Source organism: Micromys minutus, assembly GCF_963924665.1.
Source record: "Micromys minutus genome assembly, chromosome: 9".
NCBI lineage: Eukaryota > Metazoa > Chordata > Mammalia > Rodentia > Muridae > Micromys > Micromys minutus.
In genome coordinates, this window is record NC_137978.1 from 47639729 (window position 1) to 47700676 (window position 60948).

The 60948-nt window shown below is 48.6% G+C and overlaps 4 protein-coding genes and 1 pseudogene across 5 annotated transcripts; 2 read left to right on the plus strand and 3 right to left on the minus strand.

Annotated features, from left to right (window-relative positions):
• Window positions 1–5917: 5917 nt before the first annotated feature.
• TRNP1 (TMF1 regulated nuclear protein 1) lies at window positions 5918–6595 on the minus strand (the record flags this gene model as incomplete). The annotated part of the gene is made up of 1 exon (XM_080921844.1): window positions 5918–6595. One exon carries the CDS (start codon window positions 6593–6595, stop codon window positions 5918–5920), a length of 678 nt encoding a protein of 225 aa, XP_080777970.1.
• Window positions 6596–28246: 21651 nt separating this feature from the next.
• On the minus strand, window positions 28247–29669 carry LOC308424322 (annotated as a pseudogene). The gene is made up of 2 exons: window positions 29608–29669; window positions 28247–28910 (listed from the first exon to the last, which is right to left on the minus strand). The product of its transcript is annotated as an uncharacterized misc_RNA (transcript).
• Window positions 29670–34667: 4998 nt separating this feature from the next.
• On the plus strand, window positions 34668–36807 carry KDF1 (keratinocyte differentiation factor 1; the record flags this gene model as incomplete). The annotated part of the gene is made up of 3 exons (XM_080920775.1): window positions 34668–35703; window positions 36156–36230; window positions 36674–36807. 3 exons carry the CDS (start codon window positions 34668–34670, stop codon window positions 36754–36756), a joined length of 1194 nt encoding a protein of 397 aa, XP_080776901.1. The 3' UTR covers window positions 36757–36807.
• Window positions 36808–38448: 1641 nt separating this feature from the next.
• Window positions 38449–51075, minus strand: NUDC (nuclear distribution C, dynein complex regulator). The gene is made up of 8 exons (XM_080921901.1): window positions 50903–51075; window positions 46679–46756; window positions 41349–41552; window positions 41190–41255; window positions 40002–40316; window positions 39154–39237; window positions 38944–39062; window positions 38449–38701 (listed from the first exon to the last, which is right to left on the minus strand). Exons 1-8 carry the CDS (start codon window positions 50981–50983, stop codon window positions 38650–38652), a joined length of 999 nt encoding a protein of 332 aa, XP_080778027.1. The 5' UTR covers window positions 50984–51075; the 3' UTR covers window positions 38449–38649.
• Window positions 51076–57896: 6821 nt separating this feature from the next.
• Window positions 57897–60700, plus strand: NR0B2 (nuclear receptor subfamily 0 group B member 2). The gene is made up of 2 exons (XM_080921974.1): window positions 57897–58475; window positions 60164–60700. The coding sequence occupies exons 1-2, from the start codon at window positions 57935–57937 to the stop codon at window positions 60403–60405; spliced, it is 783 nt and encodes a 260-aa protein (XP_080778100.1). The 5' UTR covers window positions 57897–57934; the 3' UTR covers window positions 60406–60700.
• Window positions 60701–60948: the final 248 nt, after the last annotated feature.

Sequence of the window (60948 nt, forward strand, 5' to 3'; positions counted from 1 at the left end):
AGCATCTCGGGTCTCTGTATCAGCAAAGTCAAATACAGTGTATGGAAAGCAATTCGGAGTATAATAGTGAGTTCCCGGGACCCAGTCTCTTGCCACTGTAAGAGCTCCTGAGAGGAGGGTACTGAGACTGGGTACAGTCAGTCCTGGAAGTCTTCCTGAAGGCGGGGTATCCAGAGAAGGTGCAGAATGCAGAAGTTAGTCCAGACCCATGGAGCAGAGGCTCTGAGAAGCTGGAAGAAGAATACCAAGAGCCTTAATTATCTTTTTCCAGAAGCTACCCTACCCCACCCAAAACTTCCACATCTGTCTCTTTGTGAAGGCCCACCATGAGCAGGCAGGGCAAGAAAGAGGGTTTGCTATGGAAAGGGGCTCGGAGAAGCAGAGGTTCCCTTGGGTCTTTGTCCTTGGCTGGGATCCCCTCCAGTGTGAGCAGCCAGAATGGAATGTTCCTGTAATGAAGAGCCTGCCCCTCCCCCACTCCTCCCCTTATGGAGCTCCCGGGGCTGTTGCAGGGATTCCTGATGTGGTGATGCTTCAGAGAAGTGGTTCCCAACCTTCCTAATGCTGTGCCCCTTTATTATAGTGACATAGTGACCCCCCTGAACACACCATAAAGTTATTTTGTTGCTACTTCAAAACTAACTTCTCTGCTGTTTTGAATCATAATGTAAATATCTGATATATTGGGGGGGGGGCTGCTGGAGAGATGGCTCAGTGGTTAAGAGCACTGACTGCTCTTCCAGAGGTCCTGAGTTCAATTCCCAACAACCACATGGTGGTTCACAACCATCTGTAATGGGATCAAGTGCCCTCTTCTGGTGTGTCTAAAGACAGTGTAATCACATAAAATAAGTAAATCTTTTAAAAGTATATATCTGATATATGGCCCCCAAAGGGTCAGGACCCACAGGTTGAGAACTGCTGCTCTAACGAAACCAAGACTTTGTACTGTCTGATGCTGCTGTCTTTGGCATTCTCTCCTGTCCTAGGCAGAGTGGTCCCATCATTCAGAGCCCCAGTATGCAGCACTCAGTAGGACTTCTTTCTTGGTAAGACCACTTCTTTTTTTCATTCATTCATTGTTTGGGTTTTAGGTTTTCTCTGTGTAGCCCAGGCTGTCCTAGAACTGGCTCTTAGACCAGGCTGGCCTCAAACTCAGACATCCACCCACCTCTGCCTCCTGAATGCTGGAATTAGAGGTATGTGCCACCTCCGCCTGACTCAGTAAGCCTTCTTATAAGAGACGTTTGGTCCTCTCTAGTGTCCTGACAAGGGTGGGGAGATGGCTCAGGAGTTGGGAGCATGTGTCACTCTTCTAAAGAACTGAAATTCAGTTCCTAGAACCCATGTCAAACAGCCTACAAAAGCTGTAACTTCACCTCTGGGGGCTCCAACACTTCTGTCCTCCAAGGGCACCTGCACACATACATACACATTATTTAAATTAAAAATAAACCTTTTCCTTCTCTCTTTCTTTCCTTCTTCTTCTTTTGTGGTACACACCTTTAATTCCAAACTCTTTGCTCCCTTGGCAGCAAACATCCCTGCCCAGGTCTTCAGGGAGGTGGAGACAGCCAGAGGCAATTCTCATCCCCACATGCAGCCCTGAACATCTTGGGGCACCCTTGCCATAAGCCAGGTATGCTGAATCAGCTTGACTCAACCCCAGAACCCAGACAAACTGGCAAGGGTGTGTCCAGTCCTGGGAAGGGGGAAAGCATAAAACACACTTTGCCACCCCCTCATAACTCCCTTCTCAGGACCTGACCCCTTAAAAGTGAGAAGCCAGAAATACCCCTACGGAGCTGCCATTAGCCCACTGGACCACAGGTAAAGAATTACAGGTTCTTTAAGAATTACAGGTTCTTTGCCCACCTCAGTAGGGGATTAGAGCCTTGTTTTAATGAGTGTTTTAGAGACTGTGAAGAGAAAATGGGCGTAGAATGCCTAGCATGGTGCCTGGTGTAAGGAAAATAGCCAATGTAGGGCTCAGAACTAAGGGCTTTCTTTCATGAGGACTAGCCAGGGTGTAGTCTGGGAATAATGGAAGAAGAATTAGGCTGGGGATTTCCCAGTCATCCTAACTACCTCCTCCCCAACGCCAGGAGTCTCCTTGGCTGCTGAGACATCAGAGCGCGAGGGACACTGCCCACTGAAGGTCTGGAACACTTTGGCCTGGACCTGTCGCCTCAGCCTAATCTCAAGGAGGCCACCTTGGTTGTTAGGTGGTGTCAGGGCCCGTCATCAGTGGAACAAATCTTTGAATGCAGCACTGCCTCAGGTGGAAGCCTGGTTCAAGCAAGTCTTTCCTACTAGGCTCTCTCTGTGCCTCATCTAGAGTTTCGCACCCAGGGATGCTGGGTACAGTTCAGGATCCCAGCCCAGCCAGGCTGGAAGCCGGCACTGAAATCACTCCTTTATTAATGGGCCCTGGGAACCGCCACCACTGCTTCTCTTGCCGACTCATTTGTTTGTTTTTTAGAGGTTTCTCTATGTAGTCCTGGATATCCTGGAACTCATTCTGTAGACTCAGCTGGCCTTTGCCTCTGCCTCTTGAGTGCCGGGATTAAAGGCCTGTACCATCACCTCCCGGTTATTCTGCAGACTCTCATATCCCAAAGCCACTGAAAGCCCCAGAACCGCAGACAAGGATAACTGAGGCCTGGGTCACCAGGGAACTGAACCTGTTCCAGGACCCGCCCCCAACTCTCACGAAGCAGCTCCACACTGCCCTCTGGTGGCACTGCTAAGCCGCTGGGCCCAGCCAAGAGCGATGGGGTTCATTCCTGTCTTAACTGGATTCACTGGTTGACAAAGTGTCTTCAATGCAGAAATCCCAAGGGTCCCTGACCTTGTCCCATCGCAGTCTAGGGGACATCAAGAAAGTTTTTAGCCAAAGCAACACAGTGAAGCCCTATTTAAAAAAAAAAAAGTTTAAGTCACATGGGAAGAGTGTTTTCTGCTCAGGGATAGAGTAATATTAGCAAAATGCTACAACATAATTTCCAGAGGCTGGGGATATGGCTCAGTAGGCAGAGTGTTTGCCCAGCATGTACCAGGCCCCCTGGGCCCAACACCAGCACTACATAAGCACAGCATGGCGGGATGTGCACCCGAAACCCCATCACTTTGGAGGTAGAGGCAAGAGATCACTAGTTCACGGCTGGGACCAGCAGGTAAAGGTGCCACTTGAGCTCAATCTTTGGGGATTCCTTTGGTGGAAAAGAGAACAGATTCCTGTAAGTTCTCCTCTGACCTCAACACATCACTGTGGCACATGCCTGCTCCACCCCCACAAAACAAACACACACACACTGGTGTACACATGCAAATAAAGTTTTAAAAAAGTTTCAAGGCCATTCTCAGCTATTTAGAGAGGTCAAGGCAAGCCTGTCTCAAAAAAAGTAATAAAATAAAATAATCAGAATCAGGCTAGAGAGATGGCTCAGAGGTTAGGAGCACTCAATGCTCTTCCAGAGGTTCTGAGTTCAATTTCAAGCAACCACATGATGGCTCATCTATAATGGGGTCCGATGCCCTCTTCTGGTGTGTCTGAAAACAGCTACAGTGTACTCATATAAATAAAATAAATAAATCTAAAAAAATTAATAAAAATAAAATAATCAGAATCACAATTATGTCTCCTGGGATGGTGATACCCAGGGACCTACCAGGAATCGGTCTGGAAGGAAAGCCCTTAAAAGCAAAGACTCTCTGCTTCATGTTTCCTCCTGAAACCCCTGGAATAAGCTAGTTAGAAGAGAACAGAACAGACCTAGGAACTATACACAGAATCCTAGGAAAGCCAGGCAGAATTAGAAGCTGACTTTTTGTTGGTTGAGAAGGTTAGTGCCTGAGGTTCAAGTCACTGAGCTTTGTGCCCTGGCTTAGATTTTTTTTGGGGGGGGTGGGGGCTAGGGAACAGCCTCACATCTGGAAGGGGAGGGAGGGACTAGAGCTGCCTGTGCCCCCACCTACCCACCCACCCGTCTTCAGCAGGTATCATTTCTAATTCATGTGTCCACCCACGCCATCTCTGAATCAGGTCAAAGCTGATTACAATAAATCCCAGAGAAAGCCCTAACTGTGATGGCAGAAAGCACTCTGTGCCATTAGCTAAGAGCTCCTTCAGATCAAAGGGCCCATCTCTGCAAACCAGAAACCAGTGGTCCTGGAGGCAAGCCAACTTACTGCAGTCAGAACTCCAGCTGTCACCTCCAGGAAGTCCTGGGTTCTCTGGCTCTCAGAACTGCAAAATAACTTCAATAAGTCTTCCTGAGGTCAGAAAATGCCAGAGTCTCCACTATCCCTGGGCTCTAGCTTTCTCAGAAGTTCTGAGATTTCCAGATAAGAAGACTTTAGGAAGGTCTTCTGAGACCCCAACAGTAAGCTACCTGTGGAGGGGAAGGTCTGATGGGGACAGTTTCATCTGAGGGGACAGGTTCATCTGAGGACCCCTGCCTATCACAACAATACACCTCATTCACAGGATGACAGCGCCCATGTGACTCTGACATCCTCCTTCTCTCCCTTCTCAAGCCTGACAGGAGGGGCATCAATATTCAGAGATGTGAGGAACCTGATCCAGAGAGGGAACAGTATTGTTTTAGGTTATTGTAGACAGGGTCCAGAGGTCCAGAAAAGGAAACACACAGGCCTAGAACCCGGCCTCCCTCCCTTCTCTTCCCCTTCACCCCACCCCACCCTATTCCATCCCTCCTGCATGTGACCTTGAGAAATCCCCTTTCCAGTCTGTAAAACAAGGACTTTAAATTAGCTCCTGTCTCCTAAGCAGAGGCTGAGCCTGTCTCTAGGTGTGATTTAAATGAGTAAAATCTCCCATTACAATTTACAGTGGGGAAAAAGAATTCTATACCCTGTTTTAGCTTCCCCCACAGCCCTCCTCGGACGTGGTTATACCCACTTTCCACTGATGAGTGAGAATGCAGCTAGGTCACTCCCAGCTGAGTGGGGACAGAGGAATAGGGGCCTGAAGGGCATCTGGTCAGGAAGAAGCAGGTGTCATTTCTAGTCTGGCCCTTTAAGGCCCCCCTTTCTGAAGTTGATGCCATGCTTGCTCCCTTGGGGCTGTTAAAGAGTGTCACCTGGCTCCATCCCCGGCAGAGCTATCTTAGAGATGCTTTTGGGAGGGCTGCTAGCTGAGCAGGTGACAAACACCTCATTCTGAATAGCTCCATCAGGCAAAAATGGTCAGGACTAAGGGAAATGCTGTCCCCTAGAAGCAGAGAGGACTAAGTAGGAATGGGAACAAACCTTCAACCTCTCTGGGTTTCTGTCTCCTCCAATGGGAGTCACAGACTCAGAGGAGGTGAATCCAGTCATACAGCCCTGAGCCAACCCTCCTCCATCCTGGGACTTTCTTTTTTCTTCTTCTCCTCGAAAGGGTTGGAGCTGGGTGGGCTATGTAGAGACCAGCAACTTTGAGGGCAGGGCTTTTACATCCCTGGGGACCCAGGAGAGGCCACACAAGCACAGGTGAGGGAGCGGATGTTGCAATATTGCAGCAAGCTCCAGCTGGTTAAAGTTTGCCACCAAATCCCTCCGGAAGCCGAACACCCTCCACTAGTTCAGCTCTATAAGGGGACTTGGCACTGCCATCTAACCCGCTATGAAAGAAGCCACCAACAAAATAAGGACAGCTCCATTGGCGCCCCACAAATGCCCAGACATAGGAGGTCCCGTATCCTTCACTCCTCAACACAGACACACGCTATCTCCAAAAAACACCAGTCAACAACACCGCACCTCAGTGTCACTTTCAGGGTCCCCATGGACCCCGGCTATCTCCTCCGCGTAGATGACGCCGTCCGTCTAGCCAGCATCTGGATCCGTCCGTCCATCCTCCCGCACCTGTAGACCGCCTGCCTCCGGAGGACAGGGGTCCGGGGTGCTGAGGTCAGCGCTGGGGGGAGGCGGGGCCGCGGGGCGGGCTGCGGCGGAAGGGCGAATCCGGTTCGGGGCCCTGGCCGCGCCGCAGCCGTCCTGCGCCCCAGGGCACGCAGCTCCCCAGGCCGAGCGCGGAAGCCAGAAGCGCTGGGGGACGACCCCGGCGACCGCGGCGCGCACCCTTCTTGAGACGCGACCCGTGTGCAGCCAGGTAGAGCTCGGCCTGGGCCACGCCACCGCTCAGGCGGCTCAGGCTCTCGGCGCGATGCGCTAGGCGCAGCTCGGCAGCCAAGAAGACTCGGTGCAGCTGCAGCACTCGGCTCTCCAGCTCCGACACCAGGCGCCGGCGGCCCTCCACTTCTAGCAGCCGCCGCCGCGCTTCGGCCAGCTCCAGCGCGCGGCCCCCTGCCCCTGCCGCCGCGCCCGCGCCCCCGGTCCCCGCTGGTCCCGCACCCCCAGACCCTCCACTAGCACCCTGGCGCCAGCGCTGCAGCTCCTGCCTCTCCACGGGTGTCTCGGCCGCCTCGGGTAACGGCGGTGACTGAGTGGGGGTCGGAGTCGAGGTCGGCGATGGGGGAGGAGGCTGGAGGGACGGCAGGGGCTCCCGAGGTGGTGGCGGGGGCGACCCTGGTTCTGCCGTCCCTTCCTGGGCCCCTGGGCCGCAGGCGCTGATGCGGCAGCCCGGCATCCCCCGCCCCGTGGCGGCCCAGGGCTGTCGGTGCGTGGGGAGGAGAGATGCTGGGCACGAGACTGGAGAGAGGCGGCCGCAGAGCCCACACCCAGGCCGCACGCGCCGCCCAGCATCTTATAGCACACGGGGCGGAGCGATGGCAGCGCAGCCAATCCGAGACTTGCATGTCTCGAATTTACCCTGCCTCCCGCTAGGGAGCGTGTCCCCCCAAGTATTTCAAGTTCCCTGTCCTTCTCCCAGATTGGCCCTATTTGGGCATCATCCCAAATTTTGGGTGGATAAGTGACGGTCAATTTCTTCGCCTGGAGTCACCTCAGTAAACTTCGATGGTAATGCTTAAAAGTCATACAATTCAGTCTCCACCCAGAAGAGGGCTTTGGCTGGGTGTCACCTCTGCTCCCCTGCCCAGCCCGCGTGACAGTGAGAGCTTAGCCTAGAACCTAGCGCTCCGGGTCTCCTAGGCCACAAGGTTCGCTAGGACGCCCTCCCAGCCCGTCTCTCCAGGTTTGTGGGGTGGTTAAGGCCGACCAACGACTGATGTCCACTGGAAGATGGGCATATGACTGGATTATTTGAACACCAGGAAGGCACTTAGCTTGCAAAACAAGCACCACAGCCACTGCTCCTGGTCTGCCAACCTTCGTGGGGCCCTTAGAGAACCCCGATTTGTGCAAAAATGATTTTCCAGCTCCAACTGTGCCTGCGTGTGCACCTCCTAGTACACAAGACACCTCCCGATACCTTTTACATGGACGGGGAAAGAAGTTCAGAAGAAACCGCGATGCCCTGCTCAAGGTCAAATTGAAGGAGAGTGCCTGAATCTGGACGGAAATGAGCAAATAAATTCAGCCATTCACCAGAGCCCCTTGAGATACGTGGATTCCTCTAATTCCCAAGTAAGACCCCATATCTGGGATTTTAACCATCCCAGCTCTGCCCACTTTCCCCACAGCACAAGAAACCCTTCTGTTCCCCATCCAAATACTGGCCCAGACACCGAGGGCTTTGTCCTCAGAGATTGGAGAGGTTCGAGGTGAGAGAGAGCAAGGTCCCTGGGACAGGAAAGAAACTCCGAACCCCACTGGGAAGGGCTGCAGTAGGTCCTCGGGTTTCAAAGGATCTGCCAAAGTGTGTTCAGCGCCCTGAGTGTCAAAAATATAAAGAGGAGTCTGGCTGTTGGGGAAGGAAAGCCGCAGTACCCCCCACCCCACGAACACACCCTGGACAGCCAGCCCTGCTTACAGGTGCCTTTTGATTAAGTGACAGGGACTCTAGATACAATAGCATATCTCCACAAAAGCAGCTCCCAGAGCAAGAGAGGGAGAGTGAGGGAAGTTAGATTCAGAGAAGAGGGACGACTCACTGGTAGTAAAGGGATGCTCATTGAACTGAAGGAGGTAGCTTTGAAGGACAGCCAGGGTTACACAAAGAAACCCTGTCTTGAGAAAAAAACGAGAGAGAGAGAGAGAGACAGACAGACAGACAGACAGACAGAGAAGGAGGAGGAGGAAGAGGAGAAGAAGAAGAGGGTACGTATGTGGGAAAACCCCACCATTGGTTATATCCAGAGAACCTGTCAGATCTGTGTTCTAATTCCTTCTAGAGACCTTGGACATTGAGTGTTTACTAGGGGCTGGAAGTGTGCCTCAGTAGTCACACTGGGTTCAATCCCCAGCACCAAATAAAGACAGAAACATCAAGGCAGCTATGATGGCTCTTGCCTGTCATCCAGCACGTGAGAGACACAAAAGGATGAGGAGAGCAAAAAGGTCATCCTCAGCCAGACAGCAAGCACCAGGCCAGCCTGGGCTGCACAGATCTGTCTCAGGATCCATATAACTAAGTAATTAGACGTGGAGGCAGCAGGCTTTTCTTCCCAATAGGAAACTAATGTCCCCAAAGTCACCTGATCGAGCTGCGTTCAGTGGCTCACTGCTGTAATCCCAGTGTTAGGGTTTAGGCAACGAGAAGGCTATGAATCAGAGGTCAGTCTAATCTGTGGTGAGAGACCCTGTCTCAAAAAGATGGCTCGTCAGCTAAAAGGACATGCAGCAGAAGCCTGACAACGTGATTTTGGTCCCCAGGACTCACGGTGGAAAAAAATAGAGAACTTAGTCCTGAAAGCTCCCTGTCCACCACACACACACACACACACACACACACACACACTCGCACATACGCCAATACCAATTACACACACAGCACACATACACATACACCAACACCACTCACACACAACACACATACATACACTCACACACAGAGACATGCAACAGCAATAATAAATAACAACTTATAATTTTTTTTTTTTAAATCAAGATATTACTAGGTAACCTTGGCTAGCCTGGAACTGACTTTGTAGACCAGGCTGGCCTTGATCTGCCTGCCTCTGTCTCCCAAGTACTGGGATTAAAGGTGTTTACCATTACATCAGGAATTAAATATTTTTTTTCCTATCCTCTCAGTTTACATGTATAGGATACACTATATATGTGTACTAATATATATATATATATATATATATATATATATATATATATATATATATATATATTATTGATGCAATCTCCCTTGTATACTAGCTTTCCTTATTGATGGAATCCTTTGACATTTAACAGAGTGCTTGGATCTAAAAGCACTTGTGTGTGTGTGTGTGTGTGTGTGTGTGTGTGTGTCTTTGGGCACACTAGGCAAGAGTTCCACAGCAGAGCTACACCACCAACCAAACAAACACTTGTTTGAATTGAAGCAGGCATTGTCGGCATGGAGACATCCCCTCTTGCTTCATGCTCATTCATTTTCTCCCCCTCACTTCGCTCACCTCCTCTGCTGGGCTGACTGACAGGAGGGGAGGTATATGCATTAATGGGATAAGCCCCGCCCACGGTGACTGCAGTGGGCGGAGCACACTGAAAGGTGATCAGATGGTAGTTCTGTACCCTTGGACCTGCCTGCGAGAGGGAGCCGGAGGCTGCAGCAACACGTGGCCCAGTGAGGCCATCTGGAGAAGATGAGGTGCAGGAGGTGGGATTTCAACTGAGAGCAGCAGGATGAGTCAGTGTGGATAATACAGAGATGGGGGCAGGCTCAGGGTAGGAGGACCGGATGCGGGAGACCAGTAGACAGGGCTGGCAACTGCCCGTTTTCTTGTCATCTTATGTGACTCTACACTTCCAGGAGTGGACAGGAAACCACAGCCAACCTCCCATTAGCACACTGCTAGCCCAAGAACCTGAGCACTTTGATGAGGAAACTGAGGCCTGAAGATAGTGCTGGGCTGGGAGAGCTCTTGCCTAGCAAGCATGTCTACGGTTAGATCCCAGGGATCCTGATAAAGATGGTGGCACAATCTTATAATCCCAGCATTTAGGAGGCATCGCCATGCAACTCTGGTGACCCAGAATTTACTATGTAGACCAGCAGGCTGGCCTTGTCTGCCTGCCTTTGCCTCCCTAGTGCTGGGATTAAAGGTGTGCAGCACCATACCCAACCTCTAAGAGGTGAAGCGTGTGTGTGTGTGTGTGTGTGTGTGTGTGTGTGTGTGTGTGTGTGTGTTACTGACCTTATTGGACGTCAGAAGACAACTTGTGGAAATCAGCGCTTTCCTTCCACCATGTGGCTCCCAGGGCCCTAACCCTGGTCTTCAGAATTTTTAACAAGTGCTTTGGCCCCTGTGCCACTTTGCTGGACTCTTTTTGTCTCATTGAGACAGGGTCTCATGTAACCCAGGCTGCTTTAATATGCTGGACACCTGATGCTGGCCTTGAACTCTTGACCTGCCTGCTCCCAGTTTCCTGATGCTGAAATGCATTTTTTTTTGGGGGGGGGGGGCTGTTATGACCATTACATGTCCTCTGATTTTTACTTTAAAAATTTCACAATTTTCTTGTAGAAAAAAATACAGGAAATGGAATTTAAAACCAAAAAAGGTTGGGGATGTAGCAGTTGGTGGAATGCTTGCTTAGTACGCATAAGGGCTGGGTTCAACCCCCTAGCACCACGAAAGGTATGGGGGCATATTTGTAATCCCAGCACTCAGGAGATGCAGGGAAGAGGATCAGAGGTTCAAGGTCATCATTAACTACTTAAGAGTTGACTCTGTCTCAAAGCAATATCTCACAACAACAACAAAATGATTAGAAAAAGGGAGAGAGGAGGGTGTGGGGGCAGGGAGCTTGTGATTGGATGCAGTTTGGCCCTTCCCTAGTAGGTCTGGGAAGCTGAGAAGAGCCCTTTCCCTGAACTTCTGGTGCTGCCTATGGGTCAGACAAGGACTTGAGGATTTGTGCAAGAACCTGTTCTTATCTACCTGCCTCAAAGCCCATGGTCTGAGTCCAAGACATTGGAAGCAAAGATGCCACCAGATCAGCCTTCAGAGTCTCACTCAGTATAGACCAGCCCCTCTCAGAACTACCTAGGGAGAAGGGGGGCAGAGTGGGGGAGGAGTTTTAGGGGAAGTAAACATGGGGAGGAGTAGCAAGTATGGCCCTGGTCCCACCAGGTCTCTCCATCAGCTGAGCATGGGATAGGACAAGGGTCAAGGCCTGAGAAATCCATTTCTTTTCCAGCCTAGAAGATTCAAGGCCCCAGCACAAAGCTCCCCCCCCCCCTTTGGCATCTTCCTGGCAAGCTGGGCCGGACACCCTCGAGGATGCGATAGCAGTTTAATAATTTAGCAGATGCAGACAAAGATAGCAGTTCTGAAAATAAGGCAGCCAGGCCTCAGCCTCTAGCTCCTGTTTCCTGCAGACATCACCAAGGTCTCTCCGGATGCCCTACACACCTGTCAGCACCGGGGCCTCCCAGTGGACACTTCATCCTCCCCCCCCCCCCCCTCTCTCTCGTTCTTTCTTTCCACTTGTTTAAATAACCTTGGAATCCATTAAGACTTAAAGCAATCCTTCTTTGGTTTCATTCACAGTGGCTTGAGTGCGTCCCTTCTCTCTGGGCCTCTGTTCCTGCATTGGTAATGTGAGGCCTCTGGTTCCTGAATGTTGGGGGAGAGGAGGCTACTTGGATGAGAGACTGGATGTCCCCCCCCACACACACACACACAAGCCACAGTATATAACCACTGCCATCTAGCACATAGCCTGCAATCTGCCTGCTGATGCTTTCAGAGAGCTCAGGCTTCCTTTGTTTTTAATCTCCTCTGTGATGAAAATCTTGCCCTACTTATTTTTCCTGGAATAAAAGGCTGTGAGTGTTCACAATGAGGCAGCAGGTGCCATGTGCTTTTGATACCTTGTCACACTTCTGACAAGTGGAAATCACGTTCCTTCCCTCTACAGGAGCTTCTCAAATCCCCCATCAGGATCTCAGGATTTGGGTTTGTTTGTTTGTTGGTTGGTTGGTTGGTTGGGGTTTTTTTTGTTTTTGGTTTTTGCTTGCTTGCTTGTTTTTCCAGGAAGGGCATATGAAGGGCATTGGTTGTTTCTGTGGTTGTTTTGTTTTTTGTTAGCTTGTTGCTTTATTGTTTTAAAGAACTGGGCATCAAACTCAGACCTTCTGCATACTAACCAGACACCCCACCACTGAGCCACATCCCCGGGCAGGGTTCCAGTTTTCACATCACTAAAAGCCTGGTGTTGAAAGATAAACAGGACATAGGGGGCCATAAAATGCCTCCTCTCATAGATTCATTCAACCACCCAACTAACCACCTCCTATATACACAGCCATCACGTGATGCTAGGTGATAACTGTTTGACAAATCTCACATCTCAGAAGTTAAACAAACAAACAAACAAACAAAAACAAAAAACAAAAAAAAAAAAACCCACCAGCTACATCCTAGGAAACATGTCTTAAAAGGAGATCGAAATAGTCAAAGCTGGTTCCTGTGTGCGCCCTCTATGCCAGGAGCGGCTCGTAGAAATGCTGTTGCTTGCGGTGTTTTATAGGTGAAGAAACAGACAAACAGATGGGAGTGGTCAGTGTCACACAGCCAAGGAGTGCTGGAACCAGTCCAAGTCATCTAGTTCTCATTCTGGGGCACCACCCCTCCTTTTTTATAAAGCATAATGTCACCCAGGAAATGAGGGAGGGAGAAACTACTGACTTCATAGAAAAAGGAGTTAGTCCAGCAAGGACTTCTTCCATGAAAATGGTATTTTTTCCATTATTTATTTATTCAATTTACATCCCGATCACTGTCCCCCCCATCCTGGTTCCCTCTCCACTCATTCCCCCATTCCCTCTCTCTGAGAGGGAGGAGGCCCCCCGAGTACCCCCATTGCAGCACATCAAGTCCTTGCAGGTCTAGGGGCATTCTCTCCCACTAGGGAACAGGATCCACAACCGCTTTAGGGACAGCCCCCACTCCAGTTGTAGCAGGGACCCACATGAAGACCAAACTGCACATCTGCTACATCTGTGTGTGGAGGTGTAGGTCCAGCCCATGTTAAAGGTGATATTTAAGCTGAGACCTGAAAGACAATGATGGGCAAGGCTTGAAGAACTGGGGAGAGGAATTTTTCATCAGAACTAATAAGTACAGAAACTCCAGGGCAGAAAGGTAGGTGTCTCGTTCGTCTGGTGAGCCCGCAGGAAAATGGGAGAACTGAGCTCTGAGGTGGAGCCTGCTTTTGGTCCCTACAGGTCGGGCATCAATGTGATCTGATTCGTCTCTAAAAGATGAGGCTTTTGCTAGGTAGAGCGGAGACTGGGCTGGAAGGGGGTGAGGGAGGGCTGCCAGGGACGGGTTAGAAGATTATGTTGGTAATCCACGGGAGAGAGGACAGTGCCAGGCCTAAATGGCTTGGGGCAGAAGCGGATGGGTTAGGGTTCAATTTGGAAAGGAGATGACTTGAGAATGGATTAGTGGGGGTGAGGGGTGGTACCAGCAAAATAGCTGCCGGATTATGGTGTTCCTGGCAGAGAGGAGAGCAGGTGGTGTTCCTGGCAGAGAGAACAGAGGGAGAAGCAAATTTGGTAAAGCCATCAAGGGCAAGGTGGCTGTTGAGAGGGTTCTACAGGTAAAGAGCGCTTACAACCTGAGTTCAATCTCCAGAAACTACATGAAGGTGGAAGGAAAGAACCAACTCCCGTGGAATTGACCTCTGACCTCTACACGCACACCGTCCCTTTCGTGACCCTATCCCTGGGACGAGGTGAGTTGTCAGTGCTGAAGATGTAATTAACACACGGAATTGCTGTGGTTAACATGCAGAAAGCAGCGCTGAGCTGTGCAGAAAGACTATGGCGTAGGGACACACACTGTGATCCCAGCTCTTGTTACAATGAGCCCTCCTCGCCCCGAGACAATCACTCAGACACAGATTAGAGTTGCTTGAAAGTTTTACTCCAAATGGCTGGGACTACATGCAAGTGTTTGGAGAACTTAGGGCTGAGTGTCCAGAGTACGGGGTTTTTAAAGGCAGAAACCACATCCTGGCTTCTTGCTAGGTAGCTGCAGGGAGGCTTCTTGGAAGCAGTTTGAAGCAAGCGGTACTAACAGAATCTAAAATAGGTTATCCTGACCTTTGGTTCCTTGGATAAAGTTGGTAATTCCCCATGGGTTCTCCATCAAGGAGACCAATTTCTGGTTAAAACTGAAATGGTCTCAGCAAGAATACAAGATGGAGGAGCCTCTCTGCTGTCTTGCCCCGTCCCACGCCGAGGAGATGGAGGCAGGAAGATTTCAACTGTGAAGGGAGCCTGGTTTACACCAAGAGGGAGTTCAGGTCAGATAAAATTGACCGAGTCACTAGACTCTGGAAAATGAGTATCTGACTTCCAAAACCGTGCTCGCTGTGGATAGTCTAACCTGATAGAAAAAAGAAATAAGGCCATGGGCCCGGGACCGGGCTTTAGTAACACTTTGCACACAAGCCTGACAATCGAAGTTTGAGATGCCCTGCGCGTACAAGAAACCTTTCTTGGAGAAAGAGAACTGACTCCACAAAGTTGTCCCTTGCCTCTACATGAGTGCCATGGCACTCCCCCAACACAAATAATATTATTACACATTAATGTTTATATTAAATATTTGCACATTACATGTTAATATTTCTATATTTACATATTAATATTTCTATATATCATATATTAATATTTATATCACATTAAAATTTATATTTTACATATTGCTATTTATATACATTACATATTAATATTTATGTACATTTGTTTTGTTTTGTTTTTCAGGACAGGGTTTCTCTGTGTAGCTTTAGTTGTCCTGGAACTCACTCTGTAGTCCAGGATGGCCTTAAACTGCCCGCCTTTATGCTGGGATAATTATGTGTGTCACCAGTACCTGGCTAGTAAATATATTTTCTAAAGAAGAAATCAAGAAGGAGAAGAGAGCAGCCTTACTAGCTCACGTCTATAATCCAGGCATTTAGGAAGATGAGACAGAAGGAACTTGAAGCCAGCCTTGTCATGGGGATTTCCAGCCCACCCTGAGTTTGTCTCAAAAAAAGGAAAGGGAGAGGAAGAAAGAGAGGCAGAGAGAGAGGGAGAGGGAGAAAAGGAAAATGCATCTCCTACTAGGCTCTGCATATGGGATAGAGAAACCTGTGGGAGAACCTGGATGCCCTCGTTGGATATTCTTGGTAAGCAGGGGAGCAGGTAGGAGTACACAGTGGGCAGGGTCAGTGAGATGGCTCAGTGGACATAGGCCATTGCTCCACCCAATCCAACTCCCTGAGTTCAATCTCTGGAGACCAACGAGTGGGAAAAGAACAGATTTCTGAAAGGGGTCCTCTGACATTACGTGTACCATTGCAATATACCCCCACAAACACATATATATGTACACACACACACACACACACACACACACACACATAAAGGTTTGTCGGGCTGGAGAGATGGCTCAGTGGTTAAGAGCACCAACTGCTCAACTGCTCTTTCAGAGGTCCCGAGTTCAATTCCCAGCATCCACATAGTGGCTCACAACCATCTGTAATGGGATCTGATGCCTTCTTCTGGTGTGTCTGAAGACAGCTACAGTGTACTTATATATAATAAATAAATAAATCTTTAAAAAAAAATAAAGAGGCTTTTCTGGGATGGAGACCTAAGTTCAGTGTGACATGAACATACAGATAGATGGTACTTAGAGCCATAGGACAGAATGAATGGCCTTGGAAGAAAGTGTACCTAGATAAAGGGAACCAGACAGCAGTATCACAGGGGGTCAGGCTGGTAGGCAGACAGCATCACAGAGCATGTGGGAGCAGCTGGGGCATGGAAGCACACATCTGCAACCATTGCAAGGTTGTGGTCAGACTATATACTACATTTGGGTTCAGGGCCAGACTGGGCTACCAAGTGAGCCCATGTCTCCAAAACCAAAAGTCACAAAACTTGTAGAAAACAAGATTTTTTAAAATATTCATAGAGCATGATATAGAGCCACCTTGAGTACCCAGCAGCTGTATCTGCCAGAGACCTGCCCAAGACTGACTCCATTATCCCTCCTTCACAAGGAGGAGGGGGGTTTGTGAGGCCCTGCCTTCCCCTGAAGATAGACATTTTCTTCGGTAGTGTAGTGACTTGCAAGTCTTCCTGTTCCTGCAAATAACCCTTCACAACGGTTGCTCCTATAAGCACCCTAAATTAAGTTCATTGGTTTACCAGGCTCAGCTAGAATAGAATTGTCCCTTTGGAGCCCTTTGAACAAGTAGACATTTGTTCATCTCCCCAAGCCAATTTCACATAGCAGGAACACACACACATACACACAGAGAGAGACTCCTTCCTCTTCCTCCTCCTCCTCACACAAATCCATCTACACAAAGTACTATGGCCCTAAGCTGCCAAGCCCTGTTTGCTATTGGGCCAGGAGAAAAACCAGAGCTGGGTCAAAGTGACTTGTAGATAGCACTGGCTGATGTCTTGTGAGCAGTCATGAGGAGCCTCCTTGAGGTGACTTTGAGCCTGACATCTCATGTGACCGACAGACAGATTGAGAACCTAGAAAAGTCCATTCACTTAGCTCCCAGCTGCCCAGCAAGACAAACAGTGTCAGGCCTTGTAATCCTCCCCACACATCATGACTGCTTGATCCTCACCCACAATCCCTCTGTGTGTCCTCTAATTACCCCTCTTATCTTTTCTTACATGTACCCTGTGAGGACCAGGACCCAGCATCAAGAAGACTGTGGTACTTTGGCCAGCGACATTGGATCGGCTTCTGCATTCTAGGCCTTTGCCATCTGCCTGAAATGCTTCGACAGGCAGTTGGTGATGGTGCCAGCCCACAGCTCTACCCCTGCCATCTGCTTTTGGGTCTGGCATTTGCTGCCTCCTCTGAGACTGGTTGAGCCAGCTTTTCTTGACTTTTGATGCTGATTCAGACTCCATCGTGACAGGCGAGCAGAGACCACACTCCAGTCATTTCCCTCCACACGGCTCCTTGTTTCCGTGGCTGCAGGCTTCCCGTGGTAGTAGTGGGTGGCAGAAGACTCTGGGAAAGAACAATAGAAGACTGGGAATTGTACCTAAGCCAAGGGCTTCTGTTGGCTGGGGTGAAATGCTGGGTCCAGGAGCCCCTTGGTACACCTATGGAATTGATCGGGCAAAATAACTCAGGGAAATCTCTCTCTCTCTCCCTCCCTCCCCCTCTTTCTCTCTCTTTTCCTTTCTTTTGTTCTGAGTTTTTGTTTTGTTATTTTTAATTATGCAGGGTCTCATTGTGTAGAACTTACTCTGTAAACCAGGCTGACCTCAAATTCTCCGCGGTCTGACTGCCTCTGCCTCCCAAGTGCTAGGACTATAGGTGTGTGTCGCCACAGTTGGCTACGAGATTATTAAGAAAGCAGGGTGACTGTTCAGTGGATAAAACATTCGTCATGCAAGCATGAAGTGTAAATTTGAACCTCCAGAACGCATATAAAGCTGAATGTGTCAGAGTGTGTCTGTAACCCCAGTGTTCCTGTAACTGGATGTTGGTGGTCATCTAGAGGACTGTGGAGCCCACCGAATGGGATTCACACAGGACTACTGGGCAAAAAAAGAGAAGGCCCAGCCTGGGAGAAAGCAACAGAACAACTTTAGTGTAAACAGCTCCCTCTAGCATGGGAGAGGCCCTTAACTGGAGTCTGCTAAATAAACTCTGGGCTGGTGCTTTATAGGGACCCTGGGTTCTTCCTTTCCCCTCCTGGTTTTGTTAAATACCCCCACTCATACACCTGTGCCTTCCTGCAGTGTCTTCTGGGAATAGGAAGTACTATCTTAGGGAGCTCACTATGGCTTCCCTTGTCTACTTATGTCTCTCCCTGTAACTCTCCCTCACTTCTGTGGTGAGAGGGAAGCAGAGACAGGAGCATCCCCAGAGGAGGCTCGCAGGACAGTGAGCCTGGTGGGCAAGCATCAAACAACAGAGCCTGCTTCAACTGTGACAGGGGGCAAAGACAGGTACACACATATGTGTAAGCATTAAATTATGTCTCTGCCAGTGAAATGAACCAATTCGAGCCAGATTAGAGGACATATGAAGGCTATTTTATTGGGTGAGTTCACTGGTTCCAAGAAAGCAGGCAAGGGAAGGAAGTCACTATGAGGAAGAAAACAGTGGGGAGGGAGAAGAGAAAGAGAGAAGGAGAGAAACGAGAGAAGGGGGAACCAAACTGTCTGGAGAGAGCTTCTGGGGGGAATGTGGGGAAGGAGAAGCCCAGCCCCTGGGCTGGAAAGTTCAGGATAGAGGGTGGAGTTTGCCAGGTATGGAATGAGGGATACTGGGAGAACCTGGAGGCCAGGTCCACTTTGGTATGTAAAATACACATTTGTCCTGGGTCTGAAACCCAACATCCCAGCCTTTTGTTGATAATAAATAAATAAGGGTGATGTAATTTTCTATAATGACTTCCTGCTGATACTGGGGTGTCATTATCTTTGGGGATCCTAAAATATTTGGATGCTGAGAGTGACTGCTTTGTTCCTATCCTGGATGTAGATTCTAGGAAACACCTGCACCTGGCATGTGTGTGTGTGCGCGAGCGTGCGCTTGTGTGTGTGTGTGTGTATTAGGGGCAGAAGATAAAGTTACAAAGTATAGGAAGAAAAACTTTCTGTTGGGTGTACATTTAAAAGGTTTAGGCCCAAGGTAGTTGGAGAGGGTGGGTCTTAGGACCAGAGAAAGGGGAATAAATAGATCCCACTCTCAGGTGGGGAGGGCAGCGGGCTGTTGATTGACAGAACTTATCTGGAGTCCCTTTGACCTGTGAGAGGTGGAACTAAGTGGATTTCCTGAAGCTTATTTATAAAAATCCTTATAAAAATCTTTTTAAGTTTAGAAAAAGAAATAGATTTCAGATATGTCAGTATCACCACTGTTTCATGTGAAAGCTCTGACCTTTGAAGTCTCAGTTCAACAGTAGCACAGGGAGGGGAAGAGATCAGAAGCATTTTCCTTCCTTCCATGTAAAGTAGAAACATAAGGGTCTTTTTAAAAAGCCAGTTAGGTTAAATGACGTTTTTCTGGGCAAACACATGAAGGAACGATGCACTGAAGCAGACAGGAGAGAGGAGGTTCTGCTAAAGCGAGCTCGTGAAAGGTCCGTGATGAAGGATTCTTTGCCAACGACACGCATATATTGGTCCGCCTTACACTGTGTAGTTGAGATCCATTTGTTGGGACTCCATAAAGAGAAAAAGCACCAAAAACTCCTGGCGGTGTGCTGCAGTTTCTTGCCCACTTCCTCAGACTCGGGCCGATTGGCCGAATAAAGTCAGCTGAGACAAGACCGGTGGAGGACACGTGATATTTGGGGCGCATATGAAAAGGATGCAACAGACAACGGTGGAGGCTTGGCTGGGCTTGTTTACAGTGCCTGTGGGTCTTACATCTTTGCTGATCTTCACTGAGAGAGGCACAGCAGAGAACATCTCCTGATGTTCCTGTTGGCCCTGGTCCCTCCTGCTGACTCCATCCCAAATCTAACGAACTGGACTGCTGGTGTATCTGTGAAATGCTTTCTAGTAGATCGAGCTGCCGCTGCCCATGAACTGAACTGATGACTTCCAGACACTACAAATGGGAGTTGCTCCAAGGAGCCATCTCTATACAGGTCCACTTCTCCTGTATCTTTTCTTCTCCACTATGTCTGGTGGGTGGTGGGATAAAAGAGAGGCTAAAGTGTTTCAAAACCATCATTAAAATAGGCTTTAAAAAATTAAATCACTTTCCTATCACCACTCAAGGTTTCCCATCCTCCAACCTTCTTAACTCACATTTATCAACCTTAAAACACCTTCCTAGATGTTCTTGTTTAGAAGCTTTTATATCTCCAGAACTTACATAAACTTTAAACTTTATACTTTTTTAAAAAATCTATTTATTTATTTAATGTATGTGAGTGTTGCAACAAACTATAGCTGTCTTCAGACACACCAGAAGAGGGCACCAGATCCCATCATTACAGATGGTGTGAGCCACAATGTGGTTGCTGGGATTTGAACTGAGGACTGACCTCTGGAAAAGCAGTCAGTGCTCTTAACCACTGAGCCATCTCTCTAGCTCCTAAACCTTATACTTCAAAATCTTACTTCTTTCCCTAGTCTTTCAAACTCTTTGGAGATCTGAGAAGGATAAATTGTAATTTAAATGGCTTATGTATCCATTAAAATAACAGACTAATCCAAAGTTGTCCTAATCCAAAATTATGGCACCACAAACAGAGGCAGCCTTTGGCCAGCTGTCCCAGAAGATGAAGAGGCTTTTTCTGTACCAGAGCAACATGGGAGAGATAGACCTCACCTTATCCATCTTAAGCAATGTGAGACAATAAACTCACATACATACAAAGTAACTGTTGAGGATTGTTCTGTTGCTGTGTGCTGCAGGGCTTAATTCTGTACCCTAGCTCTCGCTGCCTCAGAGTGAGACCTCACACATATCAGCTTTTGTAGTGCAAACCTTGCTCCTTAATTTAAATTATTGGTTGAATAAAGATGCTGATGGCCTGGAGCTGAGCAGAAGGGAGGATGCAGAGCTTTGGTTCCTGGGCATGGGGTCTGAGGAAAGTTCAGGGGAAGAAAGATGGTGCCTTGGGGGCAGGTAGATCATGAGGGCTGGCCATGAGGGCTGGCCAGGTGGAGTAGGAGCTGCCCAGGCAGAACATGGTAAGTGATATCTTGGGGTTATTGACAGAAAGGAGACAAACAGCAGAGAGGGGTGATATTTGACCAGCTGTAGCGCTTTAAGGCTTATGATACATATAAAGGTTTTGTGTTGTCTTTTATTTGGGAACTGGATGATCTAAGGTGGGGCAGAAACCCCCAAATAATATTTCCCACTATAAATAAATGTAGTTTTGAAAAAATACGGCTAAGGGAAAAATAGGAGAGCGCACCCACTTACCTAAAGGAGAAGTTCACAGGGAGCACAGTGTCAAGGGAGAGCCGGGATGAGGTGCTCCAGCAGTCGAAGCCTTCACCAGATTTGTCTTGGTTCTTAGTGGGCCCATCTGCAGACACCTTGTAGCCATAGGTGTACGAGCCTGGAGCCAGCTCAAAGTTCGTTTCTGAAGATGGACTTTAGTTGGCCCCACAAAAAAGCATGCACTGCACTGAGAATGTCCGGAGAGGAGAACCTCCCCTCCCCCCAAACAGAAAGACGCTGGTTGCAGAGGCAGGATGGGTGGGACCAAGGGTCTACCCCAATTGCTCAGGCCCTGAGTTCCGAAGTGGAAACTTGTGGTTTCTCTGGAAAGTCACGTTATGTCAAAGATCGTGTCACTGAAGCAGACACAGGTGAAAGGATGTTTGCTAAAGCGAACACATAAAAGAACCCGTGATGTTAAGAAGGACAATACTAGATGGTCTTGGTATGTCTTGCCATTCCTTAATGGTCATCATTGATGGTGACTTCACCAAAAAAAAACTTCTATTGGTGTTCTGGCAGCTTCTCACTGCTTCCATAGACCCTGGCTGATTGGCAGTGATGCCAGACTCACGTGGATTTCTGCTAAGACACTTACGTGGTGTTTTACTGACCATGGAGGGCATGTGATGTTTGGAGGGAGTATAAATAGGATTCAAGGGACAGTGATGGTGGCTGGCGTAGCGAGCTGTGTGACACATCACTGGTCTCATACTTGCTTTGTTGAAAGATGCACCGCAGAGAATTTCTCCTGGCGTCCCTGCTGGTCCTGACCTCTCCGGCTGACTCATGCAGATTCAGTGGAGGCCTGGCTGTTTCTGCTGGATTGTGATACCACTGCTGATTAGTGTTTGTTACTCTGACTCTACTGAACTGCACTGCTGGTGTGTATCCTGAGAAGGCAGATTGGATTTGTCCCAAAGAACAATTTCTAAATAGGTCCACTGTCCCTGTATCCTAATAACCTTTCTTTTCCACTACCTCTGGTGGGTGGTGGGCTAGAAGGGAGGTTAAAGAGTTTAAGAACACTTATGGACTGGAGAGATGGCTCAGTGGTTAGGAGCACTGACTGCTCTTCCAGAGGTCTTGAGTTCAATTCCCAGCAACCACATGGTGCCTCACAACCATCTGTAATGGGATCTGATGCCCTCTTCTGGTGTGTCTGAAGACAGCTACAGTGTACTCATATAATAATAGTGTACACATATGAAATAATTTTTTTAAAAGTAGGTTTTGAAAAATGTAAGCCAATGAGTTCAGTCCCCAGCATCTATAAACCAGGAGTCCATGTGCACACTTGTGATTCCCAGAACTTGAGATGAAGCCAAAAGGCTCAGAAGTTCAAGGTCATTCTCAGCTGCATAGTGACTGTCAGCCTGGGATAAGCAAAATCTTGTATCTACAAAGCGTGTGTGTGGGGGTTATATTAACCACTTCTTAGTTCTGTGGTAAATCACCCTGACCAAAAGCCACTTGTGGAGGAAAGAGTCTTCTAGAGTAAGGTGTGGTGAGGCAAGTCCACAGAGGTGGGAAAGCAAGGCAGAACAGGGCAGGCATGGAATCTGGAGCAGGAAGTAGCGCGCTCACATCTTTTTTGGGAAGGAGAGACGATGAAGCCCTGGCTGCCTTGTAACTCACTGTAGACCAGGCTGGCCTCAAAGTCACAGAGATCTCCCTGCCTCAGCCTCCCTAGTGCTGAGAATAGGATGTATACCACCATCTCCGGTTTTTATCTTTCTTCTTTAGAACACTCACCTTTGTTAGGGTTGGTCTGTGCTGCTATGCATTCAAATGCTAAATACTGCCCCTCCCCCAGGATCTGGTTGCCCCCAATGAAGAGATCCTCGAGTATACCAAGTGATGCTACTAACCTTACTCCCCAAGTTAATTGGTGAATAAAAGGCTAAAGCTTGTGACTGGGCAACAGATAGAGGTAGGTAGGTTTTCAGTTACCAGCTTGGGGTGGGAGGGTCACAGATAGAGAGGTGGAGAGAGGGAAGAAGGGGAGGAAGAAAGGAGATGGACCATGAGCACACAGCCAGGGGAAACAGGCAGTAACAAGGCACATACAGCTGAGATGTAAATCAATCTAGGCTCAATCTAGGCTCACAGCTTGTAAATGAAATACCTAGATTGTGTGTCTGTGACTAATTCTAAATGAATTATCTAGGATCGATAATTCATTTACACACCTTTTTACTTGACAGCTTCTGCTTGGCCTGCCTGGGTGGGCAGCAATGCTGTGTGTGTACCTTGGGGCTGGCTGCAAGTAAGTAAAAGAACTCTTTCAGCACAAGCCCCGCAATATGGATGCAGCTGATCTGAGGGGCTGCCCCGTGACCAAAGAGAGGTTAGCGGCAAACACAGGGCTGCAAAGGGCCAGGACCAAGCAGAGGGCAGCACACATTCTCTCCTGATCCACAAAACAGCACCCAACTTAAACTCATGGAACGACCGGACAGATGGCTCAGTGGCTCAGGCGGAGTAGTGCTCTCGCAGAGAACCAGAGGTCAGTTCCTAGCACCCATGCTGGTGGGTGACTCGAAAACATACATATGTTATTTAGGTGTTGGGTGTTTTGCTTACATACATGTACATATGCCCAACAGAGGCCAGAAGAAGACTTTGGAGTTACAGACAGTTGTGAACAGTCATGTGGGCTCTGGGAAATTGAACATGGGTCCCCTGAAACGGCAGCCCGTGCCCTTAACTACGAGGCCATCTCTACAGCTCTTCAAACTACTTATTTAATTTTATATGTGTGCATGTTTTGCCCACATGTATGTATGTATTTGCCCCATGTGTATGCATTGTGCCTGTGGAGGACAAAATTAAGGCACCGAATTCCCTGGAATTAGAGTTATAAGTACTTGTGAGCTGCCATGTGGGTGCTGAGAACTAAACCCCGATCCTCTGCAAGAGTAGCCAGTGCTCTAACCACTGAACCATCTCTCCAGTTTCAACATTTTAAAATATTAAAAAAAAAAAAAAAAAAAAAAAAACTCATGGAATGTTTATTTCTAGAATTTATTTTGACTTTGTTTTGAGTGTGTATGTGTGTGTATGTGTGTTATTTATTTATTTATTTATTTATTTATTTATTTATTTATTTATGGACATTTCTCATTACTTAACTCTGCCTGATCTGGAATGATGAAGACCAGGCTGAGCTCAAACTGGCAGCAATCTGCCTGCTCCTGCCTCTTGGCTGTTCTGGGATTACAGGTGTAAGGCGCTGTATCTATTTCTGAAATGTCTTTGTAGCGCCGTAATTGGCCAAGCCCCGAGCAGGGAAAGGCTAGTGTGCCGCCACACTCTACAGATATTTCAGAGGCACAGGGAAGTTGTGACTTAATCAAATTCAGAAATATAGTCAAGCCTCTAGCTCCCGAGTTCACCCTGTAAAATATGTGCTATCTTACCCGAAGCTGAGCCCATCTTCTATGAGAGGTACTGAAGTTCAAAGTCTACGTTCACACAACATGTGGATTGGCGCACATTCCAGAATTCCAACTCAGAGCCCACGAGCCAACTCTGGGCATTTCCACTGTTGTGTGCTGCCCCCTAGTGCGCATGTGGGAGAATGCAGCAGAGGCAGGCAGCCCCCAAGGGAAGGACTCAGGGAGGCTTGCAGAGCCCGATTATGACGCCCATCTACAGTCCCCTGAGTCCCAACGTGGCTGTGCGTCAGTTTCAAAACAGCCATCCGAGTGTTCAATTGTAATGTGCTTGACTGGTTCGTGACCCTGAAACCCAACAGGTCCAACCTAGGTTAATCCTGACCCTGCATTCTCTGCTCTCTGCTTCCTGAGTATATGATGTGACTACCCGTCTCAAGCTGTTCCACTAGCTTCACTATGACGGCCAAACCCAAGAACTTTAAGCCAAAATAAACACTTTCTCCCTCAAGTTGCCTTTCTCAGTCCTCTGCTTTGTTTTGTTTAAATCACAACAACAGGAAACGAAACAACACTCATCAAAACACACTCTTTCAGGGAAATAAGATCATACCTGCTCTTTTTTTTTAAAAATATTTATTAATTTATTTAATGTATATGAGTACACTGTAGCTGTCTTCAGACACACTAGAAGAGGGCATCAGATCCCATTACAGATGGTTGTGAGCCACCATGTGGTTGCTGGGAATTGAACTCAGGACCTCTGGAAGAGCAGTCAGTGCTCTTAACCGCTGAGCCATCTCTCCAGCCCATATCCTGCTCTTTTGAGACAGGATCTCACTAAATACCTGAGACTGACCATAAACCCATGATCCTCCTGCCTCAGTCTCCTGAGTGTTGGGATTATAGGTATGTGTCCCCTACTCAGTTATCATTCTCATTTGAAAAGAAAATGTATTTATTTACCTGGGTGTCGAGGACATCTACTTTTAATCCCAGTTCTGGGGAAGCAGAGGCAGGTAGGTCTCTGAGTGTCTGGGGACAGCCAGGACTACATAGTAAGACCCTGTCTCAAAACAGCAGCAGGGATTGGAGAGATAGCCGAATTAAGCACAGACTGTTCTTCCAGAGGACCTGTTTGATTCCCAGCACCCACCTCAGGTGGCTCACAGTTGCCTCTAACTCCATCTCCAGGGGATTCTAACACATCTGGCTCCTGTGGGCAGCTGCATTCACAGGCATACACCCAACACATGTAAGACAGAGTTAAAAACAACTTAAACATTTAAACCACCACTAACAAAACTCACTCACCTATTGATTTGTTTATTCAGGGGGTGTGCCAAGAAGCACATGTGGGCAGTCCAAGGACAACTTCCATGGTTCTCTCCTGTGACTGGAACTCAAGACATCAAGCTTGGCTGCAAGCGCCATAAGCCACTGAGCCATCTCATCTGTCCCATTTAGTCTTCTTTGTTTGTTTGTTTGTTTGTTTTAGAAAATCGGCTGGACCAAATGAATCTATTATTTTTTTTAAGATCAAAGTAGCCCAAATAACAGCCATGTTGTATGATTCAGCCTAATATCATGTCTAAGCATAGCAATTCTGGTTGGTTTCGGACTGTATGAGGAGCCCTTTGGTATGGATTCATGGACTGGCCTTTCACACTCACTGTTACACCAGCACTGTACAGCCAGACTGGTTTCCCTTTGTCTCCTACACTCTGTAAAGATTGCTCCATGTGAATTTTCTGCACTTTTGTATCTCCTGTCAGGGGTGTTTGTATTTCCTTTTTGGGGCCTCCATGAACAATGGTTTTTGTTTGTTTGGTTGGTTTGGTTTTTGAGACAGTCTCCTATAGCCCGGGATGGCTTTGAACTCCTGATCTTCCTGCCTGAGACAACAAGGCTGTAGGTGCACACCTTGCTGAAGAGTTTCTTTTCTTTCTTTGGCTTTTGAGACAGGGTTTCTCTGTGTAGCCCTGGCTGTCCAGGAACTCCTCCTGTAGACCAGACTGGCCTCACGCTAGCAGAGATCCATTTCCCTTGGCCTTCTGGGTGCCAGGATTAAAGGCGAGCTCGGCTGAACAGTTTCTAGCAGTCCCTGCACACATTTCCTCCTGGTGAGGTGTGTCTCATGAATGTGCCCTAGAACAGGCCTTGCTAGTCTTAGAGGACGCAGAAGTGCCTCTATACAACCATGTTCTGAGTCTCAAAGGAGAGTATGGTGTGCCCCAGGCCCCAGAAGGTGATGTGATATACTGTGGGAAGGCCTGCCATCAGACCTCTGCAGGGAACAGCACACCGTGTCAGTCTGCCACAAGGATCTCTCCTAAATCTGTTATTTCCATGTGTGACTTGTTCGTCCTCCCCAGCTGACAGAAGTGCCTTGTTTGTTTGGTTGCTTTTTAATTTGTGTATTATTTTGTATTTGTGCATATGATTTATGTCTTTTTTTGAGATGGGCTCTCTCTACATAGCGCGGCCTGTCCTGGAACTCACTCTGTAGACCAGGCTGGCCTGGAACTCACAGACATCCACCTCTCAGTGCCTCCAGAGTGCTAGGCACGTGCCACCTCATCTGGCTAGAGAGGTCCATAACTACAGAGAGGAAACTGGAAGACAGAAAGTGACTAGCTCCCATGTCAAACACCTCATGCCAGCTCTCTAATTGTCTCCCATCTGCATCAGTTTCTAGGTCAACAGTGGGGTGTGTGTGTGTGTGTGTGTGTGTATGTGATAATCCCTGATTCACAGATACCTCCCATATTTCTTTTTGGGGGGCAGTACAGCATAACTCTATTGATGGTATTCAAGAGAATAGGAAGGGCTCCCTAGGCTCCTCCTGTTATTATGGGGTCTGGGATGGAAACTGTGAGGGAGATGCTCATTATTCCCAGCACTCCACAGGTAGCAGGAGCAAATGTTCAAGGCCAGCCTTGGTTACATAGTGAGCTAGAGGCCAGCCTGAGATACATGAGACTTTGTCTCAGAAAATCTAAACAGTCTACAGCTGCCCCCCTCAGAACACACCCGATCTAGTCTGATTTTGACTAGAAGCAGGATAGGATATGGTTGATACTTGGGTGAGAAGACCTAAATAAGAGGAGCTGAAGCGAAAGCTCAGCCTCAGAGAGCACTGGCTGCTCTTACAAGTTCCAGGGTCCCAAGTTCGATTCTTAAGTACTCACAGAATAGCTCACAACCCTCTATAACTCCAGTCCCATGCCCTCCTCTGCTCCCTTACCCCTTTGGGCACCAGGTATGCAAGTGGTGCACATATATACATGTGGGCAAGGCATCCATACATATAAAACTATTTAATGTGAAAAGAGAAGCCTAAATAAGTGAATATATAGACGGACAGAAAGATTGATTGACAACAGATCGATGCCTAGCTATTCAAACAGTGAAGAATATTTGCTAAGCATCTGGTATGTGCCAGGCCCTGTACTAGGGGAAAAAAAGAGCAGACCTTACCCTCAAGGTCAGAGGCTAAAAGGACAGGAGACAAAAGACAGGAAAGCAACAGTCTGCTGGGGACTGTAATAAAGAGCCCAGAGAATTATTCCATATGACAGAGCTAGGGACCCTGGGATCAGAGATGGCTTTCAGGAGCCATGCTCTTTGGGTAGGAGCCTTGAGGCCTGGTAGGCGCTCCATAGGCTCTCTGACACTTCCAGGACACTAGACTATTGAGCAGAGAGGGGACGTGAGCGCAGTTGCCTGACTGCTCCTCTCAGGGCCTCATTCTCCGGGCTAGGCCGGAGCTGGGCGGGGCCTTGGCCAGGTGCGCAGCTGCACTTCGCGGAGCCAGGAAGTGTGTCCCCAGCGGCGACCCGTGCCGCGCTCCCGCGAGACGCTTACCTGTGACCCAGGTGAGTGCAGAGGGGGGCGGGGGAAGGGCTGAGCGGAGGCGGCTCACCTGGCTGGGCAGGTAAGTCCGGCGCGGGTCCGCGGGGGCGCGGAGCGGTGCAGCCCCGGGTGGGGGACCCTGGAGGCCGCGCCTGGACGGTGGCGGGGCGCGGGCCCTGCTCCTCCGGCCCCGACGTCCACTTCCGGGGTGCGCGGGCTGGGCCGGAGCGGCCCGAATGGGCGCGGGGCTGGGCGGGCCGGGAGGCCTGGGGTGCTGGGACCCGGTACCGTACGTGGAACAGCGTCGGGAGTCGCGGGCCATGGCGCTCGTGGCAAGCGCGGCGGTGCGCGCCCCGACGGCAGTGCGTACCCTGCCACCTAGACGCGGCTCCTTCCTGCAGAGGAGGGCGGCCGAGGCTGCGCTTGGGAGGTGCACCGTGCCCTGCGCTGGAGCTGAACTGACCACGGCTTGGTGACCATAAGTTTGCTTGGGCAGGGTCTGTTGCAGCCGGCTCGTCTTGCGGACGCAGAGAGGAGGGCCCATGAACTGCCCCCGAGTGTGTATTTCTGTTTGTCTCTGTGTTTTGCGGGGACTGTCGGAAAGGCGAAGGCAAGAAGTCAGAGAATCCTGGGGCCATCAGGCCTTGAAGCATCCTTGTGATGCCTTCGAATGCCAAGAGTGTCTTCCCAAGCTTTCACTAAACACCTAGCCCCATATCTCCGTAGAGGGCTAGAAAGGCACCAATCCCTCCCCTTTTGAGAGATGAGGCTTTCGATTTTTATTTTATGTCACATTGGTTTATTATTTATCCATTTATAATTATATTTAAGTTAATTGATTTAATATATATATTGTTTTGCTTTTTGAGACAGGGTCTCATATGGTCCAGGCCAGACTAGAATCCAATATGCAGCCAAGGAAGACTTTGAATTCCTAATCATCGAGTCTTGTGCTGGGATTACAGACATGGGCCACCTCACTACTCTAAGATGAACCTATTTAAAGATGAAGAAACTGGGACGAGACTCTTGTCCCAGGCTAAAATATGAGGCAAAAATTGGTTCCACTAAATTAAGTGAGCAATGTCACTGGATTGGCAGGAGGGATGGACCAGGGACAGTAGAGGGAAAAGGCAGATAGAGCCTGGAACTGATGGATGGTCTGAAGGGGCGGAGGCAAGGCACTGCCCATACCACAAACGGGAAGGCTGGCTGCTTGGTTGTTTGGGTTTCAGAAGACAGGGTCTCTCTTGGGTAGCCCAGGCTGATCTTAAACTCAAGGAATCTGCCTGCCTCAGCCTTTCTAGTTCTGAAATTACCTGAGGGAGCCACCAAGCCTGGCTTATCCCTACTCCCTTTCTCTCCTTTTGTCCCTAACTGGAGATGTGGCAGAGAGCAGAGTGCCTGGGGTGAAGAGCCTGACTTACCACACAGCAAATCCTGTTCCTTCCCAGCCTGCTGTCTTGTCCTCAGAGCCTGGACTGTACATTGACAGTAAATTATTCACACGGCAGTTGTAAGAACAGAGTACTGTGGAAGATCTCTGGCTGGAGCCAGTTTCTAGCCCATTCACTGCTGTTTCCTCGTGCTAAGCATAGTGCTGGCCCGTGGGAAATGTGGTGGATACGAATGTAATGAACAAACAGCAGTCAGTCCTAAACCCTTGGTGGTGGGGTGAGAAACAGTGGCCCACCCCAGTGTCGGTAACCATGATAACTCCTACCAACCCACTCCAAAGATGCAAGTTCATGCCAGCAGCTCTAACGGGCCCTTTCCTCACAAGTCCACAGATGGGATGGGGTATTAAAGGAATCCTCTTGAGAACTTGGGTGAGGAGTGGGGGAGGGCCTGAGGCCAGGCTGAGTACAAAGAGAGGTGTGCTTATGGGGGCCTGAGGATACAGCTCTATTGGTAGACACTTTGCATGCATCAGACCCTGACTTAGAGCCCCAGCATGCATAAACCAGCACATGTAAAGGCAGAATCAGTGGGTCAGTCTATTCCCAGCTACACTGTGAGGCTGAGGCTATCCAGGGATACACAAGCGCCTATCTTAAGAAACAAGTGTGACTTTGGACAATTTACTTAACCTTTTTGCTTCAGTAGAGTGCAATAATGCCAAGAAGGCCTTGAATTCTCAATAATAGATTATTACAGGCAATATGCTTAATGTAAGCTGTATTTTCATTAGAGGGGAAGCTCCTGAGGTAAGGGAGCTAGTCTGTTTTACCACTGTGTTCACAGAGTGTAGGGATCACAGTAGGTCCTCAGTATTTGTTAAATGACTGGATGAATTCGTGTCCAAATTCACATTTAATTAAATCAGGGCAAATATTTAGTTAGTGAAGAACATTTTGTTTTGTTGTAATGGGGTCTTGCTATAGTATGTGTTCATCTCAAAGTCAGGATCCTCCTGCCTCAGTTCCTGTGGTACCAAGGTGACTGCTGTGTGCCACCACTTCAGTTGTGAAGAACTTTAAACAGAGCAGCAGGGTGGGAGGTGTTCAAAGGGGGATTACCTCCTTCAGCTTATACACTTGCAAAGATGGGGTCCTCCTACACTGGCTCACACTGCTCCCTAGAACTGCTGGTTCCTGATCTGATCTGCCTAGACTCTAAGTCCTTTGTCATTCCACCCAGTGGACTTACCCTACCATAAAGCCACATGGAGTGTGTTTGTGTCATGATAGTACCTTCCAAAACTGGCCCTATTCTAGGCCTAGAGGTGGAACGGGAGCTGGCCTTTAGGACCATAGTTCCTGGGGAGATAGGCTTATCCTAAAGCAGTGGTTACAAGGCAGACCCAGTCATCAACAGCTGGGCATTTGGCTAGAAGTCCTTGCGGTCCTTGGGGAAGGAAAGCCGAGTGAGCCCCCGAGAAGACTAAAGTTTCAGGAAGAAGGAATCCTGTGTCCTCACCCAGCACAAGTATTCCTTGTCTCCCTGTGTCTACATGTGCTGTCTAGGCATGTGATGGTTGGCTGGTTTAAACCACTGAGGTTCACACTTCAGATGTGTGCTCCTCTACTTCTAAGAACTATAGTGTCTGATTCCTAAGCCAAGATATTAGGCTATTCTGTTTCTCATAGAAATATATCCAGGGCTGGATAAATGGTTCAGCTAGCATACCTTTAGTTCTAGCAATCAGGAGGTAAAGTCAGATAGATCTCTCAGTTCAAGGTTAGCCCAGTCAACTTAGCAAGTTCCAGAACAACTAGGGCTACATAGTGAGACATACATACATACAACTGGGTGTAAATTCTAGCAGTTGGGAGGCAGAGGCAGGTAGATCTGACCACAGACTGGTCTACAGAGTGAGTTCATTCCAGAACAGCTAGGGTTACATAGAGAAACCCAATCTTGAAAAACAAAAATAAATATAAAATGATATATTACATATAAATATATGATGTTTTCTATTTGCATTGGTTATCCCCATTTTTCCTTTTCCTCCTGATTCTTGGCCCTGTGCAGACCACACTGGATTTAGATGACATGTCTCTGAAGCCAGGCTGTCTGCCCTCTCCTCAAGGTCACATCCCAGTATGTGTTTGAGGCAGGAACTTCACAATGTGTCCTTCCTATATGTGATATCATTTCATCTCATTGTTGATAACACTGCCTTTGATTATTTGCTTAAAGCAGCACCTGGGAGATCTCTCTAGCCTTGTGGGGCTTAATGCAGCACTGGCTGTTTGTGGAGGTGGCACTGTTTTGCCCAAGACAGGCAATATATTATTTGTTTTTGAGACAGGGCTTTTCTGTATAGCCCTGGCTGGCCTGGAATTTACTCTGTAGACCAGGACTCAAAGATTCATGCGCCTGCCTCTGTCTCCCAAGTGCTGGGATCAAAGATGTTTGCCACCACTGTGCCTAGGCACACAATTTATAAGGGCCAGAATGGGATCCTGGTGTGCACAGCTTTGTTCCTTTCCTGTTACTTTCTAGCCCTTGGGATTCAGTGATTAGATCAGGTTACAAGGATAGAGGGGTCAACATCTCAAAACACAGGCTAACAGGCTGGAGAGATGGCTCAGTAGTTAAGAGTCTGGCTGCTCTTCCAGAAGACCTGAGTTCCATTCCCAGCACCCATGCAGTAGCTCAGAATATAGGCTAAGAATAGTTACTGTCCAGCAAAGCCTCCACTGTGGTTAAGGCCTCCTAAGTGTGGGACTGCATCTTCCCTCAGGGTTCCCCAGCGGTTCATCTGAGATCAGATGTTCCTTCAGGTCCCACATGCTTCATCCTGGGAGATTTGGGTTGTTTTGAGATAGTATATAGCTCTGACTGGACCAGGACACTCTACATAGACCAGATTGTTCTCCAACTCACAGAGATCATTTGGCTTAGCCCCATACTGGGATGAAAATTGTGAGTCACCATGCCTGGCGAGCCTTTTTTTTTTTTTTTTTTTCTTAAATAAGATCTCATATATTGGGCTGGCTAACCTGGAACTCACTTCATAGTGCAAGATGACCCAGAACTCTTAACCCTGTCTCTTTCTCCCCAGTGCTAGGTTTCCAGACAGACTTTAAGTCTTGGAAGCTTTTCTAGAAAGCTGAACTATCAAGTTCATTTGTCATTGGTTTTGCCTTGCCTGACTCGGCCAGGCTTAGTGTCCATCAGTGGAAAAGTCATGGATCTGGGATCCCAAACAAACACATCAAAAGAGAAATGAAGATTAACATTACTATTTTAAGAGAAGGATGTTTTCTTTATTGATTTGATATATTGTGTGTGTGTGTGTGTGCACTTGAAGGTACACCTGTGGAAATCTGAGGACAACTTTTGAGAGCACTTCTCTGGAGCAAGGTCTCTCCTTTCTGCTATGTGTGCTATGGTGTGTGTGTACTCCAGGCTGGCTGACCTGTGAGCCTTCTCTGCTCTCAGCATAGGAATGCTGGGATTACAGGCGTGCATCACTGCATCTGTCTCTGGGGGTTCTTTTGTGGGCTGTGCTTTTACCCACTGAGTCATCTTTCTAGTCTATGAAGACTATTTTTGTGGCAAGGAACCAAAACTGCTTGATTTTCCCAGGCAAGGTAGTATACTCCTTTAATCCCAGTACTTGAGAAGGGAATTAGGAAGGCCAGGAGTTTAGGAGTAGTTTTGGCTCCTTACCAAATCCGAGGCCAAACTAACTACATGAGACCCTCTTGTCTTGATAAAACCAACCTTCCCTCTTCAAAAAGAGAAACCTGCTTAGTGGTAAATGTTCCTAAGAGGACAAATCTGAATAAGATGAGAGACCCAGTCATTACCATATCTGGAATGAAGGGGATGAAGGAAGAATCATGGTCATATTTTGACCAGTCAGATAGAGAAAGGCATATATATATATTTAATTAACTTATTAAATTATATATTAATTTATCTCTGTGGCCCTGGCTGTTCTGGAACTCATTATCTAGACCAAACTGGCCTCAAACTCAAAAATTCTCCTGCATCTAAACACCACTATCCCCAGCAGAGATTTTATTTGCTTTTATCTATATTGTGTGTTTGTGCACGTGCACCCCCCCCCCGCACCCCACACACACAGTGCCCACAGAGACCAGAAGAGGGTATTGGATCCTCTAAGACTGGAGATAAAGAAGGTTGTAAGCTTCTGCATAGGAATCCATGTCCTCTGGAAGAGTAGCAGTCAGTGCCCTTAACTGTGAGCCATTTCTCCAGCCCCCAGATACACACCATTTTTTTAAAAATAATAAGGACTGGAAAGACAGCTCAGCAGTTAAGATCACTAACTGCTTTTCCAGAGAGCCCAGATTAAATTCCCAGCACCCATAGGTGGCTCACAACTGTCTGTAACTCCAGTTCCAGGAGCTCCTTTAACCCACTTCTGATCTCCTTGGGCCCCAGGCATATGTGGTGCACATACATATGTAAGCAAAATATTCACACACATAAAACAATCTAAAATAAAAAACATATGTATTTGCATATATATGAGGAGTAGAGAGAAGCTCTGATTATGAGTGCAGCGTGAGCAGAAGATAAGAGGGTGTCACGTCCCTGGAACTAGAGTTTCAGGCAGTTGTAAGTCTGTCAGGCAGTGGTAAACATTCTTAACTGCTGAGCCATCCGTCCAGCCTGGTTTTGTCTCTTGTTTGCAGTGCTGGGAATGAACTTAGGGCCTCATTCTTACTATGTAGGCTATTCATTCTACATTCTCAACCCATGCGCTTCAGTTTTGAACAATCATTTCACATCTCCACTGACACTTGTAATTTTCTGTTTTGTTTTCAATAATAGTCATTCATTGAGAAGTCCAGGAAAATTTAAAGCCTAAGTTAGACCACAAAGAGAACTTTCTCTTTGAGACGAGAAGAGCTCAACATTTGCAAGTGTTTACGGGATGCTTCATCCATCCTCATCACAGGCTTCCCAGATGTCTAAGGCCTCTCAAGTCGGCCCAGGAGCTTGTTTCTGATCTCCTGGCTTCTCCCCTGCAGGTGCCTGGCTGCAGCAAGCCATGCTCTGAGCCATGCCCAGGCCGGGACAGCCCCGCCCATCGTCTGGGCCTCCACGCTTGGGGCCCTGGGAGAGGCCAACGGAGTTATGCCTGGACACGAATGATGAGCGGTCCCAGCCCCCACCAGGCCGTCGCACCCGTAGGCCAGACCCTAAGGACCCTGGCCACCACGGGCCGGAGAGTATCACCTTCATTTCAGGCTCTGCAGAACCAGCCAACGAGCCCCCAACCTGCTGCCTCCTCTGGCGCCCCTGGGGTTGGGACTGGTGTAGGGCTGCTTTCTGCTTCCGCCGCTGCAGGGATTGTCTGCAGCGCTGTGGGGCTTGTGTGCGGGGCTGCAGCCCCTGCTTATCTGCTGGAGATCCCATCGAAGGGTCTGTTGAAGCTGCCTGGGCCAAGGAACACAACGGTGTGCCCCCCAGCCCGGACCGTGCACCCCCCAGCCGCCGGGATGGCCAGAGGCTCAAGACCAGCATGGGCAGCAGCTTCAGCTACCCTGATGTTAAGCTCAAGGGCATCCCGGTCTATCCCTACCGCCATGCCACCTCCCCAGTCCCTGATGCGGACTCCTGCTGCAAGGAGCCCTTGGCGGAGCCTCCTCCCACTCGGCACAGCTTGCCTAGCACCTTCACCAGCAGCCCCCGTGGCTCTGAGGAGTACTACTCCTTCCATGAATCGGACCTGGACCTGCCCGAGATGGGCAGTGGCTCCATGTCAAGCCGGGAGATCGACGTGCTTATTTTCAAGAAGCTGACAGAGCTGTTCAGTGTGCACCAGATTGACGAGCTGGCCAAGTGCACGTCGGACACCGTGTTCCTGGAGAAGACCAGCAAGATCTCAGACCTGATCAGCAGCATCACACAGGACTACCACCTGGATGAGCAAGATGCCGAGGGCCGCCTAGTGCGAGGCATCATCCGCATCAGTACCCGCAAAAGCCGCTCCCGCCCACAGACCTCCGAGGGGCGCTCAGCCCGCTCTACTGCCCCTGCCGCTGCCCCCGACAGTGGCCATGAGACCATGGTGGGCTCTGGCCTCAGCCAGGACGGTAGGTGGGCCTGAGTAAGGAAGTTCTAGCTACAGGAAGAGGGTTGGGCTGGGTCTTTGTGAGGCTTGCCATTAGCCAGCCCGCACTTCTCTTACATTCTTGGATCTGCCAAGCCCCCTCTACCCTATGACTAACTGGCAGAGCAGCTCCCAGGCCTGGCCTGAATAAAGGCCCAAAGCACAAGATCTTGACTAGTTAAAGGGGTTCTCCATAATTCCAGAGACTGAAAAAAAAGGTTTGCCAAGAGTTCCACGACAGCCTGGGGTAGAGACCTTGTCTTTAAAAAGACAAAAACAAGAATTTCACCACTGATCTGGCCTAGTCAAACACCTACCTGTTTATACATAAATACACCCTTAAGCCCCCTTCTTCACCAGGCTGCAACAGGGACGGGGACTGAGTTTTATTTAAAAAAATGATAATAACCATTGTTTATTCGTATTCCCCCCTAGAACTGACAGTGCAGATCTCCCAGGAGACAACAGCAGATGCCATCGCCAGGAAGCTAAGGCCATATGGAACCCCAGGTGTGGTCCTGACCTGAACAGAGGGTGGGAAACTACACTAGGTGCCTGTCAGATGACCTTCCAGCTTCTTTTGGGGGTGGGTGAGGATGGGATTAGAAATGGAGAAAAGCCCAAGCAACTGTGTACCCACTGCAACCGAGGAAGCTGGCATGGATTGAGGTTTCTAGAATACAGCTAGAAGTGATCTGGGGAGTAAGGTGGCCAGAAGGCCATCCAGCCTGCATCTACAAAAACTCCCTATATGGTTTCTACTGCTGTCCTCTGGGTCTTCACGTTACCCTTTTACAGACAACAGTTGGAGTTTAAACATCAAGAGTGGGTTGCCCAGGCTGCTATGGCTGACCAGGCTAAGCCTTGCCCTTTCGTCGCAGCAGGCTTCTCCCTGGCTAGACCCTGGATGAGCTCCTTCCCCTCTCTGAGCCTCTGCTTCCTCCTCCAACCAGGGTACCCAACCAGCCAAGACTCGTCATTCCAGGGCACGGACACAGACTCTTCAGGGGCACCCCTGCTGCAAGTGTACTGCTAACCCCTACTGGCCCAGCAAGAGCCCGTCTTGGAAGAAGCATAGCCAGCGGAGAGGGACCAGGACCTCTGTGTGGAGGCCAGATTCTGAGTCCAGGAGCGGTGCCCTCTCTGGCTTCTGATTTTGTTGAATGATCTTAGACCACATACATTTCACAGGGCCATGGTGCCCACATCCTTTGTTCTCCAGCTGGGCTGATGCCGGCTAGGCCGAAAGCAAAGCTTTGGGAAGTAGCTTTCCAGTTACATTCCTGTGATTCCCCTAAGCAGTGGTAAGAACTAACAAGGTTTGGTTGGGACAGCATGGCCCTGTGAGTCTGTGGGCTGTGCCCACTTGCTATATTGATAAGCAGTACGTATTGGTTCATGGCTATTCTGTATTGTTAACATGACTCTAGATGCAAGTACGTACAACCTGCCTGGTCACTGGAATTACATAATCCACCCTGTGCTGTCCACTGATTGCTGCCTTACATAGGACGTAGGTACCCAATCTCGTTCAGTCAACATTGTGGAATATAAGAGGTAGAAGCAAGAGAGACTAGCTTCAGAAGAAAAAGAACCATCTACAGGGGCCTGGATTGCCCTGTTCCCCCAGTTTCTGGCTACCCCTCAGTTATCACTAGTCAGTGGACACCCCCACTCTTGCTAGTGCTAACACAACACTGTGGTTTCCACCTTGTCCTGAATTTACTGGCAACTTGAGGGAACCTGGTGTTTAAAGACTTCCCTATAGCCAGCAAATGACACCAAACCAAGGAGCTAAGCTCCTGAAGCAGAAGCAGGCTCCCCTTGCTTAGGCACTAGGACTAGCTTGGTCCAGGGCCCTTAGCTGTTCTTTACAGGTACAGGATCTAGTACAAACCTATAATCACAGCTACAAGTAATCCCACACAGTCTTCTGACCACTGCACCCACCAGCAAAACATTCATTCTTATTAAATAAATCCATTAAAAATTTTAAGGAATATACTGTAGGACAGGGGAAATCAGAAGACTTAACAGTCCCTAAATTCTAGCCTTGGCCTAAAAACCAATTTCCCAGCAGTTTTGTAAAGTAGTTTGCATTCCCAGGAAAAGTTCTACCAAAACAGCTGGGTAGTTAACTTTAACCTGCACCACCCCTGCATTCAATGGCCCAGACGCAAGCAGAAGTACCTCCTTGACCTTTACTGTGTGGCTCTGAGGACAGGGACAAATAGTGTGGCTCTACCAGACTGTCCCCTGCCTTCCCAGCTCCCACACCTAGGCAGTGTCACCCAGGCTTTATCACTCCTGGCTTTGGCACTGTCCTGTCTGGATACCTAATTCTGGGACTTGGCTCCTGATGAGAGACTCACCTTTGCTCAGAACCACACATGTGAGGTACGGTGGCTCAGTGGGAAGGCACTTGCATGAACCTGGCAATCCGAGTTTCATCCCAGAACCCACTCAAGCATGGAGAGAACTGACCCAGAAAGCTGTCCTCGCAACTTCATACAGGTGCTATATGTATAGCACATGTGCACACACAATGTAAATAAAAATTTAAATACCTTGTCATAGTTCTCCCTAAAGTCATAGGAGAAATGGATCCAGAGTCAAGAACCTGTCCTAGTAGGTAGAATGCTACACAGCAGATTCTGGGCTAGAAGCCAAAATCCCAGCTCCTAGCAGCAACAATGGAAGGTCCAGACGGGGAACATAGATGGAAGAGAGTAAATTATAGTTTTAATGTGTAACAGGACAAATGGTGAGGACAAGACCCCCCAAGACCCAGCCCTTCTCCAGTGAATCCCTGGAGCTCACAAGCCTGGGAAGTTCCATGCCTGCCCCAGCCCTAAGGTTCCCAGGTCCTAGGAAAGGGAGTTGAGTGGCTTGGGGCTCAATTGCAAAAGTTCAGGAAGGCAAACAGGAGCTAGTTGAATTTGGCCTTGGAGAAATCCATCTCTGGGTGCTGATCCATGAACCTGGGAGGTAGAAGTAGAAAAATAATCTCAGCTGTCCACCTCAGCTCTGAACTACCCTATTTCCTGATATTGGACCTTACATCCTCAGAACCCTGAAAAGCCTGGAGCCAAGCCTGCATTTGAGCATGGAATGGTTAGTTTATGCTGTAAGTGGGGAAGGCAATCTGGAGTCCCATTTAGTGGCACACCGCTGTCACCCTGGTCTAAGCCCCCAGCAATCATCCCCATCCCAAGTTGCTTACTTCTTCAGGATTTCCTGTTTCTTCTGCTCATCAGAGGTGGGCAAGCCCATGGACTTCTGCCTCTGGTCATACATCATTTTCTCCACCATGCTGCGAGTCTCACTGTCCAGGTCTGACAGCTAGGGACAGCAGGGAAAAGAATGAGTGCAGCACTGGACTGCCTACCCCTGGAGCTCCACAGAAAAGCTTCCCTGGCCAACCAGGACTCACCTTGGAGTTCTCAGGGTTAATTTTCTTGGTATTGATTTCGGGGTCACTGGTAACCAAGCGGTTCCACCATTCCATCTTATTGATCTGAGGAGGGGGAAGATAACATGGGGAAGGAGAAGCCACTCTATTACCTAGGAATTACAGCACTAAATTTTCTCCCATTCACATCTTGTATCCAAGGCCCATGCAGGCCTGTGCTGGGGAACAGAGCCAGACCTCTGCCCACCAGGCAGCTGGGGAAGATACACAGAGGCCAACAGTTACAAATCAATCAACTGGGGCAAGAAAGCGGCTGGAAGGAGAGAAGCTAGAGTAACAACTGGACCTTAAGGCATTGCAAGTAAACAAAGAAAAGGGAAAAAAAAAAAAAAAAAAGACAAGAAAGGAGATTCTGGCTGGGAGGAAAATCAAGTACCAGGGCACAGGCCGGCAGCTGTAGCCAAAAGGCACCACCTTCTTTTCCAGGGAAATTGTCCATGGGCCTCAGCTCTTTCCAGACACCACCTTTAGTGACCCCATAAATAATATCCCACACTCTAGGAAGGCAGAGTGAGAGACATGTGGGTTTTCTGGGGGCAGATTTCTCTACATTCTCTTCACTGTTCTTTTTCCAGTCCTTAGAACAGTGCCTGGCACAGCCAGTGTTCAGACGTGTGGAATAGAACCCATGTGCAAGCTTATGGAAAGGAATAGGCTTGGTGCACAGACCCTGACTCTGCCTATCCCACCTCAAGCAAGGCACACAGGTAAACCATAGCTGTTTCCTGATACAAAGAGAGCAGAGTGAGGAATAAGCACAGGCCTACAGCAGTCAATGGGAGTCAACCAGGCTAGGATGGGCCACTCACCTTCTCCAGATGCACTGTCACCACCTTGCCATCCTCGATGAGCCACGAACTCTCCTCTACCTTTACTTCATTGTAGAGTTCTCCATCAATCACTGGGGGCTGTCCTTTGAGGCCTACCCGGAGGTGCCGCCGCTGGATGTCCACCACCACGTCCTTTCCCTTCAGCCGGAAGCTGACTCGAAAGGGCACTGCCAAATCCAGTTCTGACAGGGTCTGGGTCCAGCGGTAGTTGGGCAGGTCAGCCCCGTTGCCTAAGTTGGGCTTCAGCTTTCCTTTGTCTTTCTCATCTTCCTCATCTTCCTCCTCCTCAGCGTCCTGCTCAGTTAGGGAAGCTCAATGAATTACTCAATAGACCAGACTTCAACCAGACCAGGCCCACAATTACCGCTAGACATAACAGCCTCAAGAGAGCAAGATAGGCATGGCAGACCTACACCCTGGGCCACTGGGAACCAAAGGTAAAAACAGGTCCCAGTCTTTGCCAGAAGAGCTCAGACTATATCAGGTAACAGAGACTGGCTGAGCCACTGCCCCTCAGCCACATGAAGAGTGCCTCATGGTGCCCTCCGATTCAGAAGCATTTTAATAAATATTTTAGGTATGAGTATTTTGCACTATGACATGCCTGGTATCCAGAGTTCAGAAGACCCCCTAGAACTGGAGTTAGAGACCACTGTGAGCCACCAAATGGACAATGAAATCCAAACCTGGGTCCTTTGCAAAAGCAATAAATGTTCCTAACCACTGAGATATCTTTTCAGCCCACTTGTGGGATTTCTTGTTCCAGATGGTCTATTACCACCACCACTGTCACTACCACTACTGACAGTCTCTCTACATAGCCCTGGCCATCCTGGAACTAAGAGATCCACCTGCCTTTGCCTTCTGAGTGCTGGAATTAAAGGCATGTCACTATGCCTGGGTTTTTTAAAAAGTATATTGTTTTAATTTCTACTGAGATAGGTTCTCACTATAGAGCACAAATTTGCATCAATCTTTTTGCCTCAGCTCACCAAATACTGGTTTATCATCATAGCTACCATACTGGTTCTGTTATTTTTTTCCCCATATCTTTGGGGTGGAGCTTTGAAGTATGGAAGGGTCCCAAGGCTGGGGACAGGGGAAAGTGAGAAGGGAATTCTGCTGAAGGGAGGAAAATGCTGCCTAGGCCCTGCTAGTCTATCTTACCTGCTTCCCTGGTGAGTCAAGACTGCCATTCTTGAGCTGGACCTCATGATTCTCTGCATCCTTTTTCTGTGGCAAAGGGCACAGAGTTAGAACAAAGTCCTACTTCCCAGAGCCAATCAGGGGTGGGGGTGGATGTAGAGGAGAGATACCCAGCCTCACCTGGTCAATCTCCAGCTGCAGTCTCTCTGCCTCCTCATCAGTCAGCTCCTTGATCTGTGGCCCAGGGGTCTCTGCCTTGGCCTCTTTGGCCAGCCTGGCTGCCCTCTCTGCCTTCTCCTGACGCTCAGTCTCCTGCCGAGCTCGCTTCTCTCTTCGGGCCTTCTGTGCCAGCTGGTTATGGTGGTTAAAAGTCTGTGTGATAAGCTAGGGAGGACAAGAAGGCATCAGAGTAGGAACAGTGCCTTAAAAGCCTAGGGACAGAACATTACCCACCCCTGCATTACAACTATGGCCATGCACAGCAGCTGCACACCAGTCAGGACATGCTCCCCGAAGCTTGTTACAAGCAGAACTCAAGCTCAGCCCCTCCAGGAAGCTTTACCTAAGCACCCAGGTTTATACTTTCTGTTCCCCAACTGCCTCTTTTCCTGCCTACCTCCATCTTGGGCACATAGCCCCAGATGGCAATATTTAAATTCACAGCCAGAATCAGCAGGTTAGACTCCTCCCAAGGGAAGAAGCTAGTTTCATCCCTAACCTTAGAGCCCCTGATTTCAAGTCCTTTCACAGGCACTGAGCAAGTTCCCATGATGCTTTGACTCCATAGCACCTGTCTCGGGTCTGGAGTTTGACCCTGATTCATCTCTCTAAATGCAGTCTGGATCTAAGCTGTTCTCACTAGAAGTGAGGTTGACCAGTCTCCACAACTTCAGCTGTCTCTAAACAAACTTAGAAAATGCAACTTTGTGGCTTCCCACACTTGAAACAAAGGACACACCTCATCTTTGAAGCACCTCTGCACCTAAACTGGAGGGAGGACGAAGTCACAAAAGTCACCCATTGGCTTCCCACACCCAAGGTTCTGCCAAATGCTCCAGACTCCCATTGATGTGACCCTTCCACCCGTCACTCCCAGCCCCATGCCACACCGAAAGCTTCAGACTGCAAGGGTAAAGACACCACAAGTGCCAGCAGTAAGGGTAATGATGGGAGTGAAGGAAATGAAGCACTTAGAGGCCATCTGCTGTGGAGAGAAACAGCAGGTCATGTAGCAACTGCAGCAGAGGTTGCCCAGCCAGAGCCTTGTCCCAGCTTATAATCATGGGGACCTTGAACTCAAGCCATTTGACAATCGGTAGCCGAGGGGCAGGAACAAGGGCTCTCCCCTTCTCTTCCAGTCCCACAAATCATGTCACAACCCACTCTTCCTAATACTTCCTAGCCATGGGAGGTTAAAAGAGGGCAGAGAAGAGCTACTGGGCAAAGTCAAGGCCAACTAGAGCAGCCTCTGACCCTTCTTCCCCGGCCCCTCCCATCAAAGAACACACTAGCAGAACAGCCTAGGCAGAAGCTGTGGAGGTCATCAAGTCAAGCTTCAGTCACTAACACACTGTTAGGAGCTACATGCTGGCAGGTAGGCCTGGTGGGTGAGCACAGGTGTTTTCTTTACTAAACTGACAGAGACAAGAATAGTTCCACCAGTCTGGCAGGTCAGAACACAGAGCCACTTAAATGCTACCCAAAGACACAATTAAGAACCTGACCTTGACACGCATAAGGGTTAACAACGCATTCAATCAATGGACAACAGGGACAGTCAGGAACACTCAAGGATGAGTCCTGTTGATTCTGTCTTCTAGCCCCACCTAACCAATCTCCCTCTTTCCCAGCATGGGTTGAAATGGCAGACCAGGCCCCTGCCCTTTCTCAACTTCCAAACTGCCCACGGGCCCCAGCTAGGAAATGGCTAGAGTTGGGGTGGCGGAGGCGAGTTGGCAGCCTTACCAGCATGAGCCACTACTCCCTGCCTGTGGCCTGAGACTCAGACTCTGCCCATGTCCTTCTGTTTGGCCTGCCCATCGCTGACTTTGATTCTTCTTTCTCAGCCTTTAAGGTCAGATCTACTCTACACAAAGTACATTGATGCTCACCCACAGCTGGAGGTTGTGTGTGTGTGTGTGTCATGTGTGGTGTGTGTAACTTTTTCTTTGAGTAACTAAAAGCTCCGCATTTGCTGTTTGTTTCTCCCTTTACTAGGGACAACCTTGTTCCTTTGGGCTAGCCCCACCCCATTGTAGCTTTCAGGCTACTTTTTGTTTCTCACCAAGTCAAGTTCCCTGTCTTCTGAAGAACAAGGCCCAGCACTGCACCTTGTTGTCAACAGCACCTTCCTTCCTGGGTGAAATGACTTGTCTGTGACTCATGCCTCCCTCCTGCCCCCACTCCCTTTGTAGCATCTCAAACACCTCAACCATTTTTCTGAATGTAGAATAATTTTACAAAACACTTCTTATTATGCTAACTGAGAAGTATATCTGTTCAAACATTCATAGAATTTAAATTATTTTTATTTAAAAAAAAAATCAGTGACGCAGCTGGGTGTGGCAGCTCACTCCTGTAGCCCCATCCCTCAGAAGGCAGAGGCAAGAAGGCTAACTGTACCCTATACATCAAGACTCTGACTGGAGTAGAGTAAGGCCCTAAGGGTTAGTGCCCAGTATCACACACAAAAATAACAACAACCACAAGAAGATCAAAACTTAGGATCCTTCACTGACAGCCAAAGACAAGGTGAGGCTCACCTAAGCTAGACAGAGGGAATCAGGGAAGCAAGGGACACAGCATGACAAACTCCTGACACAAGCTGACAGCGTTTATTTACATGGGGCCTGGCACCGATGCTGATATGCAGTCTTACACAAGATTCAAAAGCCACACTGGTCATGTCCTTTGACACAGGCTTCCCTCTTGACTGACTTGGTAACAACGCTGGTACACCTTTACTCAAGCCCACGAGTCTTAACAGTGGAGGAAAACTGCACTTCATGGGTCACCATGAGTCTTAACAGTGGAGGAAAACTCCACCTCATGGGTCACCTTGGAAACACACTAGTAATTATTCTGAAAGCAGTGACTCTGGGCCCTTCCTACATAGCCTCTCCACAGAAGCAAATGGCTAGTCAGGAGGTCTATAAATAAGAAAAGAATGGTAGAGTACCAATGAACAGGAAGCATAGGCACAAGTGCTGGCAGTGTCGCAAAGAGCCACTCTGCATTCATACTGCCGCCTGTCTGTAACCTAGGGATACAGATAGTTCCAGGGAGGAAAAGGAAACAGATTAAGCCCGGAGGTCTAGCTGTCAGCATCCCCTAAATCTGCAGAGCAAACAAACACTACGCCCTCCAGGGGTTATGAGCTACAGTAAGAAACCAAGTCTTTCTCCCAGTTCTTGCTTGACACAATCTAAGTATTTGGTATTTCTAGACTGTTGGGAACATCATGTTGAGCAGAAACCATGTCAGTTAGAACCCTGTATCACAGCTCAGGATGGGCTGGCTACTAGGAAGACTTAGCAGGAGCTGAGGGCTAGATCTGAAGTGCCTACTCCCCAGCACAGGAAGGCAGTGGGAAGAACCTGCAGACTGAGGCACTCGGCAGCCAGTGGTTTAGCAGTTAACCACACTTATACAATATTAAATCCCCTCGAAATTCCCTACACAATGGGTCCAGACTATTCCTAGTTACTGAACATCAAGATCCTGGGGAGAAGCACAAGCCCAGAGAGGACATGGAAGGGCCACACCCTGCAACACACTCTGCTTCTATATCACTATTCGTGTGTGTGTGTGTGTGTGTGTGTGTGTGTGTGTGTGTGTTTTATGCACGCCTAACTGCCCTAGAACTCACTTCATAAACCAGGCTGGTCTCAAACCCAAGAGATCCTCCTGCCTCTGCAGCCTGAGTGCCTCCAAGTGTCTTTTACAATAAAACTGAAAACTGAGAACACAGAAGTACTCCCACAAGCTCAGTCAGTCTAATGAGCTCTCAGCCAAGTCCTGAGTTTGGGTATTGGACATAAGGGTGTGCCAACATCTCATGCCGGGCACACAGGAGGCAGAGGCAGAGGCAGAGGTGGGAGGGGTCTGACTCGGAGCCCAGCCTGGTCTACACAGTAAGTGTCGAGTCAGCCAAGGCTATATAGACAAACTTTCTTTTCCTCTCTCTCCAAAACAAGCAAACAACACTGACTCATATGTACATCTCTGTGCTGGTGTGACCATCTGAGTACAAGTGGCCAAGGAGGCTAGGAGAGGCAGTAGGTCCTCTACAGCTGGTTATAGGCAATGGTGAACTTACCTGACATGGGAGTTGGGAGAAACCAAGTCCCTCTGCTGCCATTGCGTTCTCCCTAAGTCCCTCCCACCCGTTGCCTATTCTGATGTTATCAGAATCATAGGTGTGTGCAAGCAAGTCTTCCCAATTTTGCCCAGAAACAAACTACAGGCTGTGGTGATTCTATTTTTATACTTGAGGAGCCAATGGCTGTTTCCACACTAGCCAACCCTCAGACGCAGCCACAGGGATTCCAACCTCTGCACATCTTTGTCAACACTTAGTTCCTGTTACTATCAGCTTCTTCAGGCCGGTCTCAAACACACAAGCTTAAACCACACTCCTGCTTCGACCTCCCTAGGAAAGGTATGTAGCACCACACTCACAGTTTTCCTGTTTTGTTTCATCTTCCTGTGGGAACCATTGTAGTGAGTCTGAGGTAGGAGCTCATGTGACTTGAGGGAAAGGGGTAGGAGATTGGTCTGACACAGGATCTAGTGAACGTGCACCCCAGCTGACTATATAGCCACGGATGACCCAAACTCCTAATCCTGTGCAACACTTCCTACTCGCTGAGATTACAGGCCTGAAGCATTGTGCCTGCAATTTTCTAATTTTCTGCTTTCTTTGTGGAGATGGGATCTCATACTATAGCTCAGGGTGGCCTCAAATTCAGTGCTGGAACTACAGGCATGCATCACCATACCTGGTTTTAAGCTTCAAAATTTTTTTAAAGATTTATTTATTATGTATAAGTACACCGTAGCTGTCTTCAGACACACCAGAAGAGGGCATCAGATCCCATTACAGATGGTTGTGAACCACCATGTTGTTGCTGGGAATTGAACTCAGAACCTCTGGAAGAGCAGCCAGTGCTCTTAACCACTGAGCCATCTCTCTAGCCCTAAGCTTCAAATTTTAATGTCCTGTCAACTCTTACTACCCAGATAACTCAGGACACAAGGCAAGCCTACAGCAAATTGGTCTAATGGTGTATCTCTTACAATGCAGCTCCAGACTTTGCAGAGCATAAAACATCCCTGAGCCAATTCTCTCTTCCATAAAATGGGGATGGCTGACACCATTAAACTGGTCAAGAACCACAGGAAACTCGTGAAAAAAGGACCACTGACATTCCATTCCCCAGCCCCAGTCTGCTTCTCCCCGGGTGATTTTTCCAGATTCACCCAAAAAAAGAAGGGTCCCCAGAACTCACCTTCTCTGCCATCCCCTCTTCTCCTCCAATGAAAAAGTCTGTTTTGCGTCGAAGGAAGCTGAAGAAGGTGTTCACAAGCTGAAAGAGAGGAAGAAACTGAGGCCCTGGGGCTCAGGATGGGGATCCTCAACCACAGGCAACTCCCTAGTTTAAGAGAGAATTTCAATTGAGTATTTTACCCCTGAACCTCCCACCTGAGCAGCCAGCCTCCCAGCCAGGCTCCTAAAGTCTGCTCGTCTTGTGTGTATACACATTCACCTTCAGTGGTGCTGGACCCACCAGACATACTTTCCTCTGCATCTGTGATTTGAAATGCCTGGACCAAGCTTCTAGTGCCAGGCAGGAAAGCCATCAAAGGGCCTATAGAGATGGCTCATTGGGAAGGGCCCTTGTGCAAGTCTGACAACCTGAGTTCAACTGCTCAGAACTAAGTGTAAGGAAAGGAACGACTCCTCAAAGTTGTCATCTAACCTCCATACGCATGCTGTGGCTCACAAACCCCACATATAAACACATACACGCACACACAATAAAAATAAATAAGACTTAAAAACAAAGAACTGGGTTGTGAGCTAGATAGTGGTACATGCCTGCCATCTAACAATCGGATCAAAAGCAGAAGGGTCATGGTAAGTCAAGGCCAGCCTGGGCTACAAGAGACCTGTTCTCAAAAATAAGATAAAATCATTTTCAAAAAGCTGGGTGTAAAGCTGGGTGATGGTAGCATACAATTTTAATCCCAGACTAAGGAGGCAGAGGCAATCTAATTCCTCAGTTGCAGACAGCCTGATCTACAGACCAACTCCAGGACAGCCGGGACTACACAGAGAAACCTGGTCTCAAAGGGGGTGGGAATGGGGGAATCCTGGGCTCAGTGTCCTTCATCTCAAGTACACAGAGAGGCCTTAGGACTCCAAGTTCAAAACCAGCCTGAAGCATCAAGAGTACAGGACAGACATGACGGCACTTTAAATCTAGTGTTTGGAAGGCAGGTGGGAATCTGAGGTCACGAGCAGCCTGGTCTCCAACCTGAGTACTGAGAGCTCTGTTAACAAAGGACAGATAGTAAGACTGTCTCAAAGAAGTGTGGCAGATGCCTATAAAGGCAGCATAAGGAGGCCAAGGCAGGGAGAAGAGTTCAAGGCCAGCCTTAGCTACATGGCAAATTTTAGGCATCCTGAGTTATGGTATCATACCCACACCCCCAAAAAAACAAGGAACCAGTGGATGGCTCAGTGGTACCTACCAATGTTCTATTCCCAGAATGCACATAGCAGAAGCAAAGAACCACTCCTTAACCTCCCTGCCCCCAGGGGCAGGGGATTTAGCTCCACTGGTAGAGTGCTTACCATGCTTGAAGCCATGGGCTCCCATCAACTCATAACTAAGCATGATGTCTATAACCCTAGCACTTAAAAGGCAAGGAACTTGGAAGGCCAGTCTGGGTTAAGTAACTAGCAGTTAGGACTGATAGGCCTAAGGTTAAGTGGGGTAACCCTGTCTTCCAGGAAAGCCGAGGTGGGCTGGTAGGCTATGGCTGAGTGGAAGATACGCTCTGCTCGGGACTTGGCCATAGATGTTCCTGACTCTGAAACACTACAGGGCTTAATCTTCAGACCTTATTCCTTCAAATGTAACAACAGAAGCCAGCCCTCAGGTTGGGACCAGAAAGGTAACTGAGCCATAAGGTGCACTTCCTGTTCTTGCAGAGCACCTGGATTTGGTTCTGAGCACTTGAGATGGTTGCTAACAGTCATCTTTAACTCCAGATCGGACAAGCTCACCTGGCCTCATGGTACCAGGAAAACACACACACACACACACACACACACACACACACACACACGCACACACACACACACGTAAGCAAACATTCACCCATAAAGAAAAAAAAAGGCCCTTAAGAGGCACCGGCAGACAGACAGCTCAAGTTTTATGACAGGTCCATGCTCAGTAAATTCTTGAGGAAAAGCACAAGCTGGTGCTGGCTCCCAGTTAGTACAACTCTTATTTGCCCCAGAGGATGGTTCTAAATCTGAAGCTAGAATGTACCCTAGTGGGTACAATCCCTACTTCTAGACACTTTAAATTCACTGCAACAAAGTGAACTTACTCCCAAATACTTTTGTGTTTTATCAGTTTAGGAACACATAGACAAGAAGGTTCACATTTGCAGATTAGACACACTCTCCCACTTCAAGGGATTTACAAGTCCTTGGTCAACACAGGCACCTAAAGAAAAAGACTTAGAATGTGTAGTGACCAAGCTTGTGACAATGTAACAAAAGCTAACGGTCATTTAGAGTTGAGAAAATGCCTCCATAAAAATCAGGCTGTAGGGGCTGAAGAGATGGCTCAACAGTTAAGAGCACTGACTGTTCTTCCAGAAGTCCTGAGTTCAATTCCCAGCAACCACATAGTGGCTCACAACTGTCTGTAATGGGATCTGATGCCTTCTTCTGGTCTGTCTGAAGACAGTGTACTTACATTCATTAAATTAATTAATTAATTAATTAAATAAAATCAGGCTGTAGGCAAGCCTCTAGGGCATTTTCTTAAGGAGCGATTGATGGGAGAATCCAGCCTATTGGGGGTGGTGCCATCCCTGGGCTGGTGGTCTTGGGTTCTATAAAAAAAAAGGTTGAGCAGTAATACCCCTCCATGGCCTCTGCATCTGTTCCTGCCTCCAGCTCTGGCCTGCACTGCTTTTGATAATATTCTATGGAACAGTGGGGAAATAAGGCCTTTTCTCACCAAGCTCTTTGTGATTCATCACGGCAGCGGTCACTCTAAGACAGAATGGAAAGCCAGATGAAAGCTATCCCCGGTGACAGATGACAGGAGCCTGTCTCCTCAGGGACTTGGAGGCTGGTTTTGGGTAAGCCTGTCACTCCCTGACCCTCAGGTGCTTGTAGAATGGAGTATCTTAAGACTGTCAGACTTTCCCACCTCTCCCATGATTACTGTGTGACCTAGGTCTGGTCACTCAACATCACCTATGGGTTATTTGGAGGTCTTACTATCTATCTATCTATCTATCTATCTGATTGGCTACGACCTGCTGTACAGACAGGGTTAGCTTCTAACTTGTAGCAATTCTCCTGCCTCTTCCTCCCCAGCATCAGGACTGCAGTCACGCACCATCATACCCAGCACTAAATTAAACTTTTGAAATGTTCAGTCTGGATCAGCAAGATGAATCCCTGTGTGAAAGTGACTGCCTCAAAATCCTAGCAACTCAACCCAAAAAACCCAGATACCAGTGACAAGAGAAAACTGGCCCATAAAACTGTCCTGACACAAACACACAATAATAAACTTCTTTGGTTTTGTTTTTCTCTGAGACAAGGTTTCTCTGTGTAGCCCAGGCTGTCCTAGAACTCATTCTGTAGACTAGGCTGTCCTCGAATTCGAAGATCTACCTGCCTCTGCCTCCCGAGTGCTGGGATTTAAGACACACACCGCTCCAAATAATAATTTTTTAAAGCAAGAAATCCTCAAGGAATTCCCCAAAAGCAAAGCCTGGTCTCTGTCCGTGTCTGCATCCCCAGAAACCTAGGTGCCAGGCAGGGTGGTAAGGGTCCAAGTTCCCGCACTTGGAAAACAGAGGCAGAGGATGACCGTGAATTGGAAGTCACTTGGTCTATAGATAGCAAGCTCTGGGCAAGCCAGGGATACAGAGCAAGACCCTGACTCGAGGAAAAAGAAAAACCAGGAACTGGTATTCCTAAGTCTCACCTCACAAACTAGGCAACTGAGGCTAGACTAAGAGGAAGCTTAACCTACAGGTCTCCAGTTGACTTCCTCAGTATAGTTTCAAGTATAACGAGGCCACGTGCTAACCTCACCCTGGCTCTCGCTACCCTACACAGTATTGATAAGCAGGCTCCACTCTGGATAAGATGCAGATCACGTCTAGAAGAGTCGGCCCAGAGATGCTCTAAGGAGCAGCCATTAGGGATGCTCTAGAGAGTAACCATTAAAATGAAAGCAGTAACACCCGTGAAGCGCAGAGTGGGTGCTGAAGCTCTGGGGTCACTCCGGGACAATGAAAGTTGCTCTTGGGGGCTAGGTGCTGGGTGCTGACGGCGTTGGAGCGAGACTTCACCCGCGGGGTGGGCAGACCGGAAGCTGGGGAGCCAGACCGGGGGACCCGCGTGGCAGGGGTGGGGGAGGTCTCGGCCGTTCGCGGAGAAGGGCTGCGGCGCGGGCCACGTCGTTTACCTCCTGCACGCCGCCCTCGTGCTGCTGCGCCATGGCCAGCAGCATGCCGTCGAAGCGCTCCTCTTCCTGCTCCCCTCCCATCGTGCTGCGCTCCAAGCTCCGCACTCGCGCTCTGCGATGCCCGCGCTCCGCACGGTTCGCTCGGGCCCAACGGTTCCCCTCGCTAGCCTTCCGCAGCGGAGCCGGAAACACGCACCGGCCGGCCCGTGCGGCCCGCCCCTCCCTGCTCTCTTCCCGCCTCCCTGCCCATCGGTGCCCATTCAGCTTCCGGAATACAACTCGTTTCGCCGGTCATTGGCTAAGCCGAGGAGCAAATCAACAGGCGCGGCCCCAAAGCAGTGGGCGGGATTCGCAGCCGCAGAGTTTGGCTTGAGTTGCTATGGTCACCAGATACCTGGGGGTTTTCTAGAAAGCTCTGAGCTCACCTCTTAACGGGATTGGAAGTTTTTGATCTAGTAGGTACCTCTAGTCTTCTCCTCCTTCTCCTCCTAAAGCCGCAGCAGTTGAGACCTAAGAAGAAAGCACTCACCAAAGGGACAACCTACCCCATCTTACTACACTAGACTTAAAAAAAAAAAAAAAAAAAAGCACAAAACTGTCATTTGCATAAAACAGCCTTACAAACCGTTTGCACTTGGATCAATGCTCTTCCATTTCTGGAAATCCTTAGTTTTTATCTTTGTTTTGTCGTTGCTATTGGTGGCGGAGGTGATGGCTTGTTTTGTTGAGACACTCCTGGTGTATCCAAGGCGTGGACAAACTTGTACTCCTGGTTACCTGCCTTCACCTCCAAGAACTGAGATTGCAGACTTCTATCACCTCAAGATTCCCCACCGCTCCCGCGCATAAACCTGAGAGTGCTGTACTGTTAGATATTTAGTACCATAAACTTTTCCAGAGAGCCTGGCTGTCGCTGTCTCACACCTTGGAATAGGGACTCTTGAGTGTTGAACCTCAGATGAACACTCATCCCCTCTATCAGACTGAGGTCTCTGAGGGCTGGTCTGTGTCATCTCCATGTTAGAAGCTGTGCTGGTTAATTTTATGAATTTTAGAATCATTAGGACATTTCTTTTTCTTTTCTTTTAATTTATTATATATAAGACACACCAGAAGAGGGCATCAGATCTCATTACATATGGTTGTGAGCCACCATGTGGTTGCTGGGAATTGAACTCAGGACCTCTGGAAGAGCAGTCGGTGCTCTTAACTGCTGAGCCATCTCTCCAGCCCTCCATTTTCTTAATTAGTGATTGATGGAGGAGGGCCCAGCCCATAGTAGGTGGGGCTATCCATGGGCTGGTGGTATGTGTTCTATAAGGAAGCAGGCTGAGAAGCACAAGCCAGTAAGCACCACCCTCCATGGTCTCTGCATAAACTCCTGCCTCCAGATTCCTGCCCTGTTTGAGTTTCTGCCCTTACTTCCTTCTGTGATGGACAAACATGTGGAAGTGTAAGCCAAATAAATCTTTTTCTCCTAAATCTGTTTTTGGTCATGGTGTTTCATCACAGCAAGAGAAACCCTAAACCAGAAGGCCTGGACTTCTCTGAGCAAATGGCTTCCATTCAGACTCTGGGCTATAGAAATGCTAGCCCTAGCCTTCTCTCACTCTCCATGCATTCCACACAGGACACCTGGCACAGGAAATACAGCTCGCCACAGTGAAAAGTACCGAGCTTCTGGTGTGTCTGAAGACAGCTACACTGGGTTCCTTCTCCTCAGCTTTCTCCTCCTGAATAGGAATGACAGCAATGACTGTGATATCAATCTATCCTCAGGAAGCTCCGGAGTGCGCCAAGAACTTTCCACTCCCAAATGCCACTTTGAGCCTGCAGACAATCAGGAAAAGCACTGTCAAAGCACAGTTTTTGTCAAGCTTAAAAAAATAAGAAAGGGGGACTGGGGGCTGGAGAGATGGCTCAGTGGTTAAGACTGCTCGTCCTGAGGTCCTGAGTTCAATTCCCAGCAACCACATGGTGGCTCACAACCATCTGTAATGGGATCCGATGCCCTCTTCCGGTGTGTCTGAAGACAGCAATAGTGTACTCATAGACATAAAATAAATAAATATTTTTTAATCTTAAAATAAAATAAGGAAGTTAGCTGGGCAGTAAGTAGTGACACATGCTTTTAATCCCAACACTCAGGAGGCGGAGGTGAGTGAGTCCAGCCTGGCCTACAAAGTCAGTTCAAGGACAGGTAGAACACAGAGAAACCTTGTCTCAAAAAACTGAAAAAAAAAATTAAAGCAGTGTTTTTATTCCTCTTTTTTTTCTATTTATTTATTTATTTATTTATTTATTTATTTATTTATTTATTTAATGTGAGTACACTGTAGCTGTCTTCAGACACACCAGAAGAGGGCATCAGATCCCATTACAGATGGTTGTGGGCTACCATGTGGTTACTGGGAATTGAACTCAGGACCTCTGGAAGAGCAGCCAGTGCTCTTAACCACTGAGCCACCTTTCCAGCCCAGAAGAAATGTTTTGGTTTAATTTTTAAAATGATTTTTAAATTTTATTTTTTGTATGTAAGTGTTTGCCTGCTTGGATGCCTGTGCAGCATATATTGCAGTGCCTGCAGAGACCAGAAGAGGGCGCAGGATTCCCTGGAACTGGAGTTACAGGTGGCTGGTTTTGAGCTGCTATGTGGATGCTGAGAACTGAATCCTGGCCCTCTGGAGGAGTATCAAGTACTGTAGTTGCTAAGCTATCTCTTCAGCCCTTACATTCATCTCTGACCTATATATGCTAAAGAAACAGGAGGCTAACCACCAGTTCCCATCCACTGTAACAGGGTTTGTACTGAGTTTTGTCCCTTGTGTATTCACATCTTCCATCTCCCAGAAATGTGGTTTCCGTTATTCTTTCTAACCCTCCTCACTCAAGTTAAGCATAGAACCCAGGATCTTGGACCGGGTAGGGCAAGCTCTCTCCACTAATGACACTCCTTTCCCAGAATCAGACCGGAGGACTGGCTGGGTCTAGGTACTGGAAAGATTGCTGTCCTGTTATAGCCAGAAGACAAAAGCATTCGCAGAACAATGTGGCAGATCAGAAGGACATAGACGCCAGCTCCTAGCTGCCACACTGGTGACAACATGGTCATCTGAGCACCAGTACAGATGAGAGTAACACTTTGTAAGCTATTCTCTAGGATGCTGTGAACTCAAATGCACACAATGGACCACTGAGATGGCTCAGCAAGTAAAGGCACTTGTTACCAAGTCTGATGATGCAAGTTCAATCCCCAGGTGGAAAAAGAACATCAACTCCCAGACATTATCCTCTGATGTCTGTATGACACCACTCTAAATGTCTTTAAATCAGGGCACGATGGCATATGCTTTTAATCACAGCCTAAATCGGGCACCGTGGCATATGCCTTCACAGCCCTTAGGAGGCAGAAGCGGATGGATGCTATGAGTTCAAAGCTGTCTCTTGATATATAGAGTTCTAGGACAGACAGGGTATCTTACTTAGGGTTACTATTAGTGATTGTCTTAGTTAGGGTTTTATTGCTGTGAAGAGACACCATAACCAAGGCAACCCTTATAAATGACAACATTTAACTGGGGCTGGCTTATAGATTCAGAGGTTCAGTCCATTATCATCATGGCAAGAAGCACAGCGGCATCCAGGCAGACATGGTGCTGGAGGAGCTGAAAGTTTTACCTTTTATTCTGAAGGCAGCTAGAAGACTGACTTCCAGGAAGCTAGAAGAAAGGTCTCAAAGCCCACCCCCACAGTGACACAATTCCTCCAACAGGGCTCCACCTGCTCCAACAAAGCCACACCTCCTAATAGTGCCACTCCCTAGGCCAAGCAAATGCAAACCACCACAATGATGAAGCACCATGACCGAAAGCAAGTTAGGAAGGAAAGGGTTTTTTTTTGGGGGGGGGTAATACTTCCAGATTAATGTTCACCCTTGAAAGAAGTCAGGACAGGAACCCCACGCAGGACAGGACAGGAACATGGAGGCAGGAACTAATGCAGAGGCCATGGAAGGGTGCTACTTATGGCTGGCTCATTCATGGCTTGCTGTAGATTTATGTTAAGTCAATACATGATTGGACAGGGAGAGGAGATGGGAAAAATGAGAGGAAACGTTAAAGGAGAAGTCAGGGAAAAGGTGGAAGAGGAAGAGTCAGAGGGGGAAGGAGAGGAAGGAACGGGAACAGGGGAACGCTATAGGCAAGTGATAAGAGATCTCCAAGGAGGAGAATAAAAAGTGTTGTGGTAAATCTGCCCAAAACAGACGGGCAGCTTGTTTTCATAATTACTGAGTTGTGTTTTCATTGAATGGGTTTATTTCGGTTGAAGAATATATTGCAACAAATTGGCGATTTAGGTTGAAGAGGATTTTGCAACAGCTTGCTTATTCAGCCTGCAACCTTAGGGAACCCAGGCCCACTAGCCTAGAGATGGCTCCACCCACTATAGGCCTCCTCCCATACATCACTAATTAAGAAGATTCCCTATTGACTTGTTTACAGCCTGATCTTATAGAGAAAGTTTTTTAATTGAGGTTCCCTCCAGTCAAATGACTCGGAGTTTGTATCAAGCTGACATAAAACTAGCCAGCACACAAGGTTACCTAGTAAAATTCTGTTTCTGAAAAGAAAATCAAAAACAAAAAGCCACCCACCACCACTACCAAGTAGCTAAGGGATACAAATCTTACAATTTAGAGGTTACAAGAGAAGGATCCCAATTTCAAAGCCTGCCTACCCTAGGAGAGCAAGATTAAGACAAGCCCCAGTAATACATGTACTTGCTCTCCTAGAGGACCCAGGTTTGGTTCCCAGCACCCACAGGATGCTCATGCTCATGCATAGCTCCAGTTCCATGGCATCTGAAGCCCTCTTTTGACCTCCTTGGGCACCAGGTATGCACTTGCTACACATACATATATATGCAGGCAAAACACAGCCACAAGACAAAACAAAAAACCTAATTGACATGGGAGTGGTACAATAAATACACTGTAGCTGTCTTCAGACACACCAGAAGAGGGCATCAGTTCCCATTACAGATAGTTGTGAGCTACCATGTTGTTGCTGGGAATTGAACTCAGGGCCTCTAGAAGAGAGGTCAGTGTGTTCTTAACTACTGAGCCATCTCTCCAGCCCGTGACTGTTCCTTTTGATCCCTGAGTGTGTGCTCTTTTCCAGCTGGGCCTGAGCTGAGGGTATGCACCACTGTAGTAAAAGCTGTGTGCCTGCTTGTCTTTGGGGATGAAGGAGTCAGGTGACAGTCTCATAGTCTATGCAGGACTTTGCTCTGTCCTCAATCAGCACCACCGGAAGACCTTAGAGTCTCGGCTAAGATACCAAGGCTCAGCTGGGGTGGGGGTAGTGGAGGCCTTTAACCTATGTACTAGGGAGGGAGAGGCAGGTGGATTTCTGTAAATTCAAGGCCAACCGGATCCACAGAGCAGTTTCTTAGGACAGACAGAGCTACACAGAGAAAGCCTGTTTAGAAAAGAAGAAAAGAAAAGATGGGGGAGGGCTGGAGAGATGGCTTAGTAGTGAAGAACACTGACTGCTCTTCCAGAGGACCTGAGTTCAATTCCCAGCAACCAAATGGTGGCTCACAACCATCTGTAATGAGATCTGATGCCCTCTTTTGGTGTGTATGAAAACAGCTACAGTGTACTTATATACAAATTAAGTAAAAAAAAAAAAAAAATAGAGAGAGCGAGAGAGAGCGGCTCCCTGAACACTGGAGACGGGCAGACAGTCACACTGTGAGTGGGAACCATGGAATCTAAACCAGATGCCAGGGTAGAAGATGCCAGATCTCTCCTTATCCACAGCACCAGGTTGCCCAAGAATGTGGCAACAGGGAGCCTGCTAGGCAAGGCTAGCCAAGGTCAGGAACCAGACACAACTGATGCCCTCCCATGTCCCTTGTCCCTCACCTCTTGGGACAAATGTCCAGGACAGAGGAGCCATGTGCTAGCAGAGATGTGTTTCTACCCACATCATAGGTGGGCCATACCTGCAGACTAGGTATGTGGGGGTGGTGCCTGTTAGCTACCAGTTGTGGGAAACGCACACTTTGCACAATTGATCCAGGAGGACAAACAAGGATGACTTTGAGGTCAGACACACCTGTACTCTGTCCCTTCCTGTTGGGGTGACTTTGAGTAGGTCACTTCCCCTCTTGGAGTGTCACAGAGTAGGAATGTAGTCTCACTGGAAGGTCTTCGTGTTACAAGGGAAAGTAACCCACACTAAGTGGGGTCCTTACTAAATGTCAGCAGCCATGTATTCCCATGGGTTTGCAAGGGCAGATCCAGCCTCTCTGAAGCTGCAGGAGTGCAGGCTGGAAGCAGGAGCTCTGAATGGTCTTCTTCCCAAAGGGGCCCCTGTACCTGAGTCACAGACAGGCAGCCTCCTAGACTGTACAGAGAGCAAAGTCCCCCAGGGACCTGGCTCCCTTCCCTGCAGCCCGTTCCTTACCGACCACAGGAGCAGAGCCCCAAGGTTAGGCAAACATCCGAGATAAGTCACTTCCAGGCTGGGTCATGTATTCAAGGTTTTAGCCAGCTCTCTGGCTGGCTCCTTGGCTCAGGGAGAACCCTGGTCTTGTGTGCATGAAAATAGGCACCAATAGAAACAGCAGTCACAGCCACTGGCTGGTTAAGCGCCTGAGACCTTGGTGCCCTGGTACAGCTTGGGTTAATGACCCTGTTTATACACTTGAGTCATCCGATAAAGGGCATTCAGGCAGTGGGCAGGTGGCCCTGCGCCCTGCAATGGCCAGTTCATTGAGTAAAGTGATAGCAAGGCCACGTGGAGCTTCCAGGGCCCCTCCCCCACCACTTCCCCACCAGTCCTGCCAGGGTCAGTGTGTATGCATTGTGTGTGTACGTTTTTTTTTTTCTTTCCTTTCAATGAACATGACTTCTGGAGTCAAGGTTGGTTGGCCAGTCCCCCTCCCGCCCATCAAGGATATAAATAGCACTCACAGTAGAGAAGGCCAGAATAGCTGGGAAGTAACAAGAACAAGATAACAACCATGAGCTCCAGCCAGTCAGGGGTCTGCCCATGCCAGGGCTCAGCAGGCCGCCCGACTATTCTGTACGCGCTTCTGAGCCCTGGCCCCAGGACCAGGCCCACCGCACCTGCATCTCGCAGCCATTGCCTGTGCCAGCAGCACCGACCTGTGCGTCTCTGTGCTCCACACAGAACCTGCAGGGAGGCCTTGGATGTCCTAGCCAAGACAGTAGCCTTCCTCAGGAACCTGCCCTCCTTCTGTCACCTGCCCCACGAGGACCAGCGGCTGCTGCTGGAGGGCTGCTGGGGCCCTCTCTTCCTGCTCGGGTTGGCCCAGGATACTGTGACCTTTGAGGTGGCTGAGGCTCCGGTGCCCAGTATACTTAAAAAGATCCTGCTAGAGGAACCCAGCAGTGGCGCCCCGGGTGTCCAGCTACCAGAACGGCCACAACCCTCCCTGGCTGCTGTGCGGTGGCTACAGCGCTGCCTGGAGTCTTTCTGGAGCCTTGAGCTGGGTCCCAAGGAGTATGCTTACCTGAAGGGCACAATCCTCTTCAACCCAGGTGAGCTTCCAGGTACTCCTGGATGGTGGCCACTGTGGGAGGGGACAGGGCTCATGGCCCATGCAGGGAAAGTGCTTTCTTGGGGCTTAACATTTTTAGTCTCAAGTAGATAGCTCATAGGAGAGGACAAGAGAGGTTAAGCTGCTATCTGAAGGTCACATAGCAAGGCAGAACAAGCTAATGCAGAGACTGTTCTTTGCCATGGTGCCTGAGAAATTTGGCCTGAATCTTAGGAAGCATGGGAGGGTAGAGGGGGTAAGAGGGAGACACGGCTGCACGGCAGCCACATGTTCAAGGGCAGGCTACATAGTAAGGTTCTGAAGGTTAAATTCTTCTGTGGGTTCATGGGAGTGGGGTGAAGTCAAGCCAGGGGAGGAGTGATAGGGGTGACAGGGAGAACTGGGACCTTCCATGTCACTCTGTCTGGCCTAGAACTCACTGTGTAGACCAAGTTGGCCTGGCATAGGAGAATATCCCTCATAGCTTTGAGGAAGACAGGAGACAGGCCTTGGGAATTAAAGTTTGGTGTAACGTAGCAGCAGCAGTCCCAAATAGTCCCATTGGTTTACCATATGTTAGGACTCAGTCTGAGAGCTTCACAAATACTGGCTTGGTTAAACCTCGTAACAAGTGTGGGTGACAGGAACTCATTATCCCCACTTGACAGATGAAGAAACTGAAGGAAGGTTAAAGTTCTCACTTACTGAAGGTCACTCAAACCTACTTATTCAAGGTCACCCAGCTAATAAGTGGCTGCGCTGAGATTTCAAACCCAGACAGCCGGGTTCTATGTTTGCTTGTTTGTTTGGGTTTTTGGTTTGGTTTTTGGTTTTAAGATTTATTTAGCCAGATGGTGGTGGTGGCGCATGCCTTTAATTCCAGCATTGATAGGCAGAGGCACTCGGATCTCTGAGTTCAAGGCCAGCCGGAGAACTACTTCCAGGACAGTCAGGGCTATGCAGAGATACCCTGTCTCAAAAAAAAAAAAAAAAAAAAAAAAAAAAAAAAAGTAGCAGATGAAAAATAAAAATAAAAAGATTTATTTATAAATTATTTTATGTCTGTGAGCTCCTACATACATACATGCATGTATGTATGCATCATCTGTAAAGGAGATGTCACAAAGATGTCAGAAGAGGGTGTTAGATCTTCTGGAACTGGAGTCATAAGGGGTTGTAAACTACAATGTGCATGCTAGGAACTGAATGCAGGACCTCTGGAAGAACAGTCAGTGCTCTTAACCACAGAGCCATCTCTCCAGCCTGTATGTCTTAAGTCATTACAACCACACTCTCTGCTTCCTCTCCATAAGTGGATGGATGAATACAATGGTAAATAATGAAGGAGGCGGTGGATGGAACCTCCAAGGTGGCAGGGGTCCTAGGCATGTGCCTCATTAGTGAAGAAGTGCCTCACAGGCTGTAGACCTGGATTTGATTCCCAGCACCACAAAACAATCAGCTCACTTCCTTATCTTTAAGGGATAAGGATGTGCTTCCCTAGTATGTTAAAGGGACTATCCACGTATAACCCCATAGTGGAATGTCTGCCTAGCACACACTAGCATTCACAAGACCCTGCGTGGTACCCCAGCCTACGAAGGGAGGGAACTGCTAACATTCTCACACCCCGGGCTAACCTCCACAGACTTAGATGCTCACCTGCCCTCTTCACCCTCTCTGCCATAGATGTGCCAGGCCTCCATGCCTCCTGTCACATCGCGCACCTGCAACAGGAGGCTCACTGGGCATTGTGTGAAGTCCTGGAGCCTTGGTACCCAGCTAGCCAAGGCCGCCTGGCCCGAATCCTCCTCATGGCCTCCACCCTCAAGAACATTTCATGTACCCTTCTGGTAGATCTCTTCTTCCGCCCTATCATCGGAGATGTAGATATCACTGAACTGCTTGAAGACATGCTTTTGCTGAGGTGACCTGCAGAATGGGATCCAGTGCCTCCAAAGGGGAGCCTGAAAGGCAGCACTCAGCTCCCCTGAAGCAGCCCTCCCTCATCTCAGTCACACACCCGCAGCTTGGACTTCCTTGGTTTGGATACAGTGTACTGCTAACTGTCCAGGAGGCCTTTGATGGCTCCCAAAACCTCCGGGCCAAAATGCCTTTCTCTGCCTGGGTAGGGCTGGGAGCAGGAGGCTGCACTTTAGGCCAGAATTCTTCCTGACTTTGTATAGAACTAAATTAAGTTATTGGGTTTTGTAATAAAAAGGTATGACCTGCTGACACTGTAGTCGCTTGTGGAAGGGACCAACCAATCTTTGTGGTGCACCTTAGTCTTGGAGGGAACTCATGGAAAGGAGCCCGAGACCAGCTCCCTGATGTTTTGGGGTGGGATGGTGACACCAGTGCTGGGGATAAGGGTTATTTTGCAACTGACTGAGAAGCCTGCAGAAAGCGTCTTCTCAGTCCCTGCCACCTTCCTGCCTTTCTCCCCGAGCAGAGGTGTTTTCTGTCCTTGTCTC

What these genes read in the sequence shown, in the direction of transcription:
- NUDC (XM_080921901.1), bottom strand. Translation starts at nt 50,983, where the DNA reads ATGGGAGGGGAGCAGGAAGAGGAGCGCTTCGACGGCATGCTGCTGGCC. An exon ending in ACGAGGGCGGCGTGCAGGAG is followed by an intron (nt 46,757 to 50,902) that starts GTAAACGACGTG and finishes CCTCTCTTTCAG; the next exon opens with CTTGTGAACACCTTCTTCAG. An exon ending in TGCAGCTGGAGATTGACCAG is followed by an intron (nt 41,256 to 41,348) that starts GTGAGGCTGGGT and finishes CCTTTGCCACAG; the next exon opens with AAAAAGGATGCAGAGAATCA.
- NR0B2 (XM_080921974.1), top strand. Translation starts at nt 57,935, where the DNA reads ATGAGCTCCAGCCAGTCAGGGGTCTGCCCATGCCAGGGCTCAGCAGGC. An exon ending in CACAATCCTCTTCAACCCAG is followed by an intron (nt 58,476 to 60,163) that starts GTGAGCTTCCAG and finishes TCTCTGCCATAG; the next exon opens with ATGTGCCAGGCCTCCATGCC.